The sequence below is a fragment of the Eptesicus fuscus genome, chromosome 9 (assembly GCF_027574615.1).
Source record: "Eptesicus fuscus isolate TK198812 chromosome 9, DD_ASM_mEF_20220401, whole genome shotgun sequence".
NCBI classification, from domain to species: Eukaryota; Metazoa; Chordata; class Mammalia; order Chiroptera; family Vespertilionidae; genus Eptesicus; species Eptesicus fuscus.
Window position 1 is genome coordinate 24771121 of NC_072481.1, and position 72089 is coordinate 24843209.

Sequence of the window (72089 nt, forward strand, 5' to 3'; positions counted from 1 at the left end):
TTCTCCAAGGACACTTGGTTCTTTTTCTTGGAGAATGGTATTTAGAAACCAAGATCTGTGCATTAGATGTGCTTTTTACTACTGGAGCAGGAACAAAAATTAGGGAAGCTGTCAGTTATTAATTAAGTCTTGATCATTTGGGAATGATTATTATAGAGGTTAATTATTGGTTTCCGGGATCAGTTGCAGGAGATAGTGGTCTGACTTCCAAATGTCCGACTTGTGGAGATAGCAGGCCGCTTCCTGGGCTGCATCTTCTGTAGATAATGGATTTGCTTCCTGAGCTGGTTGCTACAGGTTATGGGTCAGTGTTTTATTTTTATATACAGTCTGGCCATTGTCTGCTTGTATATTCAGTCTCTCAATATGTCCAAAGGGACACAGGAGCCAAGCTAAAAAGAGCTTCCAGTGGCCAATTTGGTGATAATTTGAACAGTAAATGAATCTTAACTGTAATGGATTGTTACTCATTGAGTTAAAACAAACAACCAAATAAATAAACAAAGTGGGAGGAGGGAAAAGTCTTCCTTACAGTAGAATGTTAGCTAAAAACTATAGAGGGGATGTTAGAGTAAGAAATTCAACATTTGGCAATAAGTGGTTCAGGTAAAATCATTAATGGATCTAAAGATCTTTCACTGGGGATCCAGATCAGAGTACCTCCCCACAGATCACATACTAAATACAAACAGGGAAAATCCCTTTACAGTGGGAAACCTGGTGGATTGCACCTTAACTGAGAGAAGGAAGTAAACATCACCAATGACAGCAGAGCACATCAGGGCCTCTGATGTGATGCACTGAGAACACAGCATGACTTATGTCATATTCCTGCCCAAGGTGGGTCATCTAAATCCACCTGTGAGGACGCATCAGACATTCTATAAAGCAACCCCTCTGTACCCGTCAAAATGTCAATGTCGTGAAAGACAAAGAAAGGCTGAGGGACAGCTTCAGATGAAAGGAAACCAAATTAACATGACAACTACACGCAATGTATAGGCCTGGGTTGGATCCTGGGTTGTAAATTTTGTTATTGTTGTAAAGGTCAACTATTGAGACAATGAGAGAAGTTAGGATATAGTACATCTTTTAGATAATACTATTATATCAATAATATATGTCCTTATTCTTAGGAAACACATGCATAACTATTTAGGAGTGAAGATCCATGATGTCTGCCATTTATCTTTTGATTGATTTATTTTTATTGATTTGAGAGATAAAGAAAGGGAGGGGGGCAGAGAGGGAGAAATATCTACTGCTTGCCTCGTGCACATGCCCTGACTGGGGATCAAACCCAAAACCTGGGCATGTGCCCTGACCGGGAATCAAACCTGTGACCTTTCTGTTCACAGGACAACACTCAACCAACTGAGCCACACCAACCAGGGCTGCCATTTATCTTTAAATGATTCAGCAAAAATAACAATAATAGTTTGTCTAATTTTATAGAAAGAGCTATCACAAATGCGGTATAATGCTAAACAATAGGTGGAAAAATATATGGGTTTTCATTATGGTACTCTTGCAAATTTTCTATAGCTTTGAAAATTTTCAAAATAAAATGTTACAAATTTGCCCCCCCCCCCCCCGCCAAAAAAAAAAAAAAAAAAAAAGGTGGCAGTCACGGGTACTGAATATTGCTGATAGGTCAAATAAGATAAGACTCAGAAGTGGCCACTGGATTTAGCAGCCTGGAAGTCACTAGAGACCTTAACAAGCAGTCTTGGAGGAGAGATGGGGCGGAGATGCAATTGGCAGGAACTGAAAAGAGGATGTAAACTGAGGGAGTGGAAAAAGCAACCTAAAACATGTCTTTAAAAAAATATATTTCCCCCCGCACATTTGCTGTAGGACTAAAGGAAATGAGTAGTTAGTGTCCATTCTGTTCTTTTCATTCTGTTCTGATCATTAACTAGTATCGATGACTATTTAAACCAATCTGGCCTGGAGTTAGTCCCAGAACGGAGTGAAATGCTTTCCGCTGATCCGAGTGCTTCACTCACCCCATTGACTCTGGATTCAAAGTCAATTTGGTGTCAAAAGCTCTTTGTCTTCTCCACTGCAGGCGGGCAGTCCCTCTGGGGGTGTCCTCTGAAGCCCCCTGGGTGTCTCTTGCCACCCAGTTTCTGGCATCTCCTTCTCTTAGCTCACAAAAAAGCTCTATAAAGTACCTTGTAGCACCCATGGCCTCTAGACCAAAGTCCCATCCTCTTCTCAATTCCTCTCTGATTAACCACTTCCTCGCCTCTTTGATTTCCCTCTTTATTGCTATGAATTAATTCGAGATTTTCTCTTTCTTATTTATTATTGAAATGTGCATCTTCTGCTATGTCCTCCTGATACAGAGCCTAGAATTTCCAAATTTTAAGTTCATACCTAACTATTGCCTCTAAGGAACACAATCTTTCAAACAGATCATTTGCAATATATACATGTTAACCCAAACTAACAATAACAGGGTGCTATTGCAGTTTCCTCACATGTCAGCTTCAATCAAGTTTCCCTATAAGCTAATTCCAGGAATTGAAGGTGGTCCTTCCAGTAGGACTTACTGCAAAGAGCCATGGCCTTCCTAAACCCAGGCTCCCAATCTTTATGGTTTTGCTAAGTGTGACCTGAAAATGCCAAGAAAGACCCCAGATATACTTGCTTCTAAAGTCTCACAGAATCCTACCAGCATCATCAACTCACGTCAACTCCTTTGTTCCTCACTACAGACCTGCCAGGCCATTTTATTGTCTCCACTTTCCAGATGAGCAAATAGACTCAAGCTGAACCTACCTAGATTGAGAGGGTTAAGGAGCAAAGATGAAAAATCGGTGCTTTTTTCCACTATGTCAAGCTGCCTTCGAAAAAAGATTTTGCTTCCTCCAGTTGCCCAAAGGAACAAGGACTCAAGATTTCAAATGTCTTGTTTGTTTTTAAAAAATGAAAGACTCAGGTATGAACTCACCATGCATAAGAGGGATAGTACAGAGAGGTTGCATGTGAAGCCAATCTTTGCATTTGTGAATCTGGATTTTCATCTCTGTGTCTTGTTTGCCTGCTGCAGAAATAACCTTTCTCCACTATCCCAAAACGGATGCAGAGACCATCACTTGGAAGCAGGGAACAGAATTTTATCTCCAGGGAGGGTCATTGCCCTACTGAAAACAGTCAAGATAACAGACAATGAAGCCCAGCTCACAAATAGCTTTGGTTGAGTGTGGTTTGTGTTTATGAAATTGTGTATATGTGCATGTGATATTATATACATGGAATATTCTCTTCAAATATATCAGAGATGCGGAGAGAGACTCGAGTAAACTGACGGAGGCAGAAAGGGCAGGAGAAGGGAAAGAATCACAAATACAGAAAGAAAGAGAGCAAGATAAAGGAATCCTATATAATAAAAGCCCATTGACTGAAACGGTGGAACAACCGGAACGACCAGAGATCAGAACGACCACAGTCCCTGGCCCAGCCAGCCCTGCCCCCCAGCGAGTGGTTAGGGGCGATCAGGCAGGCAGGCAGAGGCAGTTAGGGGCAATCAGGCAGGCAGGCAGAGTGGTTAGGGACGATCAGGCAGGCAGGCGAGCAGTTAGGAGCCAGTAGTCCTGGATTGTGAGAGGGATGTCCAACTGCTGGTTTAGGCCCAATCTGCAGGCAGGATCGGGCCTAAACTGGCAGTTGGACATCCCCTGAAAGGTCCTGGATTGCGAGAGGGTGCAGGCCGGGCTGAGAGAACCCCCCCCCCCCCCAATGCACGAATTTCATGCACCGGGCCTCTAGTAGGAAATAAAGAGAATGAGACAGCCTGAAAGACAGAGATGAGAGAGCAGGGATGGGGATACCAGCCAAAAATTGTGATCAGAGAGAGAAGGAAGAAGAAGAGAAGAGCATGAGGAAAGGAAAGAGTGAGGATCCAGGGAAGAAAGAGGGAGGGGAGGAGTGCTCAGTTAACACATATGCAGGAGCTTGTTCCCTGCAGTCCACATCCTACAAGAGAGGAAGGAGAGCTCAGTTCCAGAGCCCAGGCCCTCTCCTCCAGCTCTTTAAACCTCCTCCATGAGCCCCCTCAAGTGTCATGCCCCAATCCTTCCCTGGCCATGGTTTCCAGGTGCTGACTTTGCAGCTGCTGACCATTTCCATCCCCAGGAGGGTAGCCTGCTGCTCTTTCTCACCCAGAAGGTTCACCATCTCTCCCTGAAGCCTCAAGGCCAACTCCTGTGCGCATAACCAGAAAAGGGAAGACCTGGAGAGCTCCTCTTCAGGTCTCTGGTGGGCAGAGGCCAGAAATTGAGGCCAATGATTAGGTGCCACACAGAGAGTTTTCAATATAAGAAAGACCCTCCAGTTGACTTGTCACTGGATGGAATCTGATGCCTCATTTGGGATGAGTTTCCCATCACAGGATGTATGTAATCATGCAAACAGAAGCTTGATACCACACCTATCTGTGACTGAACTGATGACCAGAGATCTCTTCTGTGACTCTGATTTCTCCTAACGCTTTTGAAAAATAGCCTTTAAATCCATCATTACCCATGAAATCTTGCCCTATTTATGGAATTAGAAAAATCCTTCCTTCTCTCAAGTTCAAGGAGCAAGTTAATCCAAGTCTCTGTTCATATGCTCACACATTCTGAGTCATTGGGTTTTGAATTAATGGGGCTCCCTGGGGGAATTCAAATGTTCCGCTCAGGAGGTAAGGAAAAAGAAGGTTCTCGCCTTCCCTGGGAACACAGCCCAAGGAAAGAAGAGGAGCTGGCAGGGCAGGCAGCAGGCTGCCTCCCGTGCATTCCAATAGGCCGGCCGCTTCGCAGAATCTCAATGTTCCAGCCCAGGAACAGTTGGTGGAGACGGAATTTTCAGGAAAGGAATCACACAGAACTGCCAGTCACTCAGACATCTGGTGCCGGGAGGGCCGGTTCTCCAGGGATTGTGCCAAGGCTGGGGCTGCCCTGACCCTTCCGCAGGCTTCGGTCAAATGTCATCGCTTCCACAAAGCCTGTGAGTTTCCTTCTCCTCTGCCCCCACCAGCACCCAGAGCTTCTTGCTCACACCGTGCTTTAACCCCTGCGGGCTTGTGCCTGTCCCCCCACAGTGAGACAGAAGCCTGCGAGGGGCGTTCAATACCTGGTACGGAAACACCACATGAAGTTCCAGGGGACCAAAGGCAGCAGAGTGACCCTGTTCTTCTGGTTCCTTGGATGCTTTGAGCACTTTCTGATCTAAACAGTTGGGGGTTATTTTTAGGTCTTTGCTTTCTCCCTACCTGTTCCCATACAACAGCCTTCCTCACCCCATTTCTGGTTGCCTAGTTATTGTTCTCAGAGCTGCCATATGTCCCACTCCCATCCACTGGCTCCCCTGAGGCTCCAGCCTCCTTGGGATGTGCTGGGCCCCTGTGCTCACTGCCCACCCAGCTCTGAGTCCTGCCTTTTGCGCAGTCCTGTTTGCGTCAGACCCTGGGCCAGCCCAGCTCCTCTCCTTCTGTTCCCCAACCATCTGGGCATACTCAAAACTCCATGGCGCCACAGACTTTCTCCTTCTTTGGATCCCTGACCTCTACAACAGTTGCCAGCAGTGAGGGAGTACTCAAAAAAAAAAAACAAATAAAAAAATCATCAAATTAAAATGGAACTGAAAGGTGAGGGAAAGTAAATGCTTTCTTCTTTTTCTTCTTCTTTTAAATTAAACTTATTGGGGTGGCATTGGATAATAAAATTATATAGGTTTCAGGTGCACAATTCTATAACATATCATCTGTATATTGTATTGTGTGTCCATCACCCAAGTCAAGCCTCCTTCCATCAACCATTTATCCCCCTATACCCTCTTCTATCTCAATGCTTTCTTCTTTAATGTGAGATTTTAGGAAGGAGGGCTTAGGAAAATCAGGGGAGCTAACTAAAAGGTTTATTGGTTATCATTTCTCTCTCACTCTTGCACAATAATTGATTATATCTTATTGTCACTTCTTAAAATGGCCCTTGGCGATAGCCTAGCCGGGGCCAACTCCCTGGTCCAACTCGATGTACCAGCTGCTGCACAGGGCTGCATGGCCATCCTATTGCAAATGCTTCTGAGTCTCTTTCTCTGGGATGATCCAAAACTACCCTCTTTGTTCTGGGCACAGTTGCCTGGCAACATCCAGTCACCATCCTGCCTTTTGGAACTCTCACTGCATGCAGGGGTTAGAGGAGCAGAGTGGAGGGAGCCTGACACGGTCATTTATTTGTCCTGTAAACATGATCACATTCTAAATCTGATTTCTGTTTGCTGGATGCCCCCATGAATGAGCAGAAATGTTGCTGCACATCCCATTGAATTTGGCCAACTTTAGAAACAGCCCACAGAAGATGCCTTCTTGCTCATTCTTTAGGCCATTTGTCATTACAACCCTTCCAATGAGTAGCACTGGGTTACTTCTATTCTGTAGTCCTCACTTCCCCATGTAAAACAAAATCTATACAATCCCTGTGGAGCCTGGTCTGGATGCAGTTAAATAGCCTTTCATCATTGACTTCTAGCCCTTTGCTCATTGCACAGGTCCAATTGAGGACAGAATAATATATTGTAGCTGAATCCAGCTCAAGAAATGTTTGCTGAGTGCCCACTGTGTGTCCAACCCTGTGCCCGGAGCTGGAGACACAGCTTGTGCAGTGGCTGACTTTTCTGTTGCTTGTGTCATTGAGGACTGGAGCTTGATTAAAGCAGCATTAAGCAAAGGATATGAGTGCTATTCATCTAGGACTTGGATTTGGGTCAACACTCTAGGTTTTTCATTCAATGAAAACATCTTACACTCAGCCTTGTGCTAGATGCTAGGGAAATAAAGATGAATAAGATAATTCCTGTTCCCAAGGAGCTCACAATCTGAAGGTTGGAGGAGATGGACAGATAAATAGATTACAGAGTCCTGTGACATGGGCTGTGATAGAGGAAAATGGGGGTGCTGGGAGACCCCACCTGGCACAGACTAGGGAGGGGTGACAGATGTGAGAGAAGGCTTCCCAGTGTCTGTGATATCTGAGCTGAATCCTGAGGAGTGAGTTAGAGCTCCACAAGGGGGTATAGGCAGTAACGTCTAGCCAAGCACATGGGAAATCAGCACGCTGTGAGGAAGCCTGTCCTGTCCAGGAATGCTAATCACTTCAGCATCCAAGAGAAGGAAGAGTACGACATGCATCTGGAGAGGAAGACAAGGGCAAAATTATAAGGAGATTTTAGGTTAGCTAAGGAAGCAGGCTATTGTCCCAAAATGCCAGAGTCCAGGAGAGAAAGCTTTTGTGGTAACCCTGAAGAGAAATGATGGGGGGCAAAGAGAGTAGCTATGAGAATAGAAATAAGGTTCAAAGACATCTTTTGAAGATTAAAAATAGGAAGGGAGAGAGATAAGAATAAAATCAAAGACTGTGCCTGTGTTTCTGGCATAAGTGAAGGTAGATTACAAAGGCTTGTAGAACAAAACAAACATATAACAATGACAATAATAATCTACACTAATAAAAGAGAAAGATGCAAATCGACTGTACCTTCATGATGCCCACCAGCCAATCAGGAGTGAGTATGCAAATTAACACAACAAAGATGGTGTGTTAATTTGCATATGCAGGCACTGAGTGGCTGGCCTCTGGGCAGCATGGGAAGGCAGAAAGGCGGCTCCTGGCCAGAGCAAAGGCGGTGCCAGCAGCCAGGGGAAGGAAGGCCCATTCTTGCACGAATCTTCGTGCATCGGGCCTCTAGTAGTAATTACATTTTAAAAGAATTACTAATGTAGGGAATTTGAGATTGGAGTTTTAAAATAACAACAACAATAATAATAGCATTTTAATTTCATCACTAATGTAGGGAACTCGGGATTGGAGTTTTAAAAATTCCTAAATAAAAGAAAAAAAAGTAAGGATAAAGCAATGGGTGGGGGAGCATATTGAAGGACACACACACACAAAAGAACAAAAAAGAAATTAAATTGAAAAATTAAAGATATTTTCAAAGATGTATATAGAATATCTGTAATAGAAACAATAATCAAAGACATAATTTAAAAGAAAAGAAATAAAGAATAGGTGGAGCCGAAACCGGTTTGGCTCAGTGGATAGAGCGTCGGCCTGCGGACTGAAGGGTCTCGGGTTTGATTCTGGTCAAGGACATGTACCTTGGTTGCAGGCACATCCCCAGTGTGGGGGGTGCAGGAGGCAGCTGATCGATGTTTCTCTCTCATCGATGTTTCTAACTCTCTATCCCTCTCCCTTCCTCCCTGTAAAGAATCAATAAAATGTATTTTTTTAAAAAAAGAATAGGTGGAAAAGATTCATCAAGTTATGAATAAAGATAACTAAAAGGAGGAATATTGTTATTCAATATTCAGTTGATTTTTTATTCTTATAGTCCCCTTTATTGCTGGTCTTCAGCAATTTGATTATGATATAACTTGGTGTGACTTTCTTGTGTTTATCCTACATAGGTAGTTAAGTTTCTTGACTCATCAAATTTGGAAACTCTTTACAATTTTTTTCTTTTTAAAATATATATATTTTTATTATTGATTTCAGAGAGGAAGGGAGAGGGAGATAGAGATAGAAACATCAATGATGAGAGAGAATCATTGATTGGCTGCCTCCTCCACGCCCTACACTGGGGATTGAGCCCACAACCCGGGTATGTGCCCTGACCTGAAATTGAACCCATGACCTCCTGGTTCATAGGTAGATGCTCAACCACTGAGCAACACCAACTGGGCTACCGTTTTTTCTTTAAGTGTTTTTATATTCTTTCCCCTGTTACCATCTTTCTAAGACTTATTATATGAATGTTATAGTTCATATTGTCCCACAGGTCTGTAAGCCTCTGTTTAATTTTTTTCAGTCTTCTTTCTCTCCATACTTCAATTTTGGTATTTATATTGCTATGTCTTCAAATTCACTGTAGTTTTCTTCTATAATGTAATCTGCTGTTAATTCCATTTAGTAAATATTTTATTTTATACTAGTATATTGTATTTTTTATATCAAAAAGTTCCATATGATTCTTTTTAAATTTTTCTTTTCTTTCCTAATTATGTACATGTTTTTTAAAATCCTTTAGCATATTCATAAATTCACAGCTATTTTAAAGTTTTGTCTGCTAATTCTATTATATGTCATTTCCAGTTTTGTTTTTACTGGTTGGTTTTCTCTTGGTTATGGGTCACATTATTCTGCTTCTTAGGTTTGTCTAGTAATTTTTTTATTGCATGCTGGAAATTGTGTTATATTGTGGAGTTCTGAATTTTGTTGTCTTCCCTTGAAGAACTTTAAACTTTGTTCTGGCCGGCAAGTAAGTTACTTGAAAATCAGCTTGATCTTCTCAGGGTTGAAGCTTTGTTAGGATAGGTCTCAAGTGAACTTTAGGGTAGTTTAGCCCTATTACCAACGCAAGCCTTTCTGGGGTCTCTGAGCTATTTGCCAGGCCTCTCCATCATGAAAGGTCCAGACTCTAATTTATCCTAGCCCTCTGTGAGTTCTGGGAATTTTTTAGTTTACAACCTTACAGCTGGTCATTCTTTGTCCAGCCTCGTGTATCTTAGGATTCTTACATGTACATTTCTGGAGTGCTCTTTCTGTGTAACTCCCTCTTTTCTAGTATTCTGCCTTGCCAATTATAACTAATTCAGCATCTCTCTCTTTAATGCCCGTCTTCTAGTCAGCAAGATTTAGGTTCTCTTTCACAGAACCATGATCTAGAGAACACCTCCAGACAGAAATGTGGAATAACTGTAGAGCTCACCTTGTTTTCCTCCTCTCAAGGATCACAGCTCTCTACTACCATTGTCTAATATTTGAAACAGTTAATTCATATCTTTGGTGTAGATTCATAGCTGTTTGAAGTGGGAGGGAAGTCTGATCCCACTTACTCCATCCAGGCATCCATGGGCTACAACCATGCATTTATTTGTTCAGCACCCCTCTTTTATTTCTGCACCCAAATGACAGTATGCTAGAGCCCCTTTGGTGCCAAATTGTACTGCTCTCTTGGTTACTGTAACAGCTTTTCAAATGCTTATTCTCTCTGACCGCAGACTCCCTCCATACTGCTACCAGAGTAATATTTCTAAAACACGAATCAAATTGCATGGCACCAAATGCAAAGTAGAAGTGAATGAATAGCTTTCTCCACCTTTTACATTATGGGGAGCTCAAAGACATACTGCTGGTTTCTTTCCTTTTTTTTTTTTCCAAATCACATTTTTAGAAAAGTCATCCTATAAGTCTTTATAGTCTTCATACTTTCCCAAAGACTCAGACCAGAAAAATAACAGAGGATGGCCAAAAGGCAAATCCCAGTTACTTTGTCTTCTGGTGACTAAGATTTCTTTCCAGGTCAGACTCATTGTACTGGGTTTCCTTATAGACTTGGTGTCTTTCATGATGAGCCTCCAAAAATCTCAGGCAAAAAGACTACCGGTGTGGGAAGGCCCATCATCTCCTAAGACATGCCTAGCCATACCTCAGCCCCCGCAGCGGGCACAGCTCGAGTTCTCTCCCCGGGGACCTCCAGCCTCCGTCACATACATTTCTGGTATCTCCAAAAGAAGTACTCAGAGGCTTCTGAGTTTAATGAGGCTAAAACTAGGATTCTCTCTCCGTGAAGCAAGGCTCTTTTCCTCATTTAATTCTTTATTGCTCTGAATGATATTTGCCTGATTAATATCTTGGCCCTGATTTCTGTGTGCCTGATGCACTTTTGCCTATCCCTTTTGAAAAAATCCCTTTTCCTAATTTTGTTTTAGTTGATTGCCTTATACATAGAAGAGAGCTGAGTTTTATTTTTTTTTTATAAAATCTGAATCTTTATATATTAAGAGGGGAATTTAATACATTTATACACATTGTTGTAACTAGTGGTCTTGTTTTTTCCTGTCATGTTGCTAGAAACTATCTTGTTTCTCTTTTTTGTGTGTCTATTGGTACATGGATTTTTTTTTTTGCATTTATTTTCTTTAATGAATTAGAAGATAAATGTTGGCTCTAATTTTATTATTTGTAATCTTGACATTTTTCAAAAACAGTTCTTAGTCTCCATTCTTCTAATTGTCAGAATCGTGTGGATGAATCTTGAGATATTTTTATTTAAGATCAGTAGTGAGCATATTTTTATTCTCTTCTTCCAACTTCATGCATCATTTTTTTTAAATGGAGAATTTAGAAAGAGAATGTTTTATTATAGTAGTCTCTATTTACATCATGTAAAACTTCTTTTCCAATTTGGGAGATACCTAGAATTTTTAGTAATTTTTTTAGATTGATCCTCACTGTTCTGGTCTCACTGTTCTCCTCTAGACCTTTTATACCATGACTTCTCCATCCTCGAATCCTTCATTTCTTTCATATCTGCCTCTTCTGTGACCCATGTTCAAGTGCTTTTTGCTTAGCAATTATGGCAGAGATTGTTAATTGCTACTCATCCTTTGCTTCTTCCTTATTAACAAAACAATGGTTTTGTTGGGGATAAAATGAACATTGTAAAAATGCTAATTTCCCACTTTCTGTTGCAGCTGGGGCAACCAATGAAATAAAAGCAAAAGTTTCAGGTGAGCTCTCTAGAAAAAACTCTTCATAATGGCTTAGTAAAAAAGTACATTTTTTAAAATTTCTTTTTTACCTTTCTTCCCTTCCTCTTCCTTCTTTCCTGGAATGTGGACATAAATGGCTGCCGCTCTAGCACCCATCTTATGACCATGAGTTGACCTTGAGGATGGAAGCCACAGTAAGGATGATAGAATAGAAGGGGAAAGAAGCCTGGGTCCTGATGGCACTGCTGGGCTACTGCTGGCCCTGCATTACTTATCACCAAACTCCACGTGGCATGACAGAGCAGTAACCCTCCACCTTACTTGAGCCACTCTTATTTTGGGCCTCACTTGTTTCAGATAAACACAATTCCTAGTTTTCCAGCACAGAATTTGAGAGGAACATTCCAGATTGAGAGAACAGCAGGAACAAAAACATGGAGGTATGGAAATAGGGCAAGGTCAGAGAATAACAAGTCCCATGTGGCTGGAATCCAGGGTGTATGGGGGATGAGTCACAGAGGGTATCAGATTATAGGTAGGAGGCATGTCTCACATCTACTCCCTTCTGAGAAGCAGGATAACTCCAAATCCCTTTATCTGGCATTCAAACCCCCTCACCACTTGGTCCCCATTTTCCCAGACTCATTGCCCACTTCTCATGTACCCGGCATTCCAGACACATGGAATTACCTGCCAATGCTGGAATTCATGAAAATTTTCTCCTTAGTGTCTTTGTACTTGCTTTTCCCTTTCCCCACCTCTCTATCTGACAAATGTGTGCTCAGAGCTTTAGCCAGACCCCAAGATGATCCCTGCCCCTTGCCCCCACAGCTTCCCGTTACTCCCTCTGTAAGAGATCTTAGACTCCACTCGGGATCTTACTTATCTGCCTCTACTCTGAGATCACAAGCTTCCAAAGGGTCCGGACTCTCTTGTATGTAATTACTCTGCTCACTAGATAGCAGTCTGTCTACTACATTCCAAATTCTCAATAGGTAATTCTTCATCAGATACTTGCATGCGTGAATTAACGAGATGAAAAGCTTTGAACGCCAGGTTAAGGAGTTCGGACTTTATCCTTGGAGCGCTAGGAGGCAGCAGAATGAAATGGGTGCATGTGTGTGGATTTGGAATCCTGCTCTCCTGGCCAGTCTGAGAGAGGAACTGAAAACCAGGGATAGCCCAGGAGTAAGGACTTGTCAGGAGGCTTTGTTCAAGCAGCTCCCAGAGAAGGTCCCTGCCCTGTCCTGAAATGGTTAAGGTGGCCAAGGCACGCCTCTGCAGAGGAGAAATTTCCCTGTCCTTGCCTAAGTGAATGGCTGGGATTAAAGTGACAGCCCACCTTAGTGATGGCGGCATAATTGGTTGTTCAGCTCTGTCCTTGTCAGAGCGCTGACAGTTCTGCAGATGTCCTGCTCGGCTCTCCAAAGGTTAGCCTCAGCTGGTGCGGCTGTTCATTAATCATTCCTCCCTGACAGGCCTCGGTGCAGCCCACAGCTGCCACGCCAGCCCCCGCAGGCCCCGCCCCGCCCCGCCAGGCTGCAGGCGGCTGGAGCCCTCCCGGAGGGGCTGGTCCCCACATGGAAGACAGGCAGTCTCTATCCCCTCCACCCTGCCCGCTACCCCCGCTGAACGAGAAACACTGATAAAGGAAGTTCCCCGGGTCCCTCCTTCCTGGAACTAGGGTCTGAATCACCTTACAAGCTTTCCTGACATCCTTGACTTTATCTGCTCCTCTCCTCCATCCTCAGAGAAGCTCCTTACTGAGTGGAGGACAACCCTAGCTTAAGAGTTCCAAAAAGTCAAGAAGGCCAGCGGATTCGGGCCAGTCCTGCTGGGAAGGTGCAGAGCCCGGCTTAGGGCCTGAATGCCCGGCGGACTGTGCATTGCATCCAAGACGTGATTTCCACAAACCGTAAAAGATGCTCATGAACCACTATTTGACCCAAAACAGGACATATGTACTTGTGCTCAGGCTGGTTCTAGCCTTGGAACTTTACGGAAAGGACTACCCTTTTGGCCTTTGGAGCAGAATAAACTGCCTGCAGCCTGGGGAGTCTGATGCCCTGGTTTCTCCTCTGCCCTCTCCCTTCCTCTTTCCCTGCCAAACTCGGCGTGATGGACAGAGCCAGGGGGGTGCACAGCATTCTAGTCAGAGCAAAGAGGTTGAAGAGATCGGGGGTCCAGGAGCAGAAAGAAGAGAGAACAGAAGACAGAGCCTGGCATGGGACAGAGCAGAAATCATAGTCTGGGTCAGGAAATATGGCCCGAGTGGAGGGTAATGCAGTGGGGCTGATCAGAAAACTCATTTGCCCATCCCAAGACCATGAGTGCAAAAATGCCTCTCTGGGCATCTTGCTCTTAGGCTTCAAAATTCCTAAAGACCTGCTTTCCTTCCCCCCTTTTAGTGTTTTCCTAATTCTCCAGGCCTGCATTGGCACTGTGCCTTCCTTCTCCCTCTTCCCTTTGCCGCCTTGTTTGATACCCCAAATGGATCAGAACTTGCTCCCAGACAGCCAGGTGCAGGATTAGGAATTCCACCACAGTCCTCTGCCCAGAGTAAAAGCGTGTTCCCCAGGCTGGGCCTCAGCCACGGCTGCCAGTCGGGATGTACACAATGCGGGAGTCATCATTTCCCCCCATTGATTAGCTGTCCACCCACAAAGTTTCCAGAGGCACAAACAAGGGCACGGGAGATTAGCATTCAGCTCGTCTTTTGGCCTCCAAGCCACCAACACCTGCATTTTCACATCCAAAGACCCTGCACTCAGTCATTCCAGAAACCAAGAGAGTTTAAGCTCAGCCCCTTCAAACACACATCCAGATACACAAGAGCCTTTCCCCAGTGCTTCCTATGGACAGCGACCACCCCCCACGCTACCTGGCTTCCTTCGCATACATCATTCTGCTCCATCTTCCCAATAGCTCTGCGAGGAAGGTAAGGTTATCCGCCTTTTACATTTGAGAAAACTGAGATTGAGAGAAGCTAAATGACTTGTCCAAGATCATACAGCTGGTAGGAAGGTGCCTTAACACTCAAAGCCAAGTCCCTTGAGTTTGCAAATCCTGTAGCCTTCCTTTTCACCATGCTGCTTCTAAAGGGCTTGCTGTGACTTATCCAGGGCTCTTCAAAAGTGGTACTATTGACCTTCCGGGCAGGACAATTCTTTGTTGTGGGCACTGTCCTGTGTATTGCAGGGTGTTTTAACAACACCCCTGGCTTCTACCCACTAGATGCCAAGAGCAGCTTCTCCCCGAGTTGTGACACCAAAAATGTCCCCAGACATTGCCAAGTGTCCTCAGGTGGCAATATCACCTCCAAATGAGAACTGTTGCTTTATCCCTTTCTCTTCTATGGCCCTCTTTAAATGTCTATCTGAGGCAAGGGGCTCTTTTCCATGGATGGGCCAGAAGATCCCTCACTGTGTGAGAACTCAGGGAATATGGGTAGCCAGGTCAGACAGCTCTGGAAGACTGTACTTGGCAATGATTATAAAGAATGAGAAGGGCATAATTTAGCAGAGTTCCAGGAGACAAATATTGGGGGTGGGAGGAGTGTTACATTGGAAAGTTGATTCAACCCTCCATGTTTTTATCTATCCATCAGTTCCTCCATCTTTCCATTCACTAATCCATCTGTCATATGTCTCTCTGCCCAAGAATGTTCCTTGGTATAAAGCCTGTGCAATACATGGGAGAGAAAAATAGCCCATGTGTCCTTCCCACGGTGCTGAGGAAGGTTGTGGGAGTCTGACCTCTGCCATTAATAGCCTAACTATCTTGAGTAGATCTCTGAGCTTTAGTTTCCTAAAACTAAGAACAATAATACATTCCTCGCAAATAAATAACAGTGAGAACATAATGAGCTAATGTGTGTGAGAAGTGCTGTATATGCCATACAAATGTTAGCTATTATTATGGGGAATGTTGGACAAATACAAAAATAACTATAATACCAGGCATTATGTGTTAAAGGATACAATAAAAAGTGGGCAAAGGATTTGAACAAGGAATTCACAGAAAAAGAAATGCAAATGAGCAATAAATATAAAAAGATGCTCAAACTCAGCAATATTTAGGAAAATACAAGTTAAAACTATGCAATGCCATTTGCCACCCAGCAGATAGGCAAAATTGTAAAATATTTATATTTCACATCTAAAAGCTGGTGAGAGTGTAAGGAAACAGGCACTCCCATACTTCACTGGTGGGCTGGATCACTGCATTGTATCTGGTAGTAGCTATAACAATTAAGTATGTCATACCTTTTGCCCTAACTGGTTTGGCTCAGTGGATAGAGCATTAGCCTGTGGACTCAAGGGACCCAGGTTCGATTCTGGTCAAGGGCATGTACCTTGGTTGCGGGCACATACCCAGTAGGGAGTGTGCAGGAGGCAGCTGATCGATGTTTCTCTCTCATCGATGTTTCTAACTCTCTCTCCCTCTCCCTTTCTCTCTGTAAAAAATCAATAAAATATATATATATTTTAAAAAGTATGTCATACCTTTTGACCTTGAAGTCACATGTTTGTGCAGAAACAAAAGCACCAATATGAAAAGATATGTGTGCAACGTTTACAGAACAGAAAATAAGGGTTGAATAAGTATGGAACATTATGAAGCCATTAAAATGAAATATATATATATATTATATATGAATTGGCATGCAGTAATATCCATAATATATTAATAACTTAAAAAAATAATAGTATATATATATATTTATATATATAATAATCCCACTTAAAAATTAGAAGAGAAACCCTTTCTGCATGTGAATATGTAAATGAATAAATTAGAGAACAGCATTGCAAGGTGCTGACAAAACAAAACATTGGTTACCCAAGGGGATGCAGGGGGGAGGGAGGGCAGAACTAGAGAGGAAGGAGGAAATATTAGCTTTTTCCTTCTATAATTTCAGTATTGTTTGGGCTTGTGGTCATATTTATTTTGTAATGTGAAAGAGAGGATTAAGGGTCAATAATGAAGGAACAGGAGAATGGATGTGAGAGTTAAGAGCAGATTCTCCCCCCCCCCCCACCCCCCGCAGGGAAGCTGGACTTGAAAGGATAGGTCAGCTTAGGACCTTCCAAAATTAGGGCTGGGGAGAATCAGGCCTGACCTGCAGAATGAGAACCCCAACCTTCAGACCTTGGATAACCTTGCACCACCTTTAGACTTTGGATAGACAGGCTGGGCTTAATAGCAGGTAGAAGAATGGCTGCCCAACAACCAGTCCTGGGGGTGACAGAGTTAAGGACAAGGCAAAGCCATGGTCATTGGAACTTGATCAAGGCCACACAGGGAATGGGCAGCTGATTTCTCCACCCAACAGCCCTTTGGAGGGAGCTTTTTCTGTGGCCCTTGCCAATGCTGGCGGAGAGGAGAAAAGGAAATTGCAAAGCCAGTTGGGAAACCTTCCTATTTTGTCTTTAGTATTAAAAAAAATGCAAAGGTGCTGAATTAGGCAAATTGGTTGATGTCAAGTTGTATCCATCAGAATGATTCAGAGCCCGGAATGAGTAAGAGTAATGGAGAGTAGCTGTTACTAAGAGGAACCAAATTAGCATGATCGAAAAAGACAAAGGAAAAGCAGGTGACCAGCAAGCACCCCGTCCCCTCAGTCTGCACATCTTGGCTTCTGCACAGAGGCCCACCCTGAACTGAGGGTGCTACTCCACTGCAGGGGCTGGGGGTAGGGGTGGAGCATCAACAAGATCAGAGCATGTTTGCATCCGTTTTCTTATGGATCACCTTCTAAGCAGGTCAGTGGCATTGACTCCATTTGCAGGAGGGATTCTAGAACCTCAGGGAGGTAAAAGGTTGGCCCAGGCCATGGTCATGTGGATGGTAAGTACCAAAATCTTGCTTTAAACTTAGGGCTCAGAAATCTGAATCCAGGACCCAAGTTCCTGTACTCTCTACAGAGCCTCCATTAAAAAAAATAAGAATCTACATTTTTCTCCAGCCATTAGCAGTGAAAAGCAGGAACTAGACTGACACATAAAAGGGAAAAGGGGAGAATGGGGAAGACCTCTAGGGGCACAGCTCCGTAGACCCTCTTTTAGTTCCCTCCCAAGATCGTTAGGGCTCTGTGGCCAGGTAAAGGGGATGCAGGACATTCTTGGGAGGTTGGGCCTCTTCCAGACCTCCTGCTCTTTTCCCTGTGACCCCAATACATCAGGGTCTGTACTAAAGTTGACTATCTTAGGGCAGTCCCTGAACCATCAAATGCTGCTGCGTCACAGGACAGCCACAAAGATGACCGGGACCAGATGCTTTTTGTATCAAGAACTTGAATAGGAAACAAAGAGGATGGCGGTTGCCCGTAGGCCCATGACGAGTAGCTGGGTGTATTTGTTCCTGTAACAAAGTACCACAAGCTTGTGGCTTAAAACCACAGACACTTATTCCTGGAGGCTAGACGTCTGAAATTAGGCGTCAGCAGGGCCATGCTCCCTGGGAAAGACCAAGGGCAGAGTCCTTCCGTGGCTCCTAACTGCTGGTGGCTCCTGGCAGTCCTTAGCCTTCCTTGGCTCTGATGGCATCACCCCAATGTCTGCCTTCATCCTCATCTGGCCATCTTCCCTCCACGTGTTCTGTCACCCTTCTTATAAGTACACCCAGGATTGAATTTAGGACCCACCCAAATCCAGTGTGATCTCAGCTTACCCTCAGTTTACCTTGATCATGTCAGCCATGATTCTATTTCCAAACAAGGGCACATTCACAAGTAGCACCGGATAGGACTTCAACATATCTTTTTGGGGACGCAATTCAACCCATGACACTGAGCCACAACAGTGTGGTAGAGAAGGCCCATGGATAGCTCCCCCAACTTCCACCTGCTCCCACCCAGACGCCCTCAACTTACAGTTCTCTCCAGGCCCAGCCGCAGGGAGACTGAGCAATCAGCAGTGGGTCCCTGCAAGAACCCTATTCTGAGTCCGTGTTCCCACTACATGTTGCCTCCCAACACTCCCCCTATGCTCATGATGGCTTGATAAAATGAGCCATTTAAAAAAACTGAGTTTAATGTTTATTTTCCTTCCATAAATTTGCGTGATTTTATAATTAAAACTCTAAAAGAATTAAGATGCTTCAGGGATTCCTTTTGTTGGAAAGTAGAACATGTCTCTCATGTGCTGGCCCAACCTAGTCACTGTGATACTTTCTTCTGCTGAAATAGCCACCTCCTGTCACTGGGATAAAGTATGCCCCAGACACCCTGAGGAAACCTGAATTAAAATCACCGGTGCATTCCTAAGAGAACTTAGATTAGACCCTAAAGAAATCAGACCAGGAAACATAGTATTCTGTTAGCAAGCCATGAAAATCTGCCCCCAGTGGGGCTGGCCTGCCTGAGTCATCGCTGTGTGGGAAGGATGGGAGCCAGCTGTCCCACCTGCCAACAGGGGTTTGAATTTCTCTGCAGTCACACTTCATGCAAGTCAAACAGCCTCCCCGGAGATGGCTGGGGTCAGAATGGCTCTTCCCTGTCTTTCTTTCATCTCCTCCCCAGTCATCCTCCCAGGCAGAGAGCTCCAGGGGCCAATTCACACACCTCTCTGTGCTGAAAGTCCTCCCACGGGGCGAGGCCATTGGGGATGGTGCTGGGGGTAGATGTGTGGGAGGAGATGGAGACCCAGGAGGTCCTTGCACTTTGCAATAATCAGAGGCCGTGATTGCGTTAATTACATAAATTCCATAGCTCAGCTTGTCTCTACTGAGAAGACTGAGGTGTCTGTGTGTGTATGGGGCAGAGGGGGGCAGAATAACACAGCACTGGAGCTCACAAAACCCCTCTATTGGGTCCTCCCAGCCAAGCTGAGAACCTCAGAGCATCCCAGAGTACCCTAACCTTAACCCTAAACTCCAAACTATAAATCCTAAACCCAAAACCCAATGCTAACTCTAATCCAGAGTCTAGAAAAATTGCAGATCCCAGCTTGCAGCGACCCTGCTCATTCTCCTGTATGAGCTCTGTGCTCCGGGGAAATATGTACAAATCACAGTGCTCACCTCTTGACAAGTGCAGTACAAACCATCGATACTTGTAGCAAAAGGGAGAGCTGAGAAGTGAGTTGGGGTTGTTGAGCTCCATGCCTCCAAATATTGGCTTTTTCACTGGGAGTTTCCTTCTGGGATCTCCATCCTCCATCCTGGATCTCAATGTGCTCTCTGGCTAACCTCTTGCAATCCTCCTTCCTCCCCAGGACCTCTATGGATGGACCCTTGCCTGGAAGGCATAGTGTCTACACCACCTAAGATACATCAGCCCAGGCATCCTCGGAAGCACCCACTTCCCTCATGAGAAACTCAGTGTCCTTGCCATGTTCCACCACCCATTGTCCTACCTTTGGCCTCACAAGGGACTTCCACTACCACTTGCATCTCCAGGTGCCAGCTTCATATTCATGTACATTCCAGGGATGCATGCCAAGCTCTCCCGCTGTGCTCCACTCCTGGCCATCGCCAGGTAGGCTTGGAAGTTTCTGCAGCTTGGCAGTTATCCTGCAGGACAGTAAAAAGCTGTTTGCACTCTGCTGGCACCTCGAGCTCTGAGTAAGTCTCTTGGGATTGCTGTCACTTGGCTTTGGGTAGGGGAACACACTCTCCCCTTACCTTCACCGTGGGGCAGAGAGGAGAATGGCGCAGCTTTCTTCCTAAGCCAACAGCTCACTACTTTTCCAGATTCCTCCTGCAGTGAGCTCTACTCCTTCTGTCTGCCTGTGCTGGAAATGGATGGTGGGCAAAAGACTGGGGACCAGTTCGTCCCTCTTTCCAGAAGCCCCAGATGGGGCAGCTGGCAGCTACTGTTTCCATCTTTGGTGCTTTTGCCAATATTTCAAGACAGCAGGAAGGTCAACTCCACATCCTTTCTCACTTACATTATTGCTTTCACAGAGGAGGGGAACTGGTTTAATCCCTGGACTTTAGAAATCTTCTAGCCCATCTCTCTGTTTCAGATGAGAGCCCGAGGTCCAGAAAGGCAGAGAACTTGGCAAAGCGTGGGGCAGGGCAAATCTGGGGCAGATCCGACCACCCCAGAGGCCCTGACCCGAGACCTGTGCTCCACCCCCTGCTTTTCTCTGGCTCATCCCCACCAGCCCAGTGAACACCTCCCTTTGGAAAGAGTGTCCAGCACGATTCTCTATTTACTGAAAGTCAAGACCTCAGGAAAAGCCTACGCCTGGAGTTCCGATGCTGACCGGGGACTGGCAGGCAGAGAGTGGATCTCTGGCTCCAGGAAAGAAAGCAAAAAGCAAATGCCAGGCAGGTCAAGAGCCCTGAAGGGGAAATGTGACAGTAATTACGGAGGAAGCTGACCCTCTTGGCCTGGGTCATGACCACTCCCTATAGTCTCTGTGGAGGTCACTTGAAGCGGAGGATTGCATCCGGACAGACACTTGGAGGCACGAGCCCAGCAAAGTGTTTAGGACAGCTTTATTTCATTCCCTGCCCACGTGGAAATGCCCTCCGCTAACGGGGTGGAAGCCACCATCGCATTAGCCGTCTGGAGCTCCCATAAGCTCAATCAAGCCATAATCAAGGATCCTCTATGATTGTCCATTATCTGCCTCTCAGCCAGAGAGGCACAGTCTTGGGGGAAAGTGATCAGAAAGCTGCGTCCCTGGCACTAATTACATGCTGGCCTGCATCTGTGTCCCTCCCACGGCTGTCAGGAGCCATGTGGACGCCTGGGGACATCGCACCGGCATCTGCGCAGGTGACCCTGAGCAGGCTCGGAGCCCAGAGTAGGTCCATGCAGACTGATCTAAGTATGTCTGCCCGGGCTGACAAGGTCTCGCCGGTTTAAATGTGGCCATATGTTTTACACTGAGAGTACCCCGAGTGCTCCGGAGGGGGCTACTGCTGGGTCAGCAGATACTTCACCGCAGGAGCCCCGGGAACATCTGGAGATGCAGCCAAAACAGCCAGATGGGCACCTTATGAGACCAGCAAGAATGAAGAGGGGGCCAGCGCCAGAGGCAGCAGCCGGCCCCCACCTAACAGAGAGCCATCTTTGAGGTCGGGGCATAGGGCGAGTGGAGAACGACCTGACTTCGGCTCTTTCCAGAAACATTCTCTCTCACCCCCCGCTTCATGTGTCTCCAGCTCAACCCAACGGGCCTCCTCTGGTCCTGTGCTTTGTCTCCCCTCTGCCTGGTGGCTCGGTCACCCTCAGCACTGCATGTCCAGACTTTATCTGGACCTCATCTCCAGTCCAGCTTCTAATGTCACAGTTGCTACAAAGCCTTCCGTACTCACTAAGCATGATGTGGCCCCTCCCTCTACGTAACCCACAGGACTGTCTCAGCCTGTCCTCCAGCGCTCGGCCGGGGTGGCAGCCGAGGATCCCATGGACTGAGGACTCCTTGAGATCAGAAGCTGGCCCCAGCTTGATTTTTCTTATAAGAAATTGGAAAAATCACACAACAGGTCTTCTACAGATGACATCTGCCACTTTTTAGCCAAGCATATATTGTTCTGCATCTTGCTTTTCTCACCCAGCATTTTGGTTTTGAGATCTATCCAATGGGTATGTAGATAGATATGTAGTTTATTCATTTTAATTGAGGAATACTATTCTATCCTATGACTAAGCCACATTTACTTGACCATTTACCTATTGATGGATTTGTATTGTTTCCATTGCAAACAAGGCTGCAATGAACATCTGTGCACGTCTTTTCATGGACCGTCTCAATCATCCTCGTGTTTGCCTCTGGCTCATTCTCCAGCAGTCAGGCCCATGGGACAGCCTGACAAGTACTTACAGAAAACATGAATAAAAGAGTGAATGAGTGAATGTTCCCTTTTTTTTCCAGCTACTGACATGGTTATCACAGGCTGCTGGTCATGGAACCCTACAATGCTGCAGTTCAAATAGGGCCTTGCATTTCCCGGAGGAGCGAACGAAGGCTCAGAGAGGAAAATGGCTGCCTGAAGATGCCCATACACTGGGCAGAACTGGACTTGAACCCAAGGTCGCTGACTCCAGACAGGGCTCTACACTCCCCTCCATTGAATCCTCTACTGTCCTGGGCTGCTGAGTCACTTTTTTATTCAGCTTCTTTTATGATCTGTTCCACAGATTCACCTGGGAGTTTCCTGCAGCCTTGCCTGTGTTTTTCTCCCTGGTGGATGTGAACTCCCATGGGTGAGGCTCTGGTCTGATCCTTCTTTATTAGCCAAAATCAAGGCAGAGCTCAAATATGCCCCAAGCTCTCCTCAAAGAAGCCCCTGCTGAAGGGCAACGGCCCAGAGCCACGGAACCTCCGGTGGAAGGAGCCAATGCAGACCTGCTAGCCCAATTCCCTGGCGAGTGTCACTGCACACACCTTCTTGGCCTTCCTTGTGATAAGGCACTTAAAGCTTCCTCGGGAGCTGTTATGTTTTTGGACATCTCTCTTTGAAAGCCTCACACACCTACCCAGTGCTATCACCCTGCCTTCTGGAGCCACTGTGCATGAGCCAAATCCATTCTCTATGTGTCAGACTTTCAGATACCTGAGGGAGCCCGAGTCTGCTCTTTCTCAGGAGAAAATAATCCTCAGTTCTCAAATCCAACTTGTATAGATGGTTTCTATACACACACACACACACACACACACACACACACACACACACACACACCATCCTGGCTGTCTTCCTTCCCCACTTTAGTTTGATCATGTTTTTGATACAATGCAGGCACCAGAACAGGGCCTCCTCACAACAGCCTGAGTAGAGTCTACTCATTTTTGGATATCAGCCTAACCATCATGTCCTTTGGGGAGCCTCCCTTGAACCCCTAAACCTGGATTAGGTGCTGTTATAGGTGCCCTCCCAGCACCCCATAGTTCCCTATCCCAGCAATCCTCACCCCAGGTTGCACAGCCTGTATTCTTGTGTGTTCCCCACAAAATGGGGAGCTCCATGAGGGCAAGGATAATGTCTACTGTGTCCACTGCTTTATCCCCAGAGCCTACTGCACTGCTGGGCAACTTGATGTGTATTTATTAAACAAATTAATGGGTGAGGTAATTTTAAAATGGGAAAGAAAGTGAAAGAATGAAAAACTAACAAAAAAATCATTTTTAAAGGCAGGTAGGGAACAAAATAATAAATAAGGAAAAGAAAAATATGTAGTTTGGTTTGTGAAAAATGAAGAGAATTGTCCCTTCCCTACCCCTAACCTCAGTATGCCTGTTTAGGAAGGCTGAGATGCCCTTGGCGTTGAGGCACTCCACGGCCTTTTATATTATTAGCCGCTCCTGAACTTGTAGCAACTCACTCCTGGAAGCCTTTCACTGGAACAGCTGGTTTCGTCATTTACAGCAAATGTCAAGACAAGAGCAAGACGAAGAGTGGGGTGGGGTGTGACGGTATGCCAGGTGTATAGGAGGCCACAAGACCTGGAGCATCGATGTTACTTCAAATTTTGGTTGGGGTATAGGGGGAACAAGACAAAATACCTTTTAATATTAAAATAAAATTGGATATATTCTAGAGTACACTTCAAAATTATGGATTCCTTTTAAAGATAAAACATAAGACCTCAAGAAAATTTCATGTGATAAAGCCACAATTCATTCATTCATTCATTCAATCAATCTTTCAATGTAATTCCTTTATGCCAGGCACTGTTCCAGGCACTGAAGATACAAGAGTGAACAAAACAAATAAAAATAATTGTCTTCATGAGCTTACATTTTAGCAAAGGGAGATAGGCAACAGACACAATAAATAAGAAAAATACATATGTTAGAGGGCGATAAGTAATATAAAAAATATAAACCAGAGAAGAAATGAGATTGGGAATATTGGCAGGAATGTGTGAATGAGTGTGCATGGGAAGATGACATTTGGGAAATCCTGGAGAAGGGAGGAAGCGTGGAAGGCATGGCAGTGTGCTACCAGGGAGGAGTGAAGAGAAGGTCAGTTTACGCCTGTGAAGTTTCCAGGTTACCCTGCAAGACTATTTTGGTGTTTTTTTTTTTTAGAAGACTGTCTGGTCCTTGTCAGCATCTGAGTTTGTGGCCTTTGGTGTGGAAAGAGGACAAGGACAGAAATTGGGGCTGATTACAATTTATGGGGCCAAAGACAGAAGCCTATTTTCAATGTTTAGCCTTTAATCCACTTAGAAATGTTATTGGTATATGGTGTGAGGCAGGGATCTAACTTAATGTTTTTCCCAAAGAGCAAGCCAGTTATCCTAATATCACATATTGAGTCATCCATGTTTCTTCACTGTTTTCACATGTCACTTTCATAATATTTGCATATTTTTATATACTTGAACCCACAGCTGGACTTTTTCATTCAGTTCCATGGCTGATTGTGTGCTCCTGCAATAAGTAGTGTAAGTCCACAAGGAAAGAGATGTTTTATATGATGACTGTATCTATGGTGTTTGAACAGTGCCTAGCCCATAGTAGGTACTCAAATAGTTATTGAAATGGCAAATAAATAAATGTTATTGTACTTTGTAATTTAAAAAAATATATCTGGTTAGGAAAGTCTCACTTTTTTAACTCTGCCTTTACAAAAAACCCAGGGTTAGACTCATGCCATCATTTCCTCCTAAGGAACCCTGAGGAAGGAGGGAGAATCAGCAGGAGACAAGGCTGGAGAGGTCAGAGGGGACAAGCCATGAAGAGCCTTGAACCCATCCAAAGAGATTAGATTCCACTCTGTAAACCACTGAAAGATTGGAGGCAGGACAGAAATGGTCAGATAGATGATTTCAGAAAATCCCTCTCTGAGCCCTGGGATAGTTGAATTTGAGGCGATAAGACTGAAGACTTAGGCTAGGAATAAGTTGCTAAGAGGAAAGCATGGACTTGAGAGCTATTTAGCAGGGAGAATCAACAGGTTATGGAACCTAATTTGATTTGCATGGTGGCAGTACGGTTGAAGTCAAAGAGGATGATCTCCAATGGCCCAGCTGGAGTGACTGGGGGAAGAGTAGTGTCCTTTATGTGCTAGGAACTAGAGAAGGAAGATTGGGTTGGGAGAAATGCCCCATTCGCTTATGGACTTGCTAAGTCTGAGGCACCCATGGGTTCTGTTTAACAGCTGGGACTGAAATGCAGATGAGAGATCTAAAGACAATGGTTTTCAGGTCATTAGAGAGTGAAATGTTAGGTGAGATGAGGCATTCAGGACAATGTGTTGTCCAAAGTGGAACTGTATGGGGAACATTTAAAAAATGTTTGTTGAGCCCTAACTGGTTTGGCTCAATGGATAGAGCGTCGGTCTGCAGACTAAAAGGTCCCAGTTTCGATTAAAGTCAAGGGCATGTACCTTGGTTGCGGGCACATCCCCAGTAGGAGGTGTGCAGGAGGCAGCTGATCGATGTTTCTCTCTCATTGATGTTTCTAACACTCTATCCCTCTCTCTTCCTCTCTGTAAAAAATCAATAGAATATATATTTTTAAAAATGTTTGTTGAGTGCTTACTAGGAGCAGGGCATTGAGCTAACTAAGTGCTTTATATTCATTGTCCATTTTAATTTTTGCAGCAACTATTATTACCCCTATTTTAGTGATGAAGAAACTGAAGCTGAGTTCAAAGAACCATCCCAGAGTTGCACAGCTAATAAAAGGCAGATCTGTTTCAATGCCAAGTTCATGCTTTTAACCACTAGGGCTTGTCTTTTGCTGAAGGCAGACCTATTGTCACCCCTACTCCTGGGCTTCAGCTGCTATCTGATTCAGTCCCGAGCAGTGGATCTATTTCATAGATTGACAGATGAACTCCCAGCCCAGAGGGTGGGTAGGGAGTTACTCTGCACCTCTCCTTTTTTAAAGTCAGAGACTCAAAGTCTCAAAGTCTCCAGCAAGTTCTAATCTCCTTCCTTTCTTCCTTTCTTTCTTTCTTCCTTCCTTCCTTCCTTCCTTCCTTCCTTCCTTCCTTCCTTCCTTCCTTCCTTTCTTCCTTTCTTCCTTTCTTTCTTAGAGAGTGGAAGGGAAGGCGAGAGATAAGAAAGAGAAACATCGCTGAGAGACATCAATTGGTTGCCTCCACCACGCACTCTGACCAGTGCAGGTGATCGAGCCTTGCAACCAAGGTACATGCCCTTGACAGAATCGAACTCAGGACCCTTCTGTCCACAGGCAGACACTCTATCCACTGAGCCAAACTGGCTAGGGCTCCAGTAAGTTCTTATATGATCCAAATCAAGTCACAGGGCTTCAAGCTAGCTCTCTGCCTCAGCATCCTTAAGCAGGTTGGGCCTGTATGGACTGTGGGGGCACAAGAGCTGGTGAGAAGGGAACAGACTCTCCTGAGTGTCACCCTTCTCTCTCAGTGACCCACAGCCGCCTTCCTCATAAACGCTAGAAAATCACCCCTGAGCACCCAGCCTACTCATTCTTTCATTATATTTAATAGATGCAAATGCATGATTAATATTTTCCTTCACTGATTCTGATTTCATTCTGTTAGTGATTATACTGATGGCAACAGTTGAGGGGATTAAAAATCCCGTTTAATTCACATTAGATTTTTTTTAAACTTTGCTGATAAATTTTAAATGTCAAGTGCTTTGGCGTCTTCCACAAGATGCAGAGGCCAAATGAGGAGGCCAACGATAATAGCAAGGAGCTCAGAAACAGCTCAGAGAAGGCCGGAGCTCCGCCGGATGACCCACATTCCACACAGTCCGTGAACACGGAGCACCGGCCTTGACCTGGGAGGAGTGCTCAGCTCCTAGTGGCTCCCAGACCTGAATTCACTGTATCTTTTCCACTTAATGATTCACAATAATGAAGGCTCTGGGGAGCCCTTGCAATTTAAAGAAACTCCTTAGGGAACTCTTTCGGAAGGCAAATACTCACCCCTGGGGTTGATCTTTTTATAAGTTTAGGCGTTTGTTTTTTTTTAAAAAAAAAACTGAGTAAAGCAGTGCAGATAGGTAAAAACCATCATTTTCTCACTTCTACACCCCTTCCTTCCCACCCCAAATTCTTTTAGTCTGTTCCTCAACTCATGATGAAAGTTTAATGAAGAGAACCCAGATCCTCTGTGTACTTCCCAATCTCCCCACTCTAGGAGTTGTATTATTGAGGGCCAGTATAGCAAATTGTATACCTGAGAACTGAGTCTGTTTTGTTTTTTAGCTTGCCTGCAAATCCAGAGCATGGATCCTATTTTATCACACTGATAACCAATTTGCCCAAAGAAAAGATGACTTAGCCAGAAACTGTACTCATTGATTCAGACTTGGTGGATGTAGGAGCCAGAGAGTGGCTCGGAATTAGTGAAGTCCCACCTCAAATCTTCCCCCACCTCCCAATGTGGCCCTGCTCCTGAGCTTGTTTCCAGGCTGTGTCCTCCCCATTCTCTGTAGCCCTGGCTTGAGGGGCCAGGGACAGCCAGTCATTTATGACATAGGCAGTCGAGGGATGAACTGGTTCCATTGATTATCATCAACTAAGCTCTGGTGCAAAAATTCCCAAAAAGGCCTTGATCCCTCCTCACTGTCAAGCATGTCCCCCTCCCCTGAACACGAGGAGCCCTTTGTCGGAAGCTCTCCTCCCACCAGTCCCAGTTCCGATTTCTTCATAACTAGTGTCACAGTTGATTGTGTAGAGCGTCTGGTCTCCACTATTGCACTGAGAGTTCCTTATGGCAGTCCCTACTTAGTTCTATACAACAGTCCACCCATCACCACCTTTTGCAACACAATCACCTGTATAGGTCAAACAAACAAACAAACCAATATGATCAGACCTCACCCCAGACCATCTGCTGAGACTGGACATCTTTCTTACAGACACCTGCCCAGGTGAGTCTGTTGCAACCTCCAGGATAAGAACCTCTGCCCTAGGGCATGTTGGGCTCAGAAAGAGAAAGACAAAGCAAGAAATAAAAACCCCCACAAAATAACTAATTGGAATTACCCTTAATTTCCACATGCTTCTGACTTTATTTCATGTACCTGTCCTTGATTAGGTACAAGAGTTGCTTCTTTTCTTGCCTTTGAACACTTGTTCTCTACAAAGCCCTAAGAATGTCTTTGTAAGACATAATCAGAGCATGTCATTGCCCTGCTTAAACCCACAGCATGGTTTCCATTGCATTTAGAATACGGTATTGCTCATCTCGGCCTTATCACTTAGCTGTCCCCTGTCCATGTCTTCAACTCCAGCACACACCACTCTCCAACTTTCTCACTATATTCCAGCCACACCAGTCTTGCTGTCCTTGAACTCGCTCTCCTTTGTAGTGTGCCTTGCTCTTCCTTATGCCATCTGAGAGCATTTGCCTTAGAATGTTCTACCCATAGCTCATCACACCACACTGTCTCTAGTTCCAGTATCAGCTCAAGTGTCACTCTCTCAAGTAGATCCTCCTTGACCACTAATCGAAGTGGCAAGACCCCACGCACACTGTCATGTGACCTAGTCTTACTGCCTTTATAACACTTTTCACTATTTAAAATGATCTTATTCACTGATCTTATTTGTCTATAACTATCTGTCTTCCAGGGATCTTAACATGTCTATTGTGTATTTCATTTGGTGCCTTGTACAACATCTGGCATATGTTAGGTGCTCGATAAAATATTTGTTGGGTGAAAGATTTACACTGTTCTAATTGGTAAATATGATCTACTTTACAATAATTCATTGAATAATATTTCCAGGAACTTGTAGCAAGAAGTGGAAATTTTTTATATTTAAATTGCAAAGGAAAAGAAATGTAATTTTGCTAATTTAAGTATGTACTTCGTTAAACAATATTTCTAAGTAGAAGTTCTAATGTTACTTTAATTAGTAGACAAACTTATATCTATAATTAATACAGCAGTTATATGCAAATTTAACTGCCAATATCCTTGAATATGTTTTGTCTCCTTAAGCAGCTGAGAAACATCCTACCCCCTCCCCCATGTAATTTTGTTTATAGGATTATTTTGTTTAGCAGCCTCTTAATTCATAAAAACAGTATAAAAATAACTGTGAGTCTTGTACCAGATGAATTATCACACATCACAAATCATTGAAAACCTCGTTAGTAAGTAGTAGAATCATCTCAATATACAGCAAGTGTAGGATAGATAAGCCACAAAGTCCAAATCACTCTTCGGAAACAGAAAGCTGTTTTAAGGCCATCATTTTATTTTGCAAAACTTCCAGCACCTTCTTCAGATATTGGCGGTAGCACTGAGAATGGCTTCTTAACGAACAACATTATATACAGGCAAGCACCAGGAAGAAGATAACTTCCTGACACTGAGTTAAAGATCAGCTCTCACCAACTGGAACAAGCCTCGGAACGAGCTCTCGAGGGCCAGGGATTAACTAAAGATAATCCCTAGAGTTTATAGACTTTCAGGCTCAGAGGAGCGAGCAGTGGGCAAATGGAAGAACGGGATTTCCCAAAGAGCGTCCAAATCAGTGGAGCAACATAATATACCTGCATGCTGAAGAGGTATTTGTACATCCATGTTCATAGCAACATTATTCACAATAGCCCAGGAGTGGAAGCAACCCCAAACATTCATCAATGGACGAATGGGTAAACAATATAGATACATACAAAAATATTATTCAGCTTCAAAAAGCAAGAAAATTTGACACATGCTATAACATGAATGAACTTTGAGGGCATTATGCTAAGTGAAAAAAGCCAGACACAAAAATGCTGTAGGATTCCACTTATAGGAGGTTTCTAAAGTTGTCAAGTTCATAGAAACAGAAAGCAGAGCCATGGTGCAGGGGCTGAGGGCAGGGAGGGAAATGAGAAGTCATTGTTAAATGGGTACAGAGTTTCAGTTTTGCAGGATGAAAAAGTTCTGTTGATCGGCTGTACAACAGTGCGAATGTACTTAACACAAGTGAATTGTACATTTAAAAATGATAAAAGATAATAAATTTTACATTATCTTTTTTCACTACAATTAAAAAGATTAAAACTATAAAGAATAACGTTAAATATAAGGAAAACTATAACCAAGATTTCATAGGAATAGTACTATTGTGCACCATCATAACATTACTTAGACTTTTCAACCTCCAGAAGAAATATTTACATAACTGATTCCTGTCACTAGTCTGGTGATGACAACTTTTCTCAGCCTAATGGTTTGGTATCATAATTGACAGGGATTTTTCCCATTACGGGTCCCAAATCCTTTTGGGTAAGCCTGGAGATATTATGTTTGTATTTATTCTTTTGTCTCCAAGAAAATTCTTGGTTTTCAAAAGCCCACTATTTAAAAAAAAAATGCAATAACACTGAACCTATGAAAAGACAACCTTACCCATCACCTCTCCTCCTACCTAACAATCATTTCCCATTTACGTATGTCCCCATCCAGTCCTCATCCAAATGCAGGCATACGGTTAAGTCCTCACTTAATGCCAACAATAGGTTCTTAGAAACTGTAACTTTAAGCAGAACGATGCATAACAAAATCAATTTTACCATAGACTAATTGATATTAACAAGAGTTACGTTCCTATGGCATATTTCTGGCCACAAAAACATCACCAAACTTCTAAATAAAGACCTAAAACACTTCTAATATTAAACATTGAAATAAATGTGAGCTATACATACATTTAAGAAAGATTAATGAAAACAAGTAAGATCATTATTTTCCAACCCACTTATTCCAGTTTAGGGTCACGGGAGCCTCTCCCGGCAGCTCAGGGCACAAGGTAGGCAACCATCCTGAACAGGACACCCTTCCATCTCAGGGTGCATTCACACACACCCTCCCTCACTCAGACTGGGACAATGTAGACACATCCATCCACCTCACATGCACATCTTTGGGGTGTGGGAGGAAACCAGGGTCCCCAAAGAAAACCCACAGACATGGGGAGACATGCAAACGCCACACTCTCTTCCCAGAGAGTGGCCCTTGCTGCGAATCTATTTTTTCTCTTTATTAATCTAAAAGCCTAAGCAACTGTCCAACAGAGCTTAGCCATTGCCCTGGTTTTGAGCAGTTGTGTCCGTTCTGCTAATACAGATAAAACAGCCTCAGCTATTGAAGCCATTCTTGGCGTACTCAGTGTTTTAAATGATTATCATTAGAACATGGAGATAACACGTGGACCAATGAAGTCAACCTGGGGAAGGGGACTCCAATAATTGAAGAATGGGAAGCATTTCTCCTGGAAAAGAGAAAGCTCAGAGGAAGATACTTCCTGTCTTGACTGTACCAGGGAAGAGGAAGCCTTGGGGTGTAAGTCCATGGGGCATGAATCACAGGAAGGTCGATTCAGCTCAGTTGTAAGACAAGACCCTAAGAATTGTGCAAGCACGTGAAGACCCATAGAACAGCAAGTGACCTGTAGTAGGTGCTCAATAAATCATAGCAATCATTATTATTCGCAGACCCAGCTTGAGTTCAGATAATAGATACACACACACACACACACACACACACACACACACACACACACACACAAAACATATGTCGCACTGGGCTCTCTGGCACCATCCATGCCTGGTACAGAACATTCTCGAGGTCTTTCTGCTTTTAATACAGATGCACATAGCACAGCTAGTTAAAAAATCAAGCACCTTGAACTGTCACTAATGAGGAGGGACTCTAAAAGACCTTTGGCCTCAGACCCTACTCACTCTCATGTACCTTGAGATCAGTTTCTTCCCACCAAGTTGCAGCCACAATTCTAGCCTGGTTCCCCCACCCCTACTCCCCACCTCTGTACCCCGGGCCGGGGTCCTCTAACCTTTGCTGCCCTGGCACTGTCTTCTGTTTGGGCAGTGACTGTCTGAATTTTGATTCAACCCTGATCTCCCCGTCTCGGGCTTTCCTCTGCTTTCATTCCTTCCACGGATAGCCAAGGCTTCTGCCACCCCTCCCCTCCCTGGAGCCACCCGTGGTTTTGAAAAATGACCAGGCCGAAGGCGGGCCAATGCGCCCAGTCTGCCTCGGGTCTTGTCGATCCGATTTTTAACTGACGGAGGAGGCTTGAGGACCAGGCTCACGGTGGCGTGACCACTCTCCAGGGTGATGCAAAGACCGAGCGAAAGGGAAGCAAGGCTCTTTGGAACGTGAGCACATCCGCAGACCCGGAGGACAGGGAGGTATTTAAAGTGAACTGGAACCGACCTGCAGCATCAGGTGCGTTCTGCCTTCAAAAATAGCTGCCAGTTAGAAAGGGTTATTTACATATTGATTTCATGCTAACTTTGTAATGGAATGTGCTGCCTGCCTGCCTGAGACCTAACAACTGTCATCATAATTTCTTCTAAAAATACAGTCAGAGGGAAACGCTCTGTGAACCCGCCACTGGAAAGTGGTTGCAAGAGACCTCAGATCTCCACAACTAGAGCTGCGGGCACATTTCGCAGCTCTGGCTGCCCCTCCCTCCCTCTAGCAGGTCCGCACGCCCAGCTTTTTTTTTTTTTTTTTGGTCATTCTAGAAAACCTGTCTTGTTCTACGGTGAGGGGGTGCCCCCCTCCCTGCAGGGTGGCTGCTAGAGAAACGGCAGCTGAAAGAATGGATGAGAAAGAGGCCAAGTCAGCCCACCCGTTTCAGGGCTCCATCCTGGGGGCATTCCTGCCGCAGTCTCTCTACCAAGGATGCCCACTTCTCCCGCCTCCTAACCGCCAGCTCCTGTGCTTCTCACCTCCTCTCCCTCCGACCCCCCAGGTCTGTCCCTATGGATCCTGCAGTGCGGATCCTTGGCAGGGCTGCCATCCTCCCCGGCACAATATTTGCAATTTAAATGCCTCTTCGCCAGGCCTGATGGAGCTGGTTTGGTGATGATCCTGGGCGTCTGGATGGCTTATTTGCTCCGAGCTAGGTGAGCCCAGGCCCAGGAGGACCACCGCCGACCCGCGCCCGGCCTTCCCCAGCCACTCCGGGCGGGCGGGCGGGCGGGCGGGCGGCCGCGCGAGCAGTTAAGTCGGCCGGAGCCCGCTGTAACTGCTGCCCACGCTGTCTCCCGCGGGCCCCCACTGCTGGGGACAAATCTTCCATTCACGAAGAGTAGCTTGTTAGGCCAACTCCGGGGACTCGAAAGCCACTTAATTAAATTGTGGAAAGTCGCTGGGCCCCGGTGGGAAATTTGCACACAAAGACACGGTGTCTGGCGCTGCCTTTGCCAAATGGCTCTGCAACAAAACTGTGACCGTCCCCGCTGCCTGGGCCCCCAGCTCTTCCTCTCTGCCCTCGGCGCCCCCTCATTAGAGGGCATTTATTAGGGGATGTTTTCCCAGCGATTCACTGACAGGCCTTTCATTTCTCCCTCAGCAATCAAGGGTGGCAAGTATGGGCTGAGAGCCCTCCAAGGCCTGATTGCTGAAAGAATTTCCAAAAGTAAAGAGTGTAAACAGGTACATTGAAAAAGCCTCTTTGGAACAATTATGTAAACATTCCGAACACTATTTGAAAACTTTCACAGTGGAACTGTCAGATCCGAGCATTCTTGTTTAATTGGCCGCACAATGGCTGCCCTCCACCACCCCAGCTCCCTGCAGGCCCAGGGCAGGGAGAGAGAGTTTAGTGGGGGGTGGGGGTGGGGGGCTTCAGATAAAGAAGTCAGGGGACACACCGCACACAAATGACTCACTGTCAGGCCCACTGCGTCGTCCCGTGTGTTCTGGCTCCCTCGCTTCTAGGAGATTCTCCTGGGAACAGGGCAGGTGTATCCTTTTTTTCTGGCTCGATTTCCCCAGGACCTACCTGGTCCAGTGCTCTCGTTGGCTGATAGTCCCACATGCAAGCTGCTCTTAGATTTACGTCTGTGACATTGAAGTTTTCTTTAAAGCACCAAATGATCGTGCTGAGATACCAAGCAGAACTGTGGGCAAGCTCCCCCTCTCCTGGGAATGGCTCCTCACTTAACTTTCTCCCTTTTCTACTCTAGTTTACTGTTTTCCTCTCTCTGTCATCCAGCTCAGAATCTTACGATTTATTAACTTAACCACCAGTGCCCCTGACGAGCTTACCAGGAGTCGGAAGAGTTTAGGTCACATGAGCAGACTGCCTGGAGACACTGAGGTTTGAGGGGACTTTTTACACGTGTCCTCTCTTGAATCAACATAGCGAGTGTCAGGCATTTGGGGTCCATTCAGCCTGGGACCACCACAGTTTTTCAGGGTTTATCTTAGTAGGAATGTGCTTCTGGCAAATGGGCCACGGCTTATTTTTTTAAATATGTTTTTATTCATTTGTAGAGAGAGAGGAAAGGAGAAGGAGAGAGAGTGGTGAGGAGAGAGAGAGAGAGAGAGAGAGAGAGAGAGAGAGAGAGAGAGAAAACATTGATTGGTTGCCTCCCATACACCACACCGATACTGGGGATTGAGCCCACAACCTAGGCATGTGCCCTGGCTGGGAGTCAAACTAGAGACCTTTCAGAGTACAAGACGATGCTCAACCAACTGAGCCACACTGGCCAGGGCGGCATGACTTGTTCTTATTTTTTAAAAATTGTTTCTTAAAAGCCAGGGGGGATGGTTACCAGATGGAAGGGGGATTGGGGCAACGGGTGAAAAAGATGAAAGGAATTAAGAAGTACAAATTGCTTGTTATAAGCATAGTCATGGGGATGTAAAGTACAGCATAGGGAATACAGTCAATAATATTGCAATAATTATGGATGGTGTCAGATGGGTACTAGACTTATCGGGGTGATCACTCGGTAAGGTATATAAATGTCTAATCACTGTGTTGTACACCTGAGACTCATATAATATTGTATGTCAACTGTAATTGGAAAATAAATTAATGAAAAAGGAAAAAAGCCCACATGCTCACGAGAGGGGTGGGCACCTCACACGGGCACAGTGAAGTCTTACAAATGGGTACTCTGAAGTCCAGGCAGAGACACGGGAACTGGTATGAAAGCAAAGTGAAGAATCAGGCCACACATCATATTTGCAATGTGTGGGCAAATGCAAAAACAATGTCAGCGCGTGACAAAGGACTGGAAAGGGCCACAGTAGCATGAAACACTCGTTCTGGGGAGTGGGGGTACTGGCATGTTTTACTCTCCAAGACCATCTTCCATGTCATCGCATGGTGTTGTCAAGGCAGAGGATGCTGTAAAGCACCCGTGTACATACAAGGTTGAACATAAAAGGCCACCCCAGCATCCTGTAGAGTGCCGTGCACACCAGCCCAAGGCATTGTGCATCCTTCCCAAGCATGTGGATCAGAGCTTCGGAGTAAATTCCTCAGGTCTAGAGACGGAGCTGAGGCACCTGCCTGCTGAGTCCCCAGGCAGACACAGGATCGTAACTATAAGATAAATCAGAAGTGCGATCGGTAGAAATGGGGATGATCAACAGGGTCAGTGGCAGAGCAGGAACCAGAGAAAAAAATCACTCCCTGTTTCGTGGAACTCCCTGCCTGCAGAAGGGCTCAGAGGCTATCTTGGAACTGGACCCTGATTCTCTGTATGAATTGAACTAGTTGCTGAGGGCTGCTGCATTCAGGATCCAACCTACATGTCAAATCACCACTAGGGCCCCATTGAGCTTTGGCCATCATGTTTTGAACTCTAGCCTGAGCTGGCCAGAGTGGCGGGTACCCAGTGTTCAGAAGGTGGCCTGGGCTACAGATCATCCCTACACAAATAATCACAGATCATCCTTTGTGCTATGTGAGTCTTCATGATCCTGTCTCAGGCTATCTCTCTGACCTCATCTTCTACCATTCCCACCTTCCTTCATTCCGCTCCAGCCACGCTGGCTTCTGGTGGGTCCTTGAACAAGTCAAGCCTGTTCCCATTTCAGGGCCTTTGCACGTGTCCTTCTCTGGCTGGAACGGTTCTCGCCCTTGGCACTTGGCTGGCTCCCTTCACTTCATTTAGTTCTTTGCTTAAATGTAACCGCCTCACAGAAGTCTTTTCTGCCCACCTTTATAAAATAGCACCCCAGTCATATTCTGTCCCTGCTTTATTTTTTTCTTCTTTGTGTGCTTTCTTTCATCCGTAGCCCCTTCCAGAATGGAAGCTCCATGAAGATTGAACTTTGTTTTGTTTACTGATGTGTCTTTAGCACCTAAGAGTGCCGGCACCTAGCAGACACTTACTGCCTAACTGCTGAATGAATGAATGAACAAATGAATATTGTATTTCATTTGAACCTTCTGACAGCCCTGCAAGAAAAGCAGATGTCTTAGCTCTGAAAAAACTTGAAACATAAGGACAATAAAGTACTTGTCTGTGCTCATAGAGAGTTGGGGGTGAAAGAGGAACCCAAGGCCTCTCCATGACTCCAGAGCCATCCCTCCTGCCCTGGGGGAAATGCCCTGCTGGGAGACCCCCTGTAGGGTTTAGTGAAGAGCAGCAGAGCCCAGGAGGCCCGCCCAGGGCAACATGGCATCAGGAGGAGCAGGTCTAAAGGACCAGGAGACAGAGAACTCAAAGGGAGGAGCTCAGGTCTCTCAGCACTCACACCTGTCCAGTGGCCCTGAGTGTGCTTTCCATCACAGCAAAGCCCTCGCTTTGGAAGGCTCTGGATGCACCTGGGACCATGCTGTACCTTGTTGGCTCTTGAGTAGGTCAAAGAGTCTTCAGAAATTCCTGGGCATGAAGCTAGACCACCTGTGTCCTCGGCCCAGCCTCACCATCTTCTTACACATATGATATTAGGGCCAGTTACTGTCTTAGAAAGGAGGATGAAATCTAGATGCAAAACATTGTAAATGAGGGTCACAGAGGGGACCTGCTTTCATTTGGAGAGCTGCAGTGGTATAGTGGGAAGAGGACTAGGAGGGGAGTTTTGGAATTCTTGCTGGAGTTCCAGTTCTCATCACTTAGACATTCTGTAGTGGACAAGCCTCTCAATTCCTCTGGGCCTTGGTTTTCTCAACCATTAAATGGAACTAATAAACCCCGCCTCACAGGGATGCTGTGAGCATTTCGGTGACTTGGGCATTGTCAGCTGAAGGGCAATGTGATCTGTTAGAGCATGATACATTTTGTGCACATGACAAGCCTAGGAAATCACATGAATAATGGGAGAAATAGGAAGCTAACCAATCAAGGTTGAAAACACTCACTCTCTCTGCCTCAACTTTCTCATCTGCAAAGTGGGGAAGATGATAGGACATAGTACATAGGATTGCTGAAAAATGTAATATATATATAAAGAGCTCAGGACCCTGCCTGGCTCGTGGCATGCTCTTAGTAGAAGTTATTGATTGCTGCTGTTGTTATTATTATAATCCATAATAATAAAAGCATAATATGCTAATTAGAATGGATGACCTTCCGGACGAAGCCAGGGCTGTGAGGGAAGCCCAGGTCCCAGGTGCCAGAGGGAAGCCGGTGCTGGCAGCTGGGGTAAGGAAGGCCTACTCTTGTATGAAATTTGTGCATTGGGCCTCTAGTTTATAAATAATAAAATATCAACTATGAAGTCTAGACACACCTGCCTCCACTTGGGCAAAGTCAATCAACCATTCCACATCTACTCTCCACCTCAGGGTCCCTCTCCAGGAGGTCTGACCCACTTGTCATTTCAGCTCCCTCCTTGAACATGCATCCCAGCCAAAACCTGGCTCTAGTTCCCATACATGAAAAGCATTTAAGGGGTGAAATATTATAGTGCCTTTCCATGATGAGAGAAGTTTGCTGATTCACACCTCCGTGTGAATTAGTAAGGAAGTAGGAAGCTGTGACATCATTGGTTTAATAAAAGTTAACTATCTGTGAGGTATCCAACCTAGAAATCCCAGTGGTCCCTGGAGGGAGGGACAAATGTCTGCACCCACAGGTTGCTTTTAACTGTGGAAGGAGGACAGATGCCTTTTCTGTGCATCCAAAGGCAGAGCCAGGCCCAGGGCTGCAGATATAAGGAGGCAGATCACAGTTCAATATTAGAAACACTTTTAAGGGCTGCCTGGAAAGGAAATCGCCTGGCGCTGGAGGATGTGACCAAGCAGAGGCCCCGGTTGCAGAGATTAATTCATCGGGTAAAGGTCCGACGGACAATACTTTTAAGGTCTCTTCTAATTCTAAGATTCCATGACTCTCCAAGTGTATAAATTATCTGCTTAGGAGAGAAGGACACCAAGCTGGCCAGAATCTCAGATCATGATTCTATGTGCAAAAACCCAAAACTGCTCCACAGTTGCCTGTGGCCATCTCCATTACACCAGCCAATCCTATATAATAAAAGCCTAATATGCTAAGTGCCTGGTCATCTGGTCGGCCATTCAACCAATCAAAGCGTAATATGCTAATGATATACTAAGGCTGCTCAACCGCTCACTATGACGTGCACTGACCACCAGGGGGCAGACGCTCTGACCAGTAGGTTAGCTTGCTGCTGGGGTCCGGCTGATCGGGACTGAGCGAGATGGGCCAGACACGCCCTGGAGCCCTCCTGTGGTCCCTCCCTGGCTGGCCATCCTCTGCGTCCCTCCCCAGCCCCAATCATGCACCGGTGGGGTCCCTCGGCCTGGCCTGTGCCCTCTCACAATTCAGGCTGTGGGTCTCCCCTTCCCCAAGTGCACAGATTTCATGCACTGGGCCTCTTGTGAAATATAAAGACCTTTCTTTTTCCTTCCAATCTTATGATCACATTCTCATGTCTCCTGCACAGTAGGCCAACTGGAACCAACACACCTCACCAGCTAACTTGCTGCAGGTGCGGATAACGTAGAGGGAGGGCTATGGTTATCCTTCTCACTTCAGCTTGTCACAACTTTATTCATTTAGCAAATGCTTACTGAGCCGGGTGCTGGTGGTGCTGAGCCAAGTAAGTGTGGCCCTTGTCCTCAGGAAGCCTACAGGATGGTGGAGCATTCATAGACGTCAGCGAGCCTTGTGGTACAGAGAAAAGGGTGCTGAGAATAAGGGTGTGTGCGACTGGAAAGGCTTCCTGTGGGGAGTGACTGGGCTGCACTTCCAAGGTCACACAGGAGTTAGCTAGGCCAGCGCTGTCCATTCGAATTTTCTGCAATAATGGCAATGTCCTACAATTTACCAAGATGCTAGCTGCTAGCCACATGTGGGCTACTGAGCAGTTGGAATGTAGCTGGTGTAACTGAGGAACCGAGTTTTTAACTTTATTAATATTAAAAGGTGGCTGGATTGGACAGGACAGGTAGGCAAAGGGTGAGGGAAGATTGTGGATGCCATACCATGGAATTTCAAGGGAGTGGGACTGGGGACAAGGCCACTTAGAGCATGGAAATAGGAACAGCAAAGAGAGCAGAGAGGAGCCCTGGAGAAGGCTGACAATGAACCGAGAAAACCAGGGAAGCAAAAAGAAATCTCGGAGATTAGTGTCACTGACACAGGGAAGAGAGAGTTTCCAGGGAGTAGTCAAGAGAGTCAAATGCCACAGCACTAACAGGTGACAACGAATCTGCAATTAGGAGACTGGGGGAGTAAATTTAATGGAGTGTTAGGGCTTCACACCCACCTGGATTTGGCAATTCAGACCAGTTCCCGAGGTAGCCTGCTCCCTGGAGATCCAGGGCCCTGTGGTTTTTAAACATTTTGGAGTTTTAAAACACTTTTTGGAGTCACAAATGCCTTTGACAATCTAATGAAACATTTGCCTCCTCTCTCCCACAGATAAAATGTTGCATTTCATTTCAGGGACCCCCCTAAAGCTCACCCACGGACCCCCTGGTTCAAAAAAGTCTTAACTGCTTAGTATTTATGTGCTGAGCTCTCACTGCAGATATCTGAATTGAAACCAAATTGTCAGCTTCCCTGGAATCTAAACCTTAGGTTCCTCCACCCCAGAGGCCCGGCTAGGCTCTGCTCAGCCTGGTTCATTCACATTTCTGGGCTTATTGTCCTGCTGCCTGTCAATCAACTCCAAGCCATTACACAAATTAGCATCTCTAAAGCCCACCTCTGCAGCCTCAGCCTGGAGACGTGTAACTAGTGTTTCCCAGGGTCTTCAGCCTTGGATACAAAGAGGTCACAAAAGCCATTAGGAAGCTAGCCACTCCCCCACAGTGCCCAAGAGGCTGAGCGGGCCTTGCTCCAGGCATCTGAGAGCTTGTGGCCCAGGGCCAACATGTCACTTTCCCTTCCCATCAACGGTATGGGCTCACGAACTATTATGGCCACTCTTCTCATTCTTGAATATATCTAGGAATAGTTGAATGAACTGAAGAGTCACAGCTTTGTCACAACTTAGAACCCAGATATGGTTTGGGCCATTTAGTCCAAAGAAGGAATGTGAAATCAATGTTTGTTTTTTTTAAGAGAAGAGAGCGAGACCAGGTAGGGACAGGGGAAGGAAAGAAGAAAGGGTCACCTTGGTTCTACATGTTGGATTCTTAAATCAGTCTAAGTTGTTAAACCTTTATAGAATGATAGAACAGTTGCCAAAACACACTTAAAATACTACCACTTGGGGGCGGGAGGAGCAGCTGGGGAAAAGGGGGAGACATCTGCAATACTTTCAACAATAAAGATAAACTTTAAAATAAAGTTCTACCACTAAAACTGCTACTGCTACTACTACTAATAGTGATCGAAACAATGGCCTCACATGCTACTGATCTAAAGCACTTTCCCCCAAAGTGCCTCCTGGCTAGGTGATTGTGCTCTGGCAGAGCTAAACTGGCCATTCCAGCAAGCTTAAGCTTGGCTACTGTTTCTGAAAGCGTGAGGAAGCCAGCAAACTTCCCCACTAACCCACGGCAAACACATTCACACGTTAATTCCAGAATGCTAGCTGTTACAACTCACAGCGTCAATACAGGCTGGGGCTCCCCAGAAGGTGCTGGCTGTTCTGAGCTGCAGCGAGTGCGATATGGCCCTTTCGATTTCACAGACACCCTCTCCAAGTACAAACACACACTCACACACACAGACACACACGCACACCCACTCCCTCAGCAGGCTGCGTGGTGCGGTGCGTGCCGTCAGAAGCCGTGTGGGAAATGTGCAATCACACCTCGCTTTCGGAGGCAGTGAAATCTTTCTTGGTTTGGGAACTGCAACAGTTTGCGTGCTGAGAGGGTACAGGAGGTTCCCAAGCATCCGTGTGGAGCTCGGTGCTCTGGCACAGTTCACCTAGCTCCCATTTTGCCAGATCCTTTCTGGAGGCACCCGCACAGCCTGGGGAAGGCCCGCAACAGAGCAGAACAGAAATGGCGGTTCCTGGTAGTTTTCTCAAAGATAATTCGTAGGTTTGTTTAATATTTGACAGTTCACACGGATTATTAATATTTCGTATCCCATTTGATTCTCCCAGAAGCACCGGGAGGAATCCCAAACAGGAATTATTGAACTTAGTTTCAGAGGAGGAAAATAAAGTGCAAAGAGGTCAGTATGATAGTAAGTGTTAAAGAAAAAATTATTCTGACACTTACTTAAAAACTAGTGACCCGGTGCACGGATTCATGCACATTGAAAGGAAATTAATTAGAAGGTGGCCGGCCGGGCAGGACTGGGCTAGATGGGCCGGACACGACCTGGAGCCAACCTCTCATGATCCCTCCCCGGCCAGCTGCACGTGGGGCTGTGCTGCAGCTCAAAGGGCATATGCAGAGTGAACGGGGTCCCTCGGCCTGGCCTGCAGGGACTGAGCTGAAACCAGCTCTCTGACATCCCCCCTGAGGGGTTCCGGAGTATGAGAGCTCCCTCCTTTCTGGTTCCAGGGTGTGTCACCCGAGAACCGCTGCTGCCAAGTCACGGCAGCTCGGCTCCTGCATTGAGCATCTGCCTCCTGGTGGTCAGTGCACATCATACCTATCGGCTGGCCAGACAGTCTCTTAGCCTTTTATATATATAGACAGTAAGAAAGACTATATTCAAGACTATTGCAACAGGAGAGAGAGATGGGGTTCAACTTGGCAAATATAGCCAAGACAGCTGGGGATTTATAGCCAAAAAATGAGGGGCTCAGTGGATGAAAAATTACTAAGAGGAGATGTCAAGGGTAAGGGAAGTCTTGTTAGAGGCAGGCAGGGACGTAAGGATCAAAGGTGAGGGATAAAGCTCATGATCAGACATCAGGGTAGGGGATTCTCGTTAAACTGAATTAGGAGAATTCTTGCTAAAATTTAGCTCTGCAGCGATAGACACAGAAAGCCAAGGTTGAGACCTAGTCAAAAAGAGTGCTCAGAGGAATTTGACTAAAGTTTGGTCAACGAGAGAGTCTTTGTCTTAAGTATCAGGATTAAGACCAAAATCCTGGCTCCCAGGCTAGGGGCCTTTCCCCTGGGTTGCCCTTATAATAATCATAATCTCAACATTTATTAGTAACTTTACAGCACACGAAGATAGATGCAGAATTCCATGTAGCATTTCATTCTTCTCCTTGAACTAATACTAAGACTGCATAATGTTTCCTATTTATTGATGACAAATCTTGATTGTCCTTCCAACCGAAGAATTAAGGAACTATTAGTTAGAAATAAATTTTACTTTCAGGTAATATTGATTGATTAAATGCCTTTGGGGAACAGATGATGGTGTCATATTTTGGGCTCAATTTGGTTCGATTATTCGATTCATGTCACCTTGAGAGAATCTCTTCATGGAGACAGGGGGATGGTCCAGCCCAGTGAGCTCCAGAGTCACGTGCTCAGGTTAGAGCCCAGCTCCACCACTTACTGCCCGTGTGACCTCAGACAAGATCCCTAACCTCTCATAGCCTCAGTTTCCTCATTTGTAAAATGGGGATAAGAGTAGTACTCTGTGCTCTGTTGTGAGGGTTGAAATTTTCTGTTTAAGGCGCCCACATAGTGCCTGTCACATGGTCAGCGCTCCAGAGCCATCAGCTATCTGACCTGAGTCCTTGTCTGTAAAATGCTGATAGCAGCATGTCTCTCCTGGAATCCGTATGGTGATGGTTGCAGATGTGCTTTGTAGCCTTTGAGCAAGTGGAGAATAATATCATCAATATATACCGAGGATTGAACTGGTTGTTCCATCAAGGAATACTAGCATATTTCCTGGCCCCCACGGCATCCATCATGCTGCTCTCCTAGTCACAGTGTGGGGAGTACAGGGTGAGGGGAGAGTGCCTTTGGGGTCTGGGTGGAGCAGCCCTGGTGGAGGGTTAAGGTTGGTTTTAGATGGTAGGAAATAAGACGACGCTCTCCATGAAGAGCCAGAACGCAGATGGAAGTACTCCGGGCGGGGGTGCACCTTTCAACAGTCAGCAGCTGGAAGTTGGTTATTTCAGAAGGAGAACACTGGGAGCCCAGAAAGGATCTTCCCTGCCCCTCCTGGGCCTAGAGTCTGCAACTGAGGTACCTTCCCTTGACTGGAATCAAACCCGGGACCCTTCAGTCCTCAGGCCGACGCTCTAGCCACTGAGCCAAATCGGCTAGGGCTAATATGTGGGCTCCTGTGCGTGGAGTTAAGAGAGTCACTGGTCTCCCCCTCTGTCCTTCCTGCCTGAGGTCTGGACCAATTGAAAGAGATGTGGGTCAAGAAGGTGGGAATTAAAATGTTGGCCTTATTACTGATCAGATTGGTTCTGGAAGGTATGACTTGGTCACGGGTGACAATGGGCTTCCTAATATTGAAGCCCAGGATTGGGCCAACGACCCAGTGCATCACAAGGATGGCTGGAGAACGGTCACCCCTGCCTTCACTGCTAGGACTGCCCATGGGCAGGTTCTCTGCTGAGACGCTCCCAAAATGACGGGGGCGGGAGGTAGGGATGAGAGAAGAAGGAAAAGCTACAAGCCAGGTTTCTCTCCAAATTCAACCATCGGTTCATCACCCTCCACCCTGGGGGCCAAATGAGTAACATCAATTCAGGGCAAGAGTACAGCTTGCCATCCTTCCCCATGGAAAGAAACCTGGGAAAGGAGGCTCCCCCAACACATAGTAACAGCAGTGCCCTGGCTCGTACACCAAAAGGTTGCGGGTTCAATTCCCGGTCAAGATGTGTACAGGAGGGAATCGATTGATGTTTCGCTCACATCGATGTTTCTCTTTCTCTCAAAATCAATTTTAAAAAGCAGTATCCTCAGGTGAGGATTAAAAAAAAAGTAACAGCAGCAAAAACAAAGAAATAAAATCCCCTGCTTACTAAAGGTCTACACATGTTCAGGAGACTTTATGAAAGGAAGTGGGTTTATATTCCAGCAAAGTTATAACAAATTATAATTCATTATTAGAAATATTTTTCTTAACAGACTGTCACTTGATTCTGTTGTCTCCCTCTTCTCTCTCCTCTGCCTCCTCCCTGTCCTCTCTGTCCCTTGCTCTCAGGAGCTTCCTCACTCCCTTTCTCCCATTTTATTATACAAAAGTGCTTTTCAACTTCTCCTCCCCAGTTTTAGCTGAGATATTTCTTTGCATTCTTCTTCTATTTTCAGAGGATGTACCTCTTTCTGTCACATAGAAGAAGCTAACTTAAGCATGCAAAAAAGAATTCTAAGTCCTGAAAACTTCAAATATCTGTATTACCCCATTCTTCCTGCCACAAAATAAAAACCTAAAATATAATTCTCAATTATGCCTACATTTGGCAGGTGTGGGGTTTCCCCAAAAATATCTTTTTCTAAGTATAATTATTTTAAGCACTAGCCCCAGAGAAGTATAGTATTCAAAAACACAACACTACAACCTTGGTTCTCCAAAATTAATGTTAACACATTAAGCTTTATAATATAGGCACGAGTTAGTCTCAATCCAAATCATTGATTTCCATTTCTCCTTAAGACAAAATTAGGGGCCCTGGCCGGGTAGCTCAGTTGGTTCGAGTGTCGTCCTGATACGCCAAAGTTGTGGGTTTGATCCCCAGTCAGGACGCATACAAGAATCAACCAATGAATGGATAAATAAGTAGAACAACAAAACTCTCTCTCTCCCCTCCTCTCTCCCCTTCTTCTGTCTCTCTCAAATCAATAAATAAAAAAGAAAAGAAAAAAATTAGGAAAAGCTAAAAAAATAAGAGAAATCTCCTCAAAGACTCTCTACTGAAAGAAAGGGATCCTTTCCAGAAATCAGCTTTTAGGAACTGTGGCTTCTTTTCCAATGATTAATCATACACCCGACAAATCTGAGGAGAAATGTAAATTTAAGGAAAAGTACATTTTGATTCAATTCTAACATCATATTTCAAACACGGGATTAATAACACAATTCTACCAGATGATCCTCTCTAACCCTAAGTATCAGGACAATAAGATGTGAAATCGGGGAATACTTTAGACACCACCAGGTGCCCCCTCCTTGTTGAGACCTGGTTGAAATGGCACACCCAAGGCCACCAGGAAGGAGGGCAGAGCAGGGACTAGAACCTGGGTCTCATCTCCTAACCCCGTGCCTTCCCTTTTTCATGCCTGTTGTCAGGTTCTACTTTAAAGACCACCAACACATCAGAACAGAAATTGGGGTTTTCATCTTATGGCCTATGATAATGAAATGCCAATCGGTATAAATAAAAGACACCGAGAAATAAAACTCTATGGAGTGTTTGGAACAGATGGACTTGGAATCTTTACAACATTGCTCCCCAAGAAGCCACACACTCGCCTCACTGGAGATGGCCCCAGAGTTGTGCATCCCTCCCCAGGCCCACCAGCCCACCCTCCCAATGCACAACCCTATTTACCCCTGCTCTAGGGGAGCACGGCTTACACTCCTCTAGTGAAATTTTAAAAATATATTTTTATTGGTTTCAGAGAGGAAGAGAGACATAGAAACATCAATAATGAGAGAGAATCACCAATCGGCTGCCTCTTGCACGCCATGCACTGGGGATGGAACCTGCAACCCCGGGCATGTGTCCTGACAAGGAATCGAACTGTGACCTCCTGGTTCATAGGTCAACACTCAACCACTGAGCTATGCCGGCAGGGGCCGGGCTCTCATGAAATTTTTGCTTTTGCTTCATGAAGAGGAGGCCCTCCAGCCTCATGCATTTGTCCAGTTTCAGGAGGTGGGATTGCTAACAATAAACCTGCATTTCTGCACAATGTTTGAATTCCAAAGGCAGAAGCATCACACAGAAGGAAGCACTGTAGGCGGCTTGCCTTGACTGCTCCTGGCTGTGCCCAGGATCCTGGGTAAGACCGGTGCTATTTCTGACCCTTGCACTGGAGGTAATATGCCTTCTTAACTCCTTATTGTATCACGCAAAAGAAAGGCATGATAGAGCCTGCATGACACAAGCTTCGTTAGTTCTTCTAAGTGATGTCCAATCCCAGTGCCTTCAAAGTCCACTTTAACTTGGTCTATGAGCTTGTTTGTACATTTGCTCATAGAACTATAACACGATGGAGCCGAAATGAGGCCCCATGGCTACATTACATACATATTCTGCTAAAAACCTACGGTATCCAAATGCCAGCAGTTGTGTTGCATTTAACTTCGGATTTGGGGTCAGAGGTTATTCTTTTCAGGTTAGAAGAGGGGACATAAAGGCAGAGTGAGGAGGGGCAGTTTTGCCTGAGGCGACTTCCACAGAGGAGAAGCAGAAAAGCCTGTGTTGGAAGCCCAGAATGCAGGTCTCAATCGAGGACTCTTGAGCAAAGAGAAGTCTCAACACCACCTGGTGTCTCCAGACACGCGTTCTACTGTAATCATGACTTGGGGAGGCGGGGCGAGGGGATGAAGGAGGATGTCACAGACAGTTGTCAAAGGGATAGGGAGCTATACTTTGGGAACAAACACCTTGACTTTGCTGCGGCATAAACTTCACAGCAGGAAACCATTATTTCGGTGACAGAGCTTTGTTCAGTTGACATTATCTCTTAATTATCTGCATAAGAATGCATTTGTCAAGTTTCGGGAGATGGGATTGATAACAATAAACCTGCATTTCTGCACAATATTTGAATTCCAAAGGCAGAAGCATAACACACAAGGAAGCACTGTAGGCGGCTCATCATGGCTTCTGCTGGCTGTGCACAGAATCCAGCTCCATAGCTACAGCAAAGCCTGTGATCCGCAGCCACGCCCGGCTACCAGGCTGTCAGAGTCCAGGGGCCACCAGGCCAAGGCAAGATTCCTGGAATGTCTGGGCCAAATGGTCTTCATCTTGGGAAGATGCCTTTGTTGCCACTGCCAAAAACTCACAGCCGATCTGGCTCTCCTGACCACGTGTGCCGCCACGCTCCGGAGTGTGGGTGATCATCGTGGAATATTTGACTCTGAGGCACCTCCTGACCTAAGATAGCAGGACACAGAAATCCCAGCTCCTTCCACCCCATCCTTTCCTCACAACAGATGGCTCTAGCTTCTCCCTAAACAGCCACAGTGCTTTCTCTTCTTGACCCTGAGGCTGGATATTGACCAGGGCAAGCACCAGCTGTGCTCAAAAACGTGGCAGAGCTTCTGGGCTTGGCTGATCGGACTTCTCTGTGAACACAGCTCCTTCTAGAACTTCCTCAAGCACCTTTGATCCTTTCATTCTGCCAAGGAATTTAGAACATGTTCTTCAAGGGGCAGGACCACATAATATTTCAGAGTCCCCACTCAAAGGCATCAAGGCTTATGGGCACATTCTCCTTCCGTAATCTGCTCTGATATTCCAGCGTTTCCGGGCTGGGTGTGCAGGTTGGTGTCCCAACATGACCCTCAGCACTGGGAGCCAAGGACGGAGCCTTAGAGATTAGCAGCATTTAAAGGATAGGCTGTGGGCAAGGAATCCACAGAAGAGGTTGGGAAGGAATGTGCCTATCTGCCCACACCTGCCCCTCCGTGCCTGGGTCAGAGAGAGCATCCCGGGAACCAGGAAACTGTCTGTGGCAGATGGTTGCAGAATGGCCTCTGACTTGTCTACACCTCCCTGCGCCCACGCCCGTGGGTAACTCCCTCCCACACTGACTTGAGGCTTGCCAAGGTGACTTGCGTTAGCCAAAGGGGCCAATACGACAACAGCAAATACCTGAAAAGCACTTGCCCTTGGAGCCCTGTGACTGCCCCCGTGAAAAGACACCCTGGCTAGCCTGCCAGCGACTGGGAGGCACATGGCCCATCCCCCCCAGCTGACAGCCTGCCGACCCCCAGACATGTGAGTGAGGCCATCCTGGGTCATTCAGCCGTAGCCAACTCACCCACCGACTGCCGTGCATGGGTGAGCTCAGCAGGAAGCAATCCAACAGCCCAAACCAGAAGAACCACACCGAGTGGCTTGTTTTGCGTCCATAGATAATAATCAATGCACTAACCAAGATGAGTTCAGATTAGGGATCCCAAGTGTGATGGTGGATTTTATGTGTTAACTTGACTGGGCCACGGGGTGCCCAGACATGGGGCCAAACATTATTCTGGGTGAGTCTGGGAGGGCGTTGCTAGATGAGACTAATATTGGAATTGGTAGAGCAGATTGTCTTCCCACTGTGGGTGGGCCTCGTCCAATCCACTGAAGACCCGGACAGAACAACAAGGGTAAGGAAGAGGGGACTTTTTCCTGTGAACTGGAGCTCTCTACTCAGGGCCGCCCCTCTGTCCAGCTCTCCTGGCAAGCACAGGTCTCCCCCTGCCCCTGAGGTGTCTGGCACAGCCTGCAGGTGGGACTGGAGACTCCTTTGTTCCAATTGCAATCCGCAGTGACTTCCCACTCCCTGGCACGGCCACCATTAGCTCCTCTGCCCCTGCTCCTCCGCCGTGGGAGTGCAGTCACTGTGGGAATGCAGTCCCTCACTATGGAGGAAAAGGGCGAAAGGAGGAAGCTTAGGTCTGATTGATGTTGCATGGGGGCCATCTTTTTTCCTCTTTTTCTCCCCCCACAGAACTGAATCCAAAATAAATGCACAGGCTCGCCCATTCCTGAGTTTTAATGGAACTAATAATCTGACGGCGGAGTCCCAGCTCTGTGACTGCTTCCATTCTGGCTGGTGTTAGATTGCATTACTATTTTCATTTGTTTTCATTATTATTAGCTTTTAGCAATGAAATGGAGTTAAAATTATTACAGTTTGTAACATGCTTTTTGTACTAATAATTCAAGTACTTTCGAGTAGGAGCTGAGAGCATTAATTTGTCAATCATTCCTGCTTTGTATCTAGTCCTACTTTAAATAGACTAAACAAAAGAAATGAACACTATATATTTCCCCAGGGGATAGAACTTGTAAACATTCAGCTATGTTAGGCTTTCATGAAATTATAAGCCATAATTCCAAGGTATATTGCACAAATAATAGGGTATTTCAACATCAGTGTGGCTGACACACAAGAGCTTCAACTCTGGTTCAGAAAATGACACGGGGCAGCCATCTGTGCTCAGAGTCTACTAACCTAGTGAAGGTGAATCCACGCAAACGCTTCTGGAGGCTGAGCCGAAGGGCCTCGGGAAGCTCTGAGTCAGGGCCCTGTGCATTAAGGCAAATGAGAGCCTTTCCCCGCTTCTACACCCACTCGATCGGAAGCAGCATTTCAAAAACAACAACATGGGGACAGCCCAAACTACCGCCAAGAAATGCCACGTTCATTCTCCCAGGAGTGCTGACAACAAAGAAAGGGAAGCAAGATCCAGCACCAGGAATAACTGTGGTGTTGGAAACGGCATGTAAATGCGGCACCACCTCTATTAAACGTGATAAAAAAAAAAAAAAGGTCCGCTTGCATCCGTGGAATGCCTAGATTATGGGATGCTTTTTAAATAAAGAAAGGCTTATTACCTTAAAACACATACAGCACTCGATCAGATTAGGGCGACAGTAGTCCTCTAGGACCTACTTTAATGAATGAACAGGAACGATTTATAATGATCAAATCAATTGTCTCATGTAACCAGGTCTTTGGGTAGTCCTGAAAGCAGTTTATTCCCTTAGCTAGGCTAAGTACTCTTACTCTGAAAATCTTGTGCATTTTTGTTAAAGCTTTTTTCCCCCTTTAAAGCAAAGGGAGTCTATAACCCAGCTCCACTGTTGATGGTGACAGATCCTGAATTGAAAGAACCCCCACAGAACAACAGGGGGCCTTAGGCCACCTGTTCTGGCCCCAATGTCACCTGGGAAGAATGTGGCATTCGTGGGGCAGGGGGAAGGTCCGTTTCTGCCCATTTGACTTCTGGTTGTTATGCCAATTCTTCATCCTGCTGGAAGAAGCCAGCCCCTAAAATGGAACGGCTACCAAGAAAATACAGGAATTGGTATGTTACTGGTTTTCACTCCCTGCTGTTTAAGACTGGGATTTCGATAATCTCATATTTCTGACAAGAATCTATTTTGTCGTTGGTGAGAGGCTGCATGGCACCTGTTCACTAAACCAGGGAGGTTTTTCAAGTTTGGATTTTCTTTGGCAGAAGAGACCTTGAAAACTGACCAATCCATTAATCCTGTCGATTCTACGAGTCCCCTCCACATGCCCTGTCGCCCGACCCCCAGCTCTCAGGATGCTCAAAAAATAACTTTTGACTGTGGCCTTTAACAATATGATAATTTATTTAAAACAGATACAGTCCTGAAAGTGACCCACTTAAAATTATTAAAGAGATACTGTGTTTATTTTTGCTGTCCATAAAACAGAAAATGGTTTATGAATATGCAAACCGATCTGATGTAATTAGCATGATTGGCTCCTACTGCACTCCGTTGTATGTGGTTAGAAGAGTAGATGCAGGAACTAATGAGGTCATGTTAATGTGCCTGTGAAGAGAGCTTCAGCTGTCAGAACAAGGAAGGCGAATGTCTGGCAGAATCTTTCCTTTTCCACAAAATCACTGAAGTGGGCACGTGTGGGGTGAGCTCCGGGCGGTGTGCTGGGCACCACCAGGTCCGGGAGCCACTTTGCCTCCTGCATGTGAGGAGTCCAGACGGAAATGAAAATCTGTGTCCGTTCAGAGCGATGATTAATGTGGTATTTAATTATCTAGAAAGTCCTCAACAAGTGCTAATAACCGAACCTCCTCCGGTAGTCAGCACATGCCACACGGTCCCATTAGCCATGCTAACACCCCATCCCCTGGCCCTTCTTAATTAAAATAAGAGGCAAAAATGTTAATTGTGCACCGACCACCCCTTGGGGTTAATCTGCCCTGACCGCGGGGCCCTGCTAACCCGAGAAGGCAGGTTTCTCATTCAGGCGGGAGATTTGCACAAAAGGCTCCTCTTCGGGGAGCACTGCCACCCACCTGGGAGATCCAGGCCCCCCGGGGGGGGGGAGGGGAGAGAAGGGAGGCCGGCCAGGAATGGGCAGGCGGCTTTTTCATCAGAATGCTGGGAGGCATGTCACAGAAAGCATCTGAGATATTGAACAGGACACACAGACCGCCACTGAGCTTCTCCTTCTACGTCTCCTCTAAAGCATAAATACACGAACTTGAAAACCTTATTTTCAATTTCTGCCAGGCGCTCTACAGCTCTAAAAATACACCTGCCTCTTTGTGGCCCCTCCTGCCAACACACACACACACACACACACACACACACACACACACACACACACTCTCTTTGCTACAGAAACAAAGACCATTTTAAAGGGAGAGGGGCTACCAGTTTAAAGTGAAAAATTAGGTTTGGGTGCTAATTTTTTAGATTCAGCCAAGTCCACTGAGTTGGCACATTCTAATGACACTTAAACTAAAAGAAAGGGAAATTGGTCTTCCCCGGCCTGCACCTGGCAGCAGCCACAACCCACCTTCGGAGAGGCAGTGGGTCCATTTCTGGTGGTCTCTCCAGCTACAGGATCTCAAAGGGAAATTTTTCTTGAGTGCCTACTATGTGCTTGGTACTTTTCTGGATCTTGCGAAGTAGAGATTTTTATCCCTGTTATACAGATGAGGAAACGGAGGCTCAGAGGAGGAAAATAACTTGTCATCATTGTAAGAGCTGGCAAATGGCAGAGGCAGGCTCCAGACCCAGGTCTGTCCTACTGAACAGTCCACGGCACTGTTTGCTATAATACCTTAGGATGTGGGACAAAAGTGGAGATGTGGGTGTGGGACCCGCCCAGTAACGCCTTGAGTTTGGCTTGTTTAAGGAAAAGAACAGCATTTAGCCAAAAATAGTTCTACAACCTTCAGAACTGGTTAGAATTGGACTGTGGGAGACGACAGCTTATCTCACCCAAGTCACCCAGGGACAGGAATTCACAGGAAAAAATGGAAACTGGTCTTTGTCAGCATGGCCTCTCAGCGCTCTCAGCTCCTGCCCTCTGCACCCTGGTCACAGGGCACTCGCTTGCCACCTCCCAGGTGTGTCAGGAACCTCCCCGTCCTCACGTCTTCACCCTGCTGTTCCCTCTTGGGACTCCCCCCCCCCCCCCCGTCAGCAGCCCCATTCCACTTCTCCATCGCCATCAGCCTCATCCTTCAAGGCCGAGCCTGACTTGCCCTTTCTCTATAGGATCACTTGGGGACAGAGGCAAGCAGGTTGAACCATATCATTATTACACGAGATTATAGCTGCTTGCCCATTTGTCTACCTTCTGGGCTAGACTGTGTGCTCTTCAAGCGAAGGGACTGAATGTGTGTCTAGAGCACTTAGCCAGCGTTCGGTACACAGAAGGTACACCATAAATGCTTGTTGAATGTATACTAAGTGGATGAATAAAGGAATAAATAAACGTTTAAGAAGCATCAGATCTTTCTCTCCGGCGTTTCCCAGCTTTGGAGAGCATACTGGTGAGGCCATTTCCTTCCTGGGTGCACAGAGAGCTCTACATACGGGCGGGTGCAGCTCCCCTCCGTGAAAACAGAGGTGTGACTGCAGAGAGGTCCCATTCCTCGATCTGTCACCCACAAAGCTGCCCCGTGTCTCAGTTTCCATCCTGATTTCACGGCACCATGTATCTCTCTCTCATAAATATTTATCAAATATTTAGTTGTAATTTGGCGTCTAGCTAGGTGATTCTTTGATTAATAGCTAGTGCCCACCCTTCCCACTGGAGAATGAGATCCACAAGGGCAGGTTTTATATTTTTTTCCTCTAGTTACCATTGTGCTTCCCACACCTAGCCCAGGGCCTGGCATGGGGGAGGGAGGGCTCGATGAATATGTGCTGAGCCCCCAGACTTCCCATCTCCTCCAGCCCTGCCATTCTGTGATGCTGCAATAGCCCCCACGCTCACAGTTACTCCTGGAGGAAACGTTTTAAGTCTCCAGGAGGCCCTGGTTAAAACCCACATCTATGCCCCAAGCAGAGCACACCAACACAAGAGCAAATGGCAGCATAGCAGACCGGCCGACCAGCACTGAGCAGGGCCTTGGCAAAAGGCAAAGAAGCCATGGCAGCTGGGAGCCCAGGTGAGTCAGGGAGGGGCCAGAGGGAGGAGCCAGGCCTAGGTGTGGCTGTCGGGGTCCAGACAACAGGACTGTGGCACAACAGAGAAAGAGGAGGAGGAGAGGGCATTGTCTGCATTTCCTGGGGCTCCCATACCAAAAACTGGGGGCATTGAAACAACCAAAATTTGGTGTCTTAACATTTCTGGAGGTCAGAGATTTGAAATCAAAGTCCCTCTATAAAGCCTTGAGAGGAGGGTCCTTCTGTGCCTCCTCTAGTGTCTTGCTAGTACTACTAGGAGGGGAGGGCACAATTCAAACATTCACAAGCTTCAACAGCAGAGTCTTAGTGTAGCAAACCTTTGACAGGCTCTGTATGGGTCTCTATGGAGAAAAAAATGAATCAGACGCAAATGCTTTGAGGGGTGAGGGCTGGAAGAAGGCAAAGTCATGTTTGGTTGCAGGGACCTGGGAAACTTCGCAGAGGTGGTTGGGTTTAGGGTCACTCTGAGGGATGGCTCTGGGGAAAGGAAAGTGGCCGAGGGAAGGGAACAGCTCGAGCAAACGGCGCAGCACAGAACACGTGCTCTGCCTGGTGGCAGCTTCAGCTTTATCAGCAGGGAGTAGCCTGATTTGATTTTGGTTTTGGCAAAAATCCCAACCAACTTAGTTGGATGTCCAAGGTCCTGCGTGCTCCGGCCGCGGCCTGACTACTAGTCCAGCCTGAGTCCTCTCTATCCGAGGTCCGGAGGCAGCAGACTTGCCCAGTCCGGACTGACGGGTCCCTGCTGCCTAAACTCTCCTTCCCACCTCATTGTCAGGCAAATGCCTCCTTGCCCTGATGTCACTAGTGTGGTTCGCTGTGACTTGCTTTATGCTTCCAAAGCAGCGTGCGTCGGCTCACCACGGTCACAGCACAAAAGACACCTTGTTGTCACCATCTGTCACAGTCTCTCTCCTCCGCCGACCAGGGGCCTCTGGAGCTTAGGATCTGGGTCTCATTCACGTCTGTGTCACCAGTAACCATTCCGTGTCTGACATATGGCTGCATTCAATACCTGTCACTGCCCAGTGCTGAGGAAGGACCGGAGAGGAGAAACTGGAAGCGGAAGACCGCTGAGGTGACTCTCACAGTAGTACTAGCAAGACACATGCTAAGCCTTAAAGCACTGCTAAGGCAGCGTTGGGGGAAGACGACAGACAAACTCCCCCAAGCCTAGAAAGACAGACTTCATAATTTGGCCTCCTGCACCTGGAACCGTGCCTTCTAAAGCCCCAAGGACCTGGCAGGACCCGAGCTTGTCTGCCCTGGTTCTGAGCAGGAGGTGTGGAGGCTGAGCCCGAGCCCAAGGCAGTTGGAGAACTGTTGGAATTTGGCACAGCCCTGGCCAAGGCCCCAGGTAGCTCTCTGCTGCTAGCGACAAGCGACCCCTTAAAGCCTCCTCTACAGCTCAAGACAGGCCCTGATCCAGCCCTTGGGTGGGCCAAGAGTGACCCCCAGTGCCCAGGAAAGAGCCCAGTCAGGCTACCCGTGCAGGTTCTGATCATTGGCCCCATGCAGACAGCCAAGAGCCCAGTAAGCACCGGGAAAGCAAGACTTCCCCATTCAGTGAGACCCCGACTAGACTCACACAGGAGCTAGTTAGTGCCTCCACCCTCCCCTCCCTCACTTCCCCATCTCTGACACCTTTCAGGCAGGCCCAGCCTCTCTTGCCTTTTGGTGAATAAGAGCCTCCCACAAGGTTCACCGTTTTACCTTCTAAAAACCAAGCCGGCCGGGTTGCAAGCAGAATGGGAGGGGCCTGGACGTGGAAGGCTGGCTCTGCACAGCTGCGGTAGGAGCCGTTTGGCACCATGCCTACCGAGCTCCAGGGGCTGGTCCACGCCAACCTCACCATCCCCAAGTAGGGGGCCCTGTGTTCAAACACGCACCACAGATATGGTGGCTCAATGGCCCAAGGGGGACATGAGGTAGGGAAGAAGGGAGGGAGGTCATTGAGAATCCATCACTTCCATCTGCAATTACCCCTCTGAACAGTCATAGAAGAATTGGGTTTTCCTCCCACCGGGAAAACCCAACTAGGGAAGGGAGTCATGGAATAAAATCAGACGTTAGCCCTGCAACTCCATTGCATAGTCTCTCTCTTTTATTTCTCTCTCTCTTTTATTTCTCTCTCTCTCTCTTTCCCTCCCTTCCTCTCTGACTCAATCGTCCTCATATTCTGTAGCCACTAGCTTCAATTGTGGACGCCTCATTTTCCATTTTCTCTGTTTGCAAAGGATACTTGGGTGTCAATTGAAGGCAAGACTTCCGACAAGAAGCCAAAAAAAACTGAAACGGGCCTTTCCATTCTGACAATGCCACAGAATTTGCCCTTTGTTCTCACTATTTTAAGGTGGGACAGGAAAGACAATGAGAAGACAAGATGGGGAGAGAGTGTGTCTTGCTCTCCATGCCCTCAGTAGCCAAACAGGAGGCTCCATTTGGCTGCCCAGATATGAATCCAAAGCCATCCATAGACACAGGACACACCCTTCAGCAGGTGCTAATTAAGTACTTACTATGTGCCGGGCACCTTCACACCTGTACACCTTCCAGTTTCCTTTCACATCTCTTATTTCCTTTTATTCACACAATTATCCTAACATCAACCATTAGGAGACTGGAGCCCAGAGAGGCCACAGAGCAGAGCCAGGCGAGAACCAGCCTCCTGCCTCCCATCCGGGCCTCCCTCCCTGTCCCAGCCACAGAGTATCCATCTTTAAGTCGCCAAGTTCAGCAGCTCTCAAAGCCCGCACAGCCAGCCAGGCTCTGTCATTCCGAACAAAGGCATTGCCCTTCGAGGAACCTAAAGGACAGTGACTTCCTGTTGAGCAGAGGAAGAGCAGGGGACTGACGGGAATGACCCCTAGTCAGCATGGTCAGAGGTTCAAAAGGGGCGGGATCCAAGCCCACAGTCCCTAAGGGGCCTGGTGTAAGGCCCACTCAGCCGTCCGTAGGGGCTTGGATTAGGGGCTCCCTTTGACATTTGGACGAGTCCACTTAGAAACAACATAGAAGAATTGTGGTGCCCAGGCCAGGATGTGGTGCTGATTCATTCCCATGCACCAAAAGGTCGCAGGTTTGCTTTCTGGTCAGGGCTCATGCCCGGGTTGCCGGCTCGAACCCCGGTAGGGGGGCGTGTAGGAGGCAGCCTAGTGATGTTTCGCTTTCACATTGATGTTTCTATCTCTCTCCCCCTCTCCCTTCCTCTCTCTCTAAAAATCAATTTAAAAAATCTTTTTAAAAAATAGATATTTATTCTCTCATAGTTCTGAGGTTCAGAAGTCTGAACTCGAGGTGTCACCAGGACAGGGCTCCTTCTGAAGGCTCCGAGGCGAGCCCTTCCTCCCTCTTCCCGCCTCTGTGGCTCCAGCCTTTCCTTGGCTTGTGGCTCCAGTCTCTGCTTCCACCTTTGCATGGCCTTCTCCACTACGCCTGCGTCTTCTCCAATTCTATCTCTTATAAGGATGCCTGCCATTGGATTCAGGGCCCACCCGATAATACACGATGATCTCCTCTCAAGATCCTTAGCTTCATCACATCTGCAAAGACCCCTTTTCCTAATAAGGCCATAGTCACAGGCTCCAGAGATTAGGCCATGGACATGTATTTTTGGAATCCACTATTCAACCCATTATAGTGGGCACAAAGGGTGGGTCTCAACTCCCTGAGGCTCTGGTCACTGATGGCTGCTTAACCACAAATGGACTCAAGGGTGTTCAGGCAGAGCCCAGGAAGAGAGCCTTGCCGATTCATTGCTCTGCATCCCAGAGCCCCCCTCTGCCCACCCCCTTGGTGCCCATTCTTTTGTCCCTCCTCTTGCAAGAAGGATCAAGTGATAGGATGCTGCGTATCTATTTTCCCAGGGTCCCTGCCTGTCCCGCCTGAAACTGCAAAAGCAACCTGACTATGAACACATGCACATATTCCAACAACCTATTCGAAGATAGGTGGCTTTGCTTTTCCAAAGTCATTCTCACCTAGAAGGGCAGACCAGGGTCTCATTATTTGTGGGGATGAGTAAGGTACAGACGAGGAAATAGTAATTCAAGCCAAAGGTTCATTCTTTCTTTTTTTATGTACAAATTATGCAACCTAATTGTTTTACAGCGATTAATATTATTTCAGGGGCCTAACCAACACCATTTCCAATGCAAATCTCCAGGCTGCAGAAAGGTGCCTGCCGTCAGGAAGGGAGTGATGGCTACTGGGCTGGAGCGAAGCAGAGAGGGAGCCAGAGGGAAAGTCACGTGGCTCGCCTTGAACACAGCGTCCAAAAGCACCGGTGCCCACCGTGGCCTGTCCCTTTCCCCTCCCATTCAAAGGTTCCAGGAAGGCTCTCCGGTCTGCCGAGCAAGCCCTCGGAGGCTGCGGCAATGTCTCCACGTCTGCCCTCCATGCCCGATGCCTCGCTCTAAAAGGTCAGACGCTTTCGCTCCTAACCAAGAGAGAGGCGCATGACTAGGCGGCGGGAAGATGGGAAATTGGAAAATAACAACATGGGGAAATGTGTCAAAAGGACCCATCTGTTCTAATCCATCCCGTCATTAATAACCTCTCCTCCCCCATCCAGAAAGAAAAAGCAGGAGGCCTCCCACTGTGCCGCATCCCCAGCTCCTGGTGCCGTCTCAGCCGCTCGCTCGCTTGCTCTCGCTCGCGTGATCTCATGCTTCGGTGTCGTTTGATTCCTGAAACGTGTGATTAGCACACACCCAGTCCTAGCCCTTCCTCGTGCCGCTCCCCAGTGAGAGCCCCCCACGCCCTGACATCGGAGTCCCTTGGCGAGGGCTGCTCTCCCCGCTCCGCTCCCCTCACAGAGGGGCTCCTCACGCAGGATGAAAAATCACCTTGTCCTGCCAGTGCTCCAACAGCACAGAACACGTCCCCGAGAAATGTCCTCTGTCACTCCGGAATCCGATTTCTTTTTACGGCTCGACTCCCGTCGCTTCCAATGTCCTGTATTATAAATGTATAAATTCAATAAGTGTGAAATTTTCTAGAGAGAAGAAAACATTATAGTATGGCATATACATCGCTGAATCGCTAATTCGTGAGAGCAACAATATCACTGCAATGTTGCAACTGGTTTCCTTAGTAACATGTGCAAGTATACAGGAAAACATTTTGGGGTAATAAAATGTTCCCATTTGAATAAACTTTCACACAAGGCAAGGAAGTAGAATACTAAAAATAACAGATTAAGCAATCGATGAACTTAGTCATTCCATGAAACTTTAAAGTATGGAGATTTGGTACCGACTGGAAATAGGTTGGGCTACCCAAGAATGGTGTCTGACCGCGCCGGTCACTTAAATTTCGAAGAATCACTTGGAAATGCTTTCCCGTTGAACACTCAGCAATGTACAGAAACAGTTCACCTGGGCATTCGGGAATGAAGAGGGTTTATTCTTAAGGTTCCAATCATCAAAAACAGATTACTTCCCTCATGCTGGCCTTCAACAGCCCGGATTTCCAAATCATCATTTTCTAGGGCAATGGTTTTCAAAACTGTGCATCCGACCCCCTTGGAGGGCTTGTTAAAGGGGAGGTTGTGGGGCTCTCTCCAGGCATTTCGGATTCAGTAGGGCTTGGGGGTGGTGGGGGAGGGAGACCTGAGGATGTGCCTGTCTAACAAGTTCCCAGGTGGTGCCGAAGCCCTGGTTCAGGGGCCACACTTTGAGAACCATGTTCTGGGGGAAACCTACACGTGATCCCTGGCTCATGAGCCTGAACAACAAAGAGGTGATTTTCATATCACCCTAAAACAAACTGAGTTCTAAAGCAACGCCATGGTCAGAGCTTCTCTTATCCATCTACACTAATACAAAAGAAAGATGCATATTGACCGTACTTCCACAACACCCACCAGCCGATCAGGAGTGAGTATGCAAATTAACCCAACAAATATGGCGGGTTAATTTGCATACACAGGCACAGAGGGAAGACTGAAAGCTCCGGCTGAGTGAAGACTGAAGACTGAAGACTGAAGAGGCTTGACTTCTCTGCTGCGGTCGGAGCAAAGGCCTGGGTCCTGGGTGCCAGAGGAAAACCAGTGCCAGCAGCCAGGGGAAGGAAGGCCTATTGCACGAATCTTCGTGTAATGGGCCTCTAGTCACATATAAAAATCTTAAGGAGATGGGTTCATCCTCCTGGAAGACAGAGAGATGTGAATGAAGAGGACAGTCAGGAGGTTGGCTCCCACTGGGGTCAGGTCAACATCACAGATGTGGATCAGAAACCCCATTTGTTTTTGTTGTTGGTTTTTAAAAAATATATATTTTTATTGATTTCAGAGAAGGAAGAAGAAGAGAGAGATAGAAACATCAGTGATGAGAGAGAATCACTGATCGGCTGCCTCCTACATGCCTCACACTGTGGATGGAACCCGCAACCCGGGCATATGCCCTGACCGGGAATCGAACAGTGACCTCCTGGTTCATAGGTCGATGCTCAACCACTGAGTCAGGTGGCCGCGCAATCAGAGACCCCATTCGTGATCGCCTCCATCCCCAGTGCTCAGCAGGCAGCCAGACTCCGTAAAGGTCGGTCCGATGTGCTTCCTTCCAGAGTTCAGGTGCAGTCAGTGAGGACCTTGGCTTTGCTGGGGATTTTACTAAGTGTATTCACAAAGTCATCGGTGACGGGGAAATGCTTAAATCGCAGTCCTCGCCCTTTCGCTCCTGATATGATAATCCAAGTCTCCGGGTAGACAATCAGCTTATAAAATGGAAAGTGCCCTGGGCTGGAGTCAGGACATCTTGCTTCTGGTCCTGAATTTGCCCCGACTTGCCCTTGACCTTTGGGCTCGCCTCCATCTCCCCTGGTCAGACCAGTGTGGTGTGAGAACGCCCTTCCACTCTGGGAACACAGGCATCAACCTGGACCCTATACTTGTTCTTTGTTTGGCTTTTCTGTTTGTTTTGCTTTGTTTTCTGTTTCTGTACCAAATTTGTTGCAGTTTGGGGCAAAGGAAATTCCCCAGTTACTGTTTCCTATCTGGGGGAGGATCGCTTCCCACAGCTCATTTCTCAACTTCGGGCTCCTTCCTCCAACGGCATGCTGTGTCCACATTTCAATTAATTGCCTATTGGCACACACCCGACTCCAAATATTTGTGCAGTTCCCGAGACAGCCTCATTCAGCTAAGTACCTGAGCGCGTCAACCTGGTCTCTGGTTCCAACATCTCAGAATATCCAAGCGAGAAAATATGCAAATGCCAAAGTCACCCAGAGAGAATTCATCAGGGGAGACAGTCATTGGAGGCAGGGAGAGAGGCTCGGATGAAAGATATTATCGCTGGCTGGAGACAGGGAAATTGGGGTGGGGGAAGGGAGGAGGCGCAGAGTCTGAAGACTGGAAAGGCTCACACCGTACAGCACAGGATGCTGCTCCTTCAGAGAGGGGCTCAGCAGAGCAGCTAAGCCACGCATCAGCCATGGAGGCACCTGCACGGAGGCAGGCTTGTCTTCGAAGCTGGCAGAAAAGGGTGAATGCTTAGAGCGACTACCCCTCGTCTCTGCGCCAATAAATTCAGCACTCCTGCTTGCTGACAAACTCCTGCATCAGAATGGCTATTCCGTGTCTGATAACACTGCAAACATGGCCGGGATAGAGGGCTCAGGAACAGCAGTGGCATGCGAAGTTAGGTAAACAGAGGCACTCAGGTGCATAAAAAAGAAGACAGGAAAAATATGCCAGTGCTGTCTGCCTGTGGGTAGCGAGGTCCTCGAAAAGTTTGTCCCCTACTTTATTTTTTATTTTCACTTTCCAAGTTTTTAACAGTAAGATTTGCTCTTAAGGGGTGTGTGTGTGTGTGTGTGTGTGTGTGTGTGTGTGTGTTTTAATTAAACATTTTTTGATGATTTGAAGGTAAGCCACAGTCTTCTAAAAGCTCCTGGTAAAATGCAGAACTTGGGGACTGAAGAGGGACTGTCCGTCAGAGTTCTGCATAGTTTAGTTTGCCACCTTGGGGACTCTCATCCTAGAAAGCAAGGCCAGGGGTCAGGAAGCTTGTTTCATTCATCTTTGCTCCGTGTGAACTTACGACTGATCTGGGCACAAGATGGGCATCAACTTGTGTGTTGAGTTGCACCCAGAACAGAGGAGACATCAGATCTCAGGGGAAATGGAACCCAACATGGGTTTGGAAAGAGGAAGGTGGTTTGGAAAGGCTTGGGACTGAGGAGGCCCCAGGGGACAATGTCCTATGGGAGTTCCAGTGAAGAAAAAAGCAAAACACAAAACAGCATGAGGGTCTTGAGCACTGAGGAGGGGAGCGGAGTCAAAACAGGGTGAGTGGGGGGACCACTGAGGCCTAGGCCCCCTCACTGCACAGTTTCACCCCCAGCCAGTCCTTGTCTGCCTGGCGACATCACTGCTCAAGGGCATTGGAAATTCTCTGTGGAGCTCTGGTTTCAAAGTGACACTGAAACCAAAACGGAAGTTAATGAGGGAAGACGGGAAGTGTCCTCCAAGTGGGCTGGGCCTGCCCCACCTGGTCTGGACATGGTGCTGAGCGCTAATGGCATCTCCAAGGACGTGCCAGGATCCCACGAGAAGACTCCGGAGTACAGGGGACAAACAGCAGCACAGCCAGGAATCGGAAGGCACAGAATGGTACAGGGACTTTGACAAAACATGGTGATATAGTCTGCCACCACACACGTACCCAAGGGAAATGACTTACACCAAGTAAATGCAAAAAGAACTTCCCTGATTCTCTCATTGGAAACGAGCTGCTCACACATGTCATTATACCTACTCATTTACTAAGTGTTCATTACGTGCCTCCATGTGTGAGGAGCTGAAAACAGGTGATGGAGAAAGTGGTATCCCTGCTCTTGTGGAGTATGTGAGCTGGAAGGAATATTCCCAGTTCCAGTTGCAGGAACTCTTATCCATCTACACTAATAAAAGAGAAACATGCAAATTAACCATCACTCTGCTACACCCACAAGCCACGCTCACAAGCCAATCAGGAGCAAGTATGCAAATTAGCCCAACCAAGATGGCGGCAGCCATGGAGCTGGAGCAAGCAGGAGGCTTGGGTTGCCCCCGGCAATGGAGGAAGCCAATCTTCCCGCTGCCCTGGCCAGCCCTGGCCTCCACTCAAGGCTACAAAGTTTCAATTGTAGAAGATAAATAAATCCCAGATTCGTGCTTCCAGTTGTCCCTGGCCTCTGCTTGAGGTGCTGAAAAAAAAGAAAGAAAAGAAAAAAAGGAGGGGCTGGGAGCCTGGATTGCCAGAGGGCATGGACAGCCTGCAAACAGCCAGCAGCCCCTCACCCAGGTTGGCCAGGCACCCCAGTGGGGACCCCCACCTTGAAGGGGGTGTGGCCAGCCTGAAAACAGCCCTCAGTCCCTCACCCTGTCAGTGGGGGTCAGTTGGAGGTGATCAGGAAAGCGGGGGATGGGCAGTTTGGAGTGAGCAGGTCAGCAGGGGGGCAGTTGGGGGTGATCAGGCCAGCAGGGGAGGCAGTTGGGGGCAAGCACACTGGCACGGGGGCCAGTTGGGGGTGATCAGGCTCGTGGGGGGGTGCATTTGGGGGCGATCAGGCTAGCGGCAGGGGGCAGTTGGGGGTGAGCAAGCCGGCAGGCAGAGTGGTTAGGGGCAATCAGGCAGGCTGACAGGCAGGTGAGCGGTTAGGAGCCAGCAGTCCCAGATAGCGAGAGGGATGTCTGACTGCTGGTTTAGGTCCAATTCCTGTAAACCAGCAGTAGGACATCCTTCGAGTGGTCCCAGATTGGAGAGGGTGTAGGCCGGGCTGAGGGACAACCCCTTCCCCCGTGCACAAATTTCGTGTACCGGGCCTATAGTCATATATAAAAATGATGTTCCTTTGGAAGTTGGAGGAGATTGCAGCCCACAACAGGGAAGCGATGTGACCAGGAATGCTCATCTAGGGCACTTCCACTACTTTTTTTTATAGCAGGAGGGGTTTTGTTTGTTTTAAATATATTTTTATTGATTTTAGAGAGGAAGGGAGAGGGAGAGAGAGAGAGAAACATCAATGATAAGAGAGAATCATTGATCAGCTGCCTCCTGCACACCCGACACTAGGAATTGAGCCCCCAACCTGAGCATGTGACCTGACCAGGAATTGAACCACAATTTCCAGGTTCATAGGTAGACGTTCAACCACTGAGCCATGACAGCTGGGCCATACCAGGAGGTTCTACGCCTGCTGACATCTCAGAGCTTCTCTGCCTGCCTGCAATGCTCTTGCCCTACTTGGTTGATGAAAAGTCTACTTCCCTTCTAAGGCTTGTTAAAATGTCACCCACTCTTCATGAAGCTTCTCTATGCCTTCCTTTGGGTTCCCTTTCCTCACCCTTTCAACCTCTATTACAGAAATTGTCACAGTTTGCCTTGAACTTTAGTGAGTATACATCTGTCCCCTCCTCTCAATTCTGAGCCCCCTGATGGCAGAGATGACCTCCTATTCATCACTATAGTCTCAGCACCCAGCACAGCTCGGGGAATAACATTTGTGGAGTAGCCACCACAACCTGGATGCTACTAAATGCTTTATCTACATTCACTGTCTCGTTTAATCCTCACCACTCTCTCCAAGGTGGATATTATGTCTCTTGATTTAAAGATGAGGAAACAGAGGCTCAGAGGGGTCAAAGAATGTGCTCAACGCCAAGTGGAGAAGCTGGGATCAGCCAGCTCTATCCAGTTCCAAAGTCCATGCTGCCCCCACTATACACTGAGCTGCAAGGTCCGTAAGCTCCATGAGGTCAAAGACTACATCTGTCCTGTCCATAGCTCCTGGCATAGTGTCTAACACTGCGATCCTACTGGTCAACCCCGAGTCAGGGTGGGAGGGATGCACACGAGCATGAATGCCAGGAGGCAGGGACCATTGGGGGTCATCATGCCTACCAACAGAGGGTATGGTGTAGAGCTATTATAACCCCATCTGCCATTATAACAACATCATCATGTCCAGGGCAGAAACCAAAGTGAGCACACAGTAACCTTACAACAAAAAGACAAAACAGGACAGACAGACCAAGCGAGCCCTAACATGATGATGACAGAATTCCCTAGAGATGAAGTGTAAAGTAGAGCCCCATAGGACAAATGATAAAGCCAGCTAGAAGCTGGGAAAATGGGGCTGTGACCAAAGTCCGACGATGGGCAAGGAGGGGATGCTGGGACTCTGCCAGTCATAGCATGGGGAGACCCTCAGGAGGAGCCTGGCACACAGCGGGGCTGCTGAGAGGAGTCTTGCTGGTTTAGACACCCATTTCACTTCTGAATTCCTGAGCCAAATCTCTAGGGGGACTAGTTTTCCTTCCAGGTCATCGTCAGCTCCAGCTCCCCAGCTCCCCAGCTCCCCAGCCCTCATCCCTGGCTTCCCCTCAAACACCAGGTCCGGGCTTTCAGAAGCTCCCACACAAGCCAGGGAGGCTCAGTGGATCCACATTTTGTCTTTCTCCCAACTCCAGCCTAGAAATGACCACATCCCTGGGAAATGGATAAAAACACTGGTTTCTTTTTCCCACTGGGTCCCTTCCATATTTCCTCCGTATTTACAAAAGGGAGTGGAAATCTGCCTCTCTCCGCGTACCTGCATTGCACACTGAAAACTGCACAACCCCTAGGTTCCTCTGTGCATTTCCTTCTAAGAAGCTCAGAACTAAATTCAGTGTTTGTGTCTCACCCCAGGTTACAAGTTCCTTCCAGGCCAGCCACAGAGGGGTGTGTCTCTCTTGCTCCTACAGGGCCGAGCACAGTGTCTGCAAAGGGACTCACTGGAGCTGTGGAATGAACTGCTCCAGCACACGGCCCCCGCTCCACCCCAAGATTTCCAACCTTCCCTTTGATTTTTTTTTTTTTTTAAAGCTGTCACGAATATGTGTTTTTATTGTGACCTACCTCAAATCCTTTTTGTAGGCAGGCAGGGAATAAATGAATAAATAAACAAATAAATGAATAATGGACTGCCTCCTGCCTGGGGGTACTTTGTCAGCTCTGTTTCTAGAAAATCCTCTCTAACGGAGACCGAGCTAAGAAACAACAGTTCGGAGGCTCAGCGGGTTCCTTTCTTTTTATTTTTTATTTTATTTTAAACCTAGATAAGCTTGGGTGCCTCAAGTAAATTCCCCTTTGATTGGTATGTTTCATCAGTTGAACTCTAATTGGTGCAAACAGGTAATTTGGAGATTACAAGATTTATTCTTCTATAACAGTGATTACTGATTGCTAATGATAGTGCTGATTTTTAGGTGTTTAAAACCTTGACAGTTACAATACTCGTGTGATTTACTGCAGTATCTTCGACACAGCTCTGTGGATCCCTGAGGACAGAGGCTGAGTCCTCCATGAGCCCTGCCCAGTGCCCCCTGGGCGTGTGTGTGTGAATAAACACTTATTAATATTGATAATAATAATAACCACAGACTATAAAGCATTCACCCAGAATACTAAGTCACTCAATCTGCTTGTAATTTCATGGATTTGAAAATGTACACCTTCTTTTACCAATGCCTAATTCAAAGAGGTATTCGCATTATTAGCTCTAGAAATAATTGGCCTTAAAGGCACATCATAAAACAACGACCTCATAAATTCTCCTCCTCCCTGACATTTGGAGAGATGCTGGTTTGGAAGCACTGAGGAGCTGGAACTGCTAAGGAGCTGCGTTCATGCCACCCCAGGGAAAGGAGCTAAACAGGGTTGCCCTGGCCTGGTGCCAGTGCAGGAGCCGGGCACCGCCTTTGGGCGCTCTCCCTTGTTATTCCATGTTAACAGGCCAGGCACTAACATGTCAAAACACCCGTGTGTGAAATGAATGGAAAGTGGCAGTGCCCAGACAGGAAAGTTGCCTCCGCCCAGGGGGCTGTGCACACAGGGTGTGGGTACCCAGTCCTACCGGGATTTAGCTTGGCACCCAAGTACACTTGCCAATAAGGAGAGCAGAAGGCACAAAGTCAGCCCAACCAATTCAGAAATGTGCACCAATTACCACTGGGTCCAGCATTGTACCCGGACCATAAGAGCAAATCCCCCAACATCAGCATCTATTTAATTTTCCTTTTTGTTAAGACTTTAGGTGACTAACAGAGTATGCCACCCCCCAGTCCCTGCCTCTAAGCCGTTGCACAAGCTGTGCCCAATGCATGTTATGCTGCACCTGCAAGACCTTCTCATCGGGCAAGAGCCAGCTCAAGGCTACTTCCTTCCCTGCTTCCCCCTTCCCGCTCCCTTCCACGAGTAATGAATGCCTCCCTTCTCGGAACTGCCCTGAAACTTAACTCCTCCGGTGGCGCTCTGAACTGGTGTGCACTTTCTCCGAGCTGGGCCAGTTACCTTAGTATTAGTAAGTGTTTATTCACACACGCATTTGAAGGCAAGGAGAAAGTCTTGTGTCCTTACTAGATTCTGAGCTCAAGTTCCAGAAACCCAAAGGCTTTGGAGTCCCACCACACTCTGCACATGTCCTCATATGTACGTTGTGTTCCATAGAGCTATGTTGACTCTAGGTTTGTGAAATCCCACGACCTTAGAGCAGAAATAGACCACGGTGGAAATCTATGCGACACAGATTCAAGGGTGAAGAAACAAAGGCTCAAGTGGGTGGGCAGAGTCGCCCAAGGACTTTCAGTAAATGGCAATGAAAGGCTTAAGACGTGTTAACTAGAAAGGCCTGAGGAAAAGCATCTCTAGCCACCTGCAAGTGAAAAACACTCCTAGACCGTTTGTTCCCGGAAAAGGGCAGATCTTACGTTGAACCCAGGTCTCTTGGCCGTCGTGATGTGAACACAGCCTCTGCCCGTCGTGATGTGAACACATTCAGGGCCACAGTGTGGCTCACCCCGCCCAATCCTTGCACAGCACTTTACAATACAAAAGTGCTTTCAACTATATCACTTGAGCCTCATAACAATTTTTAATAGACTTAGTACTTTATTTTACCAAAGAGGACATTTTGCTGAGATGACTTTCCCAAGGTCTCCTATGTAGGAGAGCTGGGCCTTGAACCCAGGACCTTTGATTTCAAGCCCAATATTTGTGTTCTTTGTCCCAAAGCTGCTTCTTCCACTTCTACTCCATGGAAACAGAGTTCCAGTATCTCCCATGGTTTCTGGTGTCCTGTCCTTTTGAACAGGCTTTACCTTTTACCTTCCTCAAGTAACCCTCGAACATGTCCACTCGATTGTTCCCATCTGCTATTAAAACTTTCTAAAAGGCTGGATATGTGAGGCTTTCCAGGATGTCAGCTAGAAATAGAGGACTACAGTTTGGCCTCGATGGCATCAATACCTTGCCCCTTTAGACAGAATGCTAATCTGTTCTTTTTTTTTCCTGAAAAGTTGGAAACATTCACTCTTGCTCACTCACCTTCTTATCGCCATCAGCATGAAGTTACAACCCAATTAATCTCCCTCTGAGATAGAAGAGAAATTTGGAACCATTTGGCCTACTTCCCGCATCCGACCCACCCTTTTTCCCCAAAGGACAAAGGAACAAGGTTACAAACTAAACTGTTTGATTCTGGTTGGTTCCCTTAGCCATTGCTACAGGGAGTATCATGATTGTGAAGCAAAAAGAAGTAAATGCAGTTGCCATCAGCTAGAGCTGCTCTCAGAATAAAATGGCACTGGTGGTGTCCGGAAGCTCTTCTAACAGACCAACCACATGGTCATCCTCTGGAGTTTTCTGACTAGAATCAAATAGACATTTGACAATGTGCTAAACCTCACTGAGCTGGGTGGGGGGAGGGAGGGAAGGAGTGGAGGGGACCAAGTCAGGTCATTGTCCCTCCTTCCTCTCTTGAGAGCATCTCTGGTCCTAACCTTTCCATGTAGACTGTGGTCCCTTCCTTATATTCCACGTGATGCTTCCATAAGGCTAAGGTAAGTCTCTCTTTCCTTTTCTCCCAAAGAGCTTTGAAAACAGCAACGTGTTTTCAGGAGGATATGAAGGCAAAATCAATCAAGGCCACCAATCATCATCCTCTAGACAGATTCTTAGGTCATTGCTACCTGTTAGTATTGAAATTTGCAATTGCATTGTCTCTCCCAACCTCCCCACCACAGAGAGGCTTTGATGTGATCCGCAGCACCCCAATGGGATTTTGAGCAATTCCCATTCACACACACACCCAGAGTCTTGCTTAAATGTGACATGAGTCATTTCGCATTCGTTATCAGCCATCTTCAACGATCCTGAGAGAAGCTCGGTCTGATAGTCCCTAAGGTGAGGAGTCTGGGTTTGCTGATTACAAGTGAGAACCCAGTAGAACTTCCCAGACGAGCAGCTGGGCATCGGCCCAATGAGCTCATCCCCTGACTTTGCCACTGTGTGGCCTTGGGTATTCAAGAGCTCAGCTGCCAGGAGCATGTGCCAACCTCTGCCACCCTGGTGGCATGGAAGATTGAAGAGGGCAATGAGCCAGATGATTTCCAGAAACTCTTCTACCCTGGCTGCGGCTGCTCCTTTCTGTGACATCACAATAATGGGAGTGGGTGGGCCCCTGGAGCTAATTTCAATTTGAGGGACAGACTCTTAGCCATGTGTCCTCCCCTTCCTCTCCACCCCCCTTCCTCCTTCCTAACACCCACAAGCCAGGGCTAAGACACTGATGCCCACCCAGATGCCATTTCCCGGAGAAGACAGGCAAGGGGCCAGTGGCCCACGAGGGCACCTTGAAATGTGCAACGTGTCTTTCCTGATCGGGGAACAGCCCTAGTGCGGACACGCCTTGGCACCGGCGAGGAGGCAGCCAGATCACAGATGCAGCATCTCCTTCGGGATCAAACGGCACCAGCAGGCACAGGCCCCAAACTCTAGACTCCACTACTAACCGAGCCAATCCCCTGAGGCTGTGATAACCCTCCCAATGTTCAGTGAGCTCACAAGCTAGAGCTGCCAATGGAACTAACCACAGAGCCCATCCTGAGGATGTTGGGGCCCAAGGTGGAGAGCTCGGGCTCTGTACCCCCAGAGCATTTTTCTGAGACTATGGAAGAAAGATGGGGCATACTCCTGGCACCATCCAGAGCCCCTCCTGCTCTGTTCCCTGAGCAGACCAGTGACCCTCCCATAGGCCTTCTATCTAAACAGGGGTTTAGAGAGTCTGGGCCCTGAATTCCCTCAGCAACCTGGTACCATCCCTTCCCACCTCCTCCACTTGTCCAATGGTCCAACTCCAACAGGAAAGTTCTGCTAACAGATGTCATGGAGGAAGCAAGGAGAAAGTCACTGTATTCCTTTCCTAGGATTGACTTAACGAAGGGGGGCGGGGGGACTTAAAATAATAGAAACGTATTCTCTCACAGTTTTGGAGGCTAGATGTTTGAAATCAAGGTGTCATCAGGCCCATGCTCCCTCTGAGGGCTTTAGGGGAGGATCCTTCCTTGCCTGTTCCTGGCTTCCGGTGGTTGCTAGCAATCCTTGGTGTTCCTTGGCTTGTAGCCGCATCACTCCAATCTCTGTCTCCATCGTCTCAAGGCCTTCATCCACGTGTGTGTTCACAAGGCCTTCTTACGAGGACAGCAATCATTAAACTTAGGGCCTACCCTAAGCCAGTATGACTCATCTTAAAATTCAATCAGCAAAGACCCTATTTCCAAATGAGGTCACATTCTGAGATTCTATGTGGGTATAAATTTTGGAGCCACACTGTTCAACCCACTGCAGTGGAACCAGTTTGAAAGGCCTGTCCCAGCTATTTTTGTATGCAAAACCCAGCTTTTCCAGCATCTCAGAAGACAGAGCAAGAACCCCGGAGTGTGTCTGGGATATTGCAACACAGTGACCCCCAACAAACCCGAAACTAAGAACATTCCTAGTGAGCTGGCCATCATCTTGCCTCTGGAGTAACATCACCATTTAGAAACATTTTCACACTCGTTCTCTCATTTGCTCTTCCCAACACTCCGGTGAGGTAGGCAGAGCAAGTAACATTAACTTCATAACACAGAGGGAGAAACTGAAATTCACAAAGAGGAAATAAGTTGCCACAGGCCACCTTACTGCTGGGATTACAAGCAGGGCCTTCTCGTGCCTGCATAAGTCAGGGGAGAAGACACCGCCAAACAGGAAAGTGTCACCGGGCACCGAGGGTTTCAAATGCCCAAGCTCCTCATTAAATACTCAGTACTGAATTCATTTAGACAACAGACACCAAAGACACGAGGATTAATAGGATACGGCCTCTGCTCTCAAGAAGTTTCCAATCTGGTGAGAAAGACGGAAACACCTAAACAAGAACACAAGGTTCACTGTTATGCTCATGGTGATGGAAGACGGAAGAGGTAAAGTGGGAACGAAGGAGGAAATGGTCAGGGCCCCAAAGCAAAATATTTACTATAAAGAATAATATTCATGATATTCACACCACTAGAAATACGTCTATGAACTCTCTTATTACATAATGAATTGTTATCTAGGCTAAATGTCCAGAATTTGATTATTATGTCATGGATATGTAAAGAAAGGTTCCAGGAGATCTTCTACTGGATAAAGGGTACTGGTATCTACAACTTACTCTCAATTGAGTAAGCAAATAATAGTAATAACAATATGAGTGTATGTGCATAAAATGCATACACATACATGTATATGGAAAAGAGGGAAAGACAGAAGCAAATGTGGCAAAATGTTGGCAATCAGTGAAGCCAGGTGAAGGATATAAGGAAGGTAAACTGTTATTGCAACTTGCCCATACATTTGAATTCTATTTTTCAACGTGAATAGCTAAAAAAGATCAGGACTGAGTAACACAGGAACAAGTCATTTAAGGAATAAACAGACTGAAAATTATTGAATTAAGATGTGACTAAATATCCTTGCTACTCAGTGAGAAAGGAAGAAGGTTGAGAGAGCCCACAGGTGGCAATTACTGGGAGAAATGAAGGTTTCATTTAAAAAAAAATGTATTTGGAATGCAACATGCAGGCAGAAGGGAGAGGAGAAGAGGAGGAGCAGTGATTGGCAGGAGGAACCACCTGAGCCAAAGCCCAGAAGCCCAGTTGCCCTGGGTGTGTGCTGGGAGGGATGGCTGGGGCATGAGTAATGGGAGGAAGAGCTGAAGCTGAAAAGGTTGGTAAGGACCAGATCACAGCAGAACTTGCCAGTCACACTAAAAAGCTTAAACCTCATTTGAGGGCCAATTGGGAGTCACTGAAGAGTGTGAAGCAAGAGAGTGACTGAGATTTCCCACGTCTGGAGGGTGGTAGCAGTGTGGAGAGCGGGTTAGAGTAGAGTGAGGATCATATGTGAGGTGTGTTGCAAGTCATTTAGCACAGATAATAGGTGAAGACCAAAGAGGATTTACTTATCTTAATAAATTACAGTAGATTCAAGGTGATGCTTATAATAGCACCACACTCGTTCACTTGCATTCTAATTGCTTCATTGTATGTACATCAAGTGTTTATACCTAACCACCAGAAGTGTACCCAGCATGTATGGCAGCCAAGGAAAGATTAAGAACCTGGACAGA